At 35.3% G+C, this 52,841-nt stretch overlaps 1 protein-coding gene and 1 pseudogene across 1 annotated transcript; both read right to left on the bottom strand.

Annotated features, from left to right (window-relative positions):
• Nucleotides 1-34,032: 34,032 nt before the first annotated feature.
• On the bottom strand, nt 34,033-36,575 carry LOC149771563 (uncharacterized; annotated as a pseudogene).
• Nucleotides 36,576-46,252: 9,677 nt separating this feature from the next.
• Nucleotides 46,253-50,549, bottom strand: LOC149771562 (toll-like receptor 4). The gene has a single exon (XM_089948336.1). The coding sequence runs from the start codon at nt 50,544-50,546 to the stop codon at nt 48,210-48,212; it is 2,337 nt and encodes a 778-aa protein (XP_089804462.1). The 5' UTR covers nt 50,547-50,549; the 3' UTR covers nt 46,253-48,209.
• Nucleotides 50,550-52,841: the final 2,292 nt, after the last annotated feature.

Below are 52,841 nucleotides of genomic sequence, written 5' to 3'. Positions count from 1 at the left end.
TCACGGTAATTGATGCGTCTGGTGCCATGGCTATAGCTGGCATTATCAAGTGACAATATAACCCACACAGGTTATGAAGCACCACATGAATTTTAGTTTAATTGTATGACTTCCCAAAATGCATATTGCATGCATTGTGTACGGCACCACTGTACGCAACAGTGATATGAGAGTTATAGCAAACGTTGGAACCAGGACGCTTACTTTCATCACTGGACTGGCTTTGCATATATCAGTGAAAGCGTTTTCGCAATTCCGACGGTGTGTGACTGCGGTAAACTCATGAGTGTTATCATCCGACATAATTATATCTGTTTGTGAGTAGTGCTGCTGCCGAATCCATTTCGCCGGAACTTCGATCGATCTGACAAGCACGTCATATGTGCTTAGTGCACTAGCAGTTTGGGCACGACGATGAAATGTATGTTTTCATCCGATTCAGCCATTACATAACATAAACAGCGAGAACATTCTTCGGCAAGTTGCACAGTGCGATTATTAGACGCATTCGTGTCTTTGCTAACAGCTCAGGACCCATTCTAGTATGCCACTGAAACATTCAGATATTCAAGATCTCCGTAAATTATGATATACTTGACTTTCAGTTTTCGTTGTACCGCAATAAAATTGAGAGTATTTTTACCACTATTATTGATTTGTATTCGTTCTAATGATTTCATATAAAACTTTTACAAGTAAAACCTATCTTCCTCCAAATGATAATACCATAGCAATATAACAGTTGAGCATTTATATATTCTTCTTTTCACTTATTCATCCTATTCTTACAATAACATCTGGAAACATGATCAGTATAAATATGTCACAAGGCGTGGTGATTAGCGAACATTTTGGCATTATAATGAGTTTTATGCCATCTACAATTGTATACGTAATGTAATGCTAGTTATCATTGCATGTGTATTTGTACAATTGCCTTCATATATGTGTAATTTATGTACAATTTATACTCAATACCCTAAAATGTGTCACATACGTGTTACATTATATCACCGGTTATGTCATTGGCCAAATTATCATAGCTATTCTTTGATTACCGGCATATGTATTTCTATCAACAATATTATCAAGAATTGTATCAATGAACCGAACTGTTTCGCTACTATTAGACACTATTCCACTGTTCGATCTCTGCAAACGTATTTTAGCATGTTGTCTCTCAAGTCCAATAGCATAACATTGAACATCTCCATAGAAAAATTAAAAATATGCAATGAATATCTTTGTGGACCAAATATTGATAGTTTTACTTTTGAAACGAGCATGTCAATTATAGGCGTATATGAATGTTGTTAGAGAGATCTCGGACTTCCAGTTCTGCTTCGACTTAAACGAGCATTTCAGGTTAACCATAGCTCAAAATAACTTCGTGACATCACGTACATTATGAATATTTCGCAATAGGTTCGCACACAAAGCGAAACATTGCCGTTCGCTCTAGGTTGTATATTGTCCAATTCAAAAGCATTATAATTATTGTAACACTAAAGATGTATCATTAGGATAACGAAAGTACCTGCATACCTACGGTTTCATTCCATATCCACACACGACAGTTGTACAAATAAGAGAGGCACATTTCCAGAAGTTATGGATTATCAATCGTATTGTGATAACACAATTCGAACACAGAAAATTATCTGTGCCCAAACATACGCTTAAAAATACGCTTAGGACGCAGGGTGGAAAGTGATGACACAAATTATATTTTCTCTATTGTTCACACCTTTTTTGCGGTGATGTATAGATCATACACCACAAATATACGATAAGTAAAATAATGCTGTCGAATCGAAACTGATTTTTTTTTTTCAATGAAGGATATCTTAATATTGCTCATTCTGAGAGTAATGGTGTATTTGCATTAGCCATTTCAAACTACATATTGTAAATAAAGGGATCATGTAACACAAGATGTCAACATATTTTAAATTCAACAACAATTTATGTAAAGCTGCAACATCACTTGCAGTGGCAAATAGTGATTCTAGCTGAGATGAATAATCTCACTATATGGCATCAGAGGAAAAGCATCAGTATGTATCATACTTCTTAATGTGTCCTTTTGCAGATGTAAAATTATCGGCCATGAAACGCCAGCTAATTGCGTTTTGTTCATGTCAAAATTATTTAGTTGTGTTCAAGTTAAACTGTTTCATAGGCAATGTGGTAATCACATCAAAGTTCCCACACAGTACGTCTGCACATGATACTTCGGAATCTGTAAATACATGATCTACATTTCTCACTGTAATCAGATATAGTCTTGTCATATTCGCCAGAATGGTTGTATGATGTCAGTATATTTCTGAGTTCTGGACTTGTAGGAAACCACTAAGCGTCCGGTTACATTCTTACATACAGCACATATAATCAGAAGTACATAGTTGAGCTTCTTGACTGAATGGACTTAAGTCTCCTATGTTCAATACAATGCTAAAAAATTGATAAACGTAATGGCTTTGAACGTATGAAATAATTTTAAAATCCGAACTTTTTGGATATTCGCATTTTTGGTAAGCCGTCACAAATGAAAGCGAACACCATTAGCTGAATGACAGGACCATTAACCGGTTGTGGAGCATGCAATGCACAACTACTTTGAAGTCAGTTTGCTACGATACGAGCAACTTCGTCCACAATAAACGTAATTTGCACAAGTGCCTTGAAAAATACCGTACATAATAACTCCAACTATTTAAAACATCCTATATGCAAAGACGGGAAAATCTTCATTGTTAGTTCGTTTATAGAGAAAAATCGCCATATAAAACCTAATCGTTCAGTCCAAGCCCCTCCACCGCAGATAATTAATGACTACTAATATAGTCGCTAAATTTGCTCATCTTTGTTTAAATAGAACCTTTTGTGTCATAAGTTTTCCACTTACATCGAAATGCATCTAGCTCCCTGTGTTACATATAATCTCCCAGAAGAAACCGTTTTTCAAGGAAACTAAATTCTAGCGGACAATAAAGTTTACCTTTGATGAAGAAACGTACTATATAAGCAATTTTTTCCCCGATAATTAGGTATCAGCCCACATCACAAATAGTTTATACAGGTAGATGAAGGAATTGTGCGCTGACCCACTTTACACGGCAAATGCTAAAATTCTTGATCTTGTATCAACCCCAAGACCCTTTATTGAGTTGCTAATTTCTTGTCAATGCGGCTAACATGCAGGCTATATAAATACATTCGGAACAAATTTCATATAACTTCTAACTATTCTATTGGTTTTGAATTCAAATGTATTGTTGAGTGCTTCAATTTGGTCCGGATGGTGATTAATCTGTATTGATATCTTATTAATTTGAACACATATTCCGTGCTTACATATTTTAAACCACATTTCATAGGAGTCGTTTCGAATTAGCTATGCAGTGCTTGACGAACAGTTTGACATATATGATACTGTGTTCTTTCCTGGTATGTGTAGACACAAATGTATCACCAGCAAAATGATCAAAGTTATCCATTCCTGGAACAGAGTTTGAGACGACAGTAGATCACCTAAACGAAATGCATGACGTTGAACTAATATGAATACAAGGATATCGTAAAGACCGTTAGCGCGCTTGGATCATTTGCGATGTTTACCCGCTAAAATGTAGTTTAAGATATAATGTTAAATTACACATGAATCGTGTTAATTGTGCAGGCTTGGTCTCGATATTTGATAATGTGCTCACGTTATTGTGACATTTTTGTTAATTGCAATTAAGTCTATATAAGGGCGGTGTAATAGGTTATTCTACAGGAACGAATGGGGCAAAACATGTAATGGTTTAACATCCTCTAATTCCAGCTGACTTGTATTCTCTTCAATGTTTTCGCAAGCTTTAACGAATGACGTTGAATTCACATCGATATTTAATGTATTCAAATTAATGTCATCCGGAATTAATTGTTCGGTCATTCTGTGAACACACCTTGAAAATAACGGAGTATCTCAGCAATATGTTCATGATGATTTGAGGCTAAATATAGGCACGCGTTAACAATATTCATCTGGGCTTTTTCCCACACTCACCATCTCTTATCACAGTGCACATTATATAAAATACACTCTTTCATAAAGCCACATCAGACCTTTCTGCATATCATTGTAACATATTCGGCATGACATGTTCTCAGTCTATTACCATTTAAATTATGTGATATATTTAATTGCTGACCATATTAATACGTCCATTTCGATTAGACCAGTAGCTTACTCCGACTAGTGGGAAGAATAACTAATGACATGGCTGTTTCATGTTTGAGGTTTCAACCTGCAGCTGCGTTGCTGATTTTCGACCTTTTTGCTCAATCTATATATCTATATATCCATCTCTCTCTCTGTCTCTCTTTTTGTCTCACTCTCTCTCTCTCTCTCTCTCTCTCTCTCTCTCTCTCTCTCTATATATATATATATATATATATATATATATATATATATATATATATATATATGTAACCATTATTAAAGTGATGATAGTTTGGTTTCTCATTTTATTATCTCTGCTGCGACATTACTATACATAATCTACAAATGATTACAAACGGTCCGACAGGATAAAACTTCGAACGTCAAAAAAAATATATTTTTTTCGTGCGAAACTCGAACACAAAACGCCTTTATACATGGTCCTGATTTTACATTCCCTCCGCGTATATTTATCGTAATATTTGTTTTAATGTCCCATCGAAGCTGCGTCAACTCTGTCGTTGTACATGGATATAAACGGTCTTGTCCTTTGCTGCTTTGTCAATGGCAACCGGCTAATTTCAGTTTGCACTGACATAAATTGAACTTAACAACCTGAAACGACTTCCTTTGGCGCACACTTAGCTGAACATGGCACCTGCCCGTGCCACGCCTTTGATTTTGCTATGGGTACGTGATATATATTCATCATTTCCTTGTTGTTTATGCCAGGCAAATTATATGTATTTACATATAATTATAATTTTTTGACGCTTTCTTTCAAATGGAAATAAAAATTGTGTAACAAAATCTTAGTTTCAGGAAAGTCATCTTACAATATACGTACCCATTATTTGCTTTGATTGATGGATGAATGCCTTGCCGTCCAATTTAAAACAATACAATTACTTTAAGTCCTCAATTATGTCCTCTTGGAAATCTCGGATTCCTTTTTGACAAGATGCATGCATATTGTGATAACACACTTTCCCCGTTCTGGGTCGTTATCAAGTGCTACATTTAATGTTTGTTATATCCTCTTTTCTCCCAAAAATAAATAATAAGTCTTTGAGGGCTGTAATATGCAAGAGAGAAAGTTTCTTAGTTTCGGAATTATATTGACTGCTAATAGGACGGGGTTGTGTTTTATTGGGTGCAATGGCCACTGTTAGTGACTTCGTGTATTACTAGCATTGAGAGATCAACTTCATTCATCCTCGATTACTTTTAAGTAAAATGTTTAATTTATAATACAATTATTGAACATGTAGAATTCACCATGACAAAAATATTCGTTGAAGGAAATGATGCTGACTGTAATATAAGTTAACTGTGAATATTTCTAATCTACACAAATGTTATAAAAATTCTTGTAAAATGTCTAAATGAAAATATGCGCAATTCAGGAGAAGCTGAGGTCCATCTATCCGCAAAGCACAACCAGAATCTGAAGTATATATGTTGCGATAAAAAATCGGAATTTATTACCATATAATTCATTTTCCATTTTACAGGTACCACGAAGCATAACATTAAAATGACATTTCCAAAGCGAATCATGATATGACAAGCAAACAAATGTAATTACATATCAAGATGTAAAGTATAATCAATATGTACAATAAAACAACATACATAAGCATCTTTCAGAAAAGGGTGAAACGTATATACAAATAAAAATTGTTAAAGAGGCAGTTAAAAAATGTAATCTCGTGGATTATTTCGAAATATTTTCATCCTGGAATAACTAAAATATAACATAAAACGACGATAATAGCACATAAACTGAAAGAAAACCGGGAATATTAAGATATTCAAATGACGTTAAAAAGCAAAACGAATAATACCAACGATGTACCTGATAAACCTATGACAACCAATACAAACTACGTCACGTTTATTTCCATCGAGCACGTCATGTGATAGTATGAAATACTTCAATTCCAAGTAACCCAGTTCTTTTTTCCTGATCCAAGTTAATGTTATAATATATATATATATATATATATATATATATATATATATATATATATATATATATATATATATACATATATATTAACATATGAATGTGTGTGTGTGTGTGTGATTTGGTTTTTGTTAACGTATCTTTAAGAAATTTTCAGTCACACTGCTACGATGTGTGCAGTGTGATACTTTATAGTGATGCCTAGCACTGGAACATCATGCCGCAGACATTTAGCATCATGTCCCAGCCAGTCACTTTATCCTGAAACCAAGCCCAACAGTCATATCGTTAACCTCGTAATGCTGAGCGCAAAGAAAGGCAGCTGCTGTACCATTTTGTATCAGTCTTTGGTATCAGTCTCTGGGGTCTACCACGCCAACTCCCGCATACGAGGCGATCGATCTTACATAATGAGGGTGTACTATATATATATATATATATATATATATATATATATATATATATATATATATATATATATTCTTATTACATAAACAGATCAGAGCCTAGACCGTTCAATGTTTGGATTATTTTTTGTAAAGAGTCACTAATTTAACATAATCTAACTAATAAAACATATCGCTCAAAACTACGTATATGTCACACTTATGATTCTTGTATTTCAATAGTTATGTAGCCTCATATAAATGAAGATATTATAGTTGATTTCAATTTCGTCAATGCAGGCGTGCAATTTGGATGTGTCAAAGTATACCAATAATTTCTAAACTTTGGAGTAATGTTAAAAGATGCTAGTCTTATAAAATATGAAATGGTACAGTCAATACATAACATATTATCAGTTTCATTTCGTTGCAAATAGGTTAGATTAAATGTATTCAACCATAAATCCAACTAGTGTACAGCCTAATAACGGAATTAGATTTTGCTGTATTATTACCCAGTTTGTAATTCACAATACACTTACAATTTGAGATCTTATCATTAAGTGACTTTGTTTTAAAAATGTTCCATCTATGGATGAGCAAAACAAAGCAAATGTTATAGTCATCAATTTCAGAGTCGTTTTTGCCCTCAGTGTCGATTGAGTCAGTTGATTCAGGAAACATACTTCAACTACCATAAGGATGATCGTTCACTCATTTTTGAAGCATTCCGTGCAACGAAAGGTCGCATAGACCACACATATTCCATATTTACATTACGTATTGGTAAAATGAAGAGGATGTATTATACAGCCTTCCTTGAGCAGTCAGATCCGATCGTTGATATTGCTCTTCTCTCCTCTACCCTCCTTACCACTCCTCACGGATACCATCCTCTCCTCTCTCTCCGCAAAATTTATTTTGCAAATTGATGTAATTATGAAATTGTGATGCAGTTACGCTCACCCCTCATATATATATATATATATATATATATATATATATATATATATATATATATATATATATATATATACATACATGTCTATCTATCTATATATTGTATGGTGAAGATTTGGAGACGGACTACTCAAAATGGATTATACGACTGATGGGAATAATATGTCATATTTAACAATGCGAGCAAATCCCGAATAATATATTGTGGAAGTGAAAATAGTAACCATATTTAAACCATGAAATTGCGGAAATAAAAACGTATGTCCGATATCGGAACTAGGAATAAGGTGCCTGCGGATAGAAATCAAAGTTCAGACTGTAAATACTTTAGTATTGTCTGTTAAACTGTTTCATCTCTATGTACTTCTTCGAATAATGCTTTTTCGGTTCATTTGTATAACACACTGGACTTAGGTTTGTAACAATATAACCGGGTGGGATATTTCGGATTGACAACAGAACACGATTTGACGACACAGATATGGTTTAATGTGATGATTTATATGAGTAGTGGATTATGAAGATGTGTGCGTATTTATAATCCAAATATTGGATCTATTTAACATAAAAACGCACAGTTTCAAAGATGGAAAAAATATACAAATAAATTATTTCAGTAACACAAAAAACACAGGATAAATGATTTCACAAATGATTCAGTAATGGAAAGATGAATATAGTTCACTCAAATAGTAAACGATGCAAGTCTTTACACATAGCAAAAAATGTATTCGCTCAGGTAGCGAAACTATGTCACTAAACACAAGGACGGATATACAATCTATCCTTCCAGTCCTGAATAATACACTGGGTCTTACTAACCCAAAATTAGCATAGAGCTAATAAAATACATGTGTGGAGATGCACTCCGTCACCCGTGCACCATATCCGCTCCACAGCTCCTCCGAATCAATTTCACAACTGCTATAGACTCCAGACCATCGGAATACTATGATCACTCGGAACATTAGACCCTCCGGACACTTGAAATATTAGACCCTCCGGACCCCCTGGTCCTTTGACGGCTCTACAGCTGGGTCACCTTAGTCACTCTGGACACTCCGGACGCTAGACATTAGACGCTCCGGCACCTTAAACGCTCCGGACAAACGGACGTTTCTACACTCGGACAACACCGGACACCCCGGATATTCCTACCCTGAGACAACACCGGACACCCCGGATATTACTACCCTCAAATACAGCCCTACAGCTGGAGTTGTGCGAATCCTTTTAGCAGGCCGCTTGCTGACAAAACCTTTAGTACTGTAAAGGTCCTTTACATGCATTAACGTATTTATACCTTTAGAATTTTCGATTTGCCTTATCGAAGGCACCTTGCACGTGTGGCATAGGACGAATCGTACTCACGATTTCGAAATACAATAGACCCTAATATAATCACCCTCGGGTATCGTTGTACAGCGAAAAGAAACGAAACCCGAGTGCATGTATTTAATTAACAACGTTTACACCATTCCGTGACAAGGTTTCGTAGCAAATGGTGAAAGCTGAATAATATCCGCTCTTGTTTAATGCTATTGTAAACAGTAAATTTAAAAAGACAGCAATGACACTGAATAATAAGTACAATTAATGGAACGATATGAAACTAAAACTGACATCACAAGGCACCATTCAAAATTGCAATAGGATATGAAGCAACGTCTCATTTAATGTGGGCGAGGGAGCGTCTTAACACGTAAAAAGGGCAATGTGCACCATTCCAACTTCCTCACGAAAGGTAGAAAAGAAAATGTTCGATATGCAACAATAAGAGATCATATCCGTATGATTAGGCTGATTAATCGTGATATTCCTAGAAATATAATGACCTATTTGGAATATATCGTTATCATGTAGAGCAAGACAACATTCATAATGCTGCTTCCTCGTCGTCGTGGTCAACAGTTTTGATACATGATTCAATAATTCCTTCACAAGTCGTATTCCAGTCGGGTCTGATTATAAACTGACCATTCTGTAATCTCCATGTTGATCGGGTACAATATTTTAAAATATATTTTAGCGCTGATGGAATCTTTTGCTGGTACACCTCTTCATTAACAAGCAGTATTTTCAATTTGTTTTTCTGCTTTGCCAACATTACTTCGTATTTACACCAGGCACTTTCGATGAAATGTTTTGTTACAACCATGACAATCACATCACATCTATTTAGATAGTGATCAATTTCTTCAGCAACCCATCGTCCAGGGGTAAAGTGTGTGTCTCCTGTACATATCAAATTGCATCCATTACCAAATTTTTCTCTCAGAAATATGTCCAATACAGGATATATGTAATTACTTACAAGCTCATCGTCTCTTCCAGCATAAGATAAGAACACGAAAAAGCGCTGAAGATCTTCGTTCTCATTTGGTTTGTATCTGTCCATCAATACACGCTCTTCTTTTCTCCTTTGTTTTACGTTTTGGTTTAACCTTATGATTACATATATGAATATAACAGTTAGAAATATACTACAGGGTATTGCGATTATTAAGCCAATATATTTTTTGAGTTTACAATGGTACTTTAAATCATCCCAGAACGCATACGACATATAATTGAAATGTCCCTCAAATTTGCATTTTAACAGATGCTTGTACAACAGTTGAATATTGGTAAAGAGTATCCACTCACTGAACCAAATTCTATCACACGAGCATTCCATTAAATTACCTGTTAAGTCTATGGTTAATTGTATAGTCATTGATTTATGTAACAATACTGAACTATTTTGCGTCTGAGATAGAGCATTACCTTTATTTGCCATTGATGTATTTGTATCATAAGTGTTATTCCTGCAACGAGTCTGTTCTTTAAAAATAGACACTAGTCCAAAGATTGTCTCTCTTGAAATGTATTTAATCATATTATCACTAAGGTCCAAACGCTTGAGGTTACTCAACTTTTCAATAGAAAAATCACAAATGGACAATGAATTTCCTTGTAGACGTATAATCGACACATTTGGAGTTGAATCGAACATAGACCATGGCACGAATGTAAGACGGTTTTGAGAGAGATCTATGATTTCTAGTTTTGCATTATCTTCGAAAAGATTTTCGAGGTTTACGATCGACGATAATTTGTTCCTTGATAGAAATATCTCTCGTAAATTTGGAGCCTTCATCAGTCCTTCGGGAGACAAATATTCCATCGAATTGCCTTCAAGGTCGAGAATTTTCAAATTGAATAATGTTATGTTTAATGTAACGTTTAACCATCGAATATTCGAATAACGCATGTAAAGTTCCTCCATGCCTATAGTGATACACTTAAACTGGACGCGATAGTCGTAAAAATAAACTGGGTTGGACATTCTGAAGTTATTTAAGATGAAACGTTTTGCTGATGACAAATATCGAGGACAAGAAATTGTGTGATTGAAAGGACCGCTTATTTGTGTAAAAAAATATTTCGGAGCATAAAAAGCTGTGTGGGACATATCAATTTCCTCTAGATTGGGAACCAAGTTATGGTTTTGATAACGTACCCACCATAAACTAGAAGTATATGATAAGTTTAAAAACCGGATCGACTCAGATATTAGTCCATCTTCAAATAAAGATATTTTCGTGTTACTCACGTTGAGAGTCATGAGGGGTTTATTTTCAATAGCCATTGAAAACATTTTATTCAAAATAAACGGCTCATTTAACGCATTTTGTAAGTTGCAGAGATCCAAATATTTTAAATTCGGAAGCGATTGATTTAACGCTACAACAACGTCTTGCAGTGATAACCATGGATTATAGCTGAGATCTAGAACTTCTAAGCTCGGCGTCAGGCGAAAAGCGCCCGGATATGATATGTTTCTTAATGTGTCCTCCTGCATGCGTAAAACTCTCAGTCTTGAAAGGCCTGCTAGTCGCGTTTTGTTCAGCTGAAAATTTGGTACACTCCTTAGAGTGATTTCTTCTACCTGTCCCCAGCTTATATCTGCAAATGATACATCTGATTCTTTAAATACATAATTTTCTTGCGTGAGTCTAAAGAAAAATACCCTTGTGTTGTTCGGCAGAATGGTTGGGAAATCGAAATACTCTGATCCTGGATTCTGAGTACTTGTATCGCATGAAACGCTAAGCATCCGGTCAGTTTTCTCTGTGTTGCATATACATCCAGAAGGACATCGCTGGGCATCTGGTCTACAGATGGAAAGGTTTCCAATAATCAATACGATACCGCAGAATGTCCGTAACATTTTGGACCTGAAAAGTATAAATGCTAGTCAGAAACTGCAGACAAGAATGAATGTACTTTAATTTAGAATACATAACTGAACTGTGTCATATGTTCAACCTGAGTAATAAACCCCAACGAGAAATTGCAAAGGACCAAAGTGGTATATTTTCTTCAGAAATTTAGAATATTATTCTGACAGGTGTAGATGGGTCATTCTTTTTCACTACGATTAATAACACGACTTCTTACATGCATATGAGTATCATACCCAAAAGTGTAATTTAAAAATAGTAACCGGTAGCACACATTTGTATTACGAAAGATTTGCAGCATATAAAAAAACTCTGAATGTTTGTCTCCAGTGGCAGCTTCATAACTGTTGAACTGTTTCTGGCAGAAAAATGTGTGAGGCTTCCATTGGAACTGCCATCTGATTAAAAGCAACACACTGACGATGGATATAGTGTTGAAACATATTGATACATATTTTTTTACGGATACATCATTTCTTTATTTGCATGTAAACGTAGGTAACGGCATAAATATTCATGTTTGTTTCCTTGAAGTGGGGAACCCTATTGAAAAAATGATATATACAGCCTCGTTTGGCGATAAGGAATCATACATTCAGGGCATCGTCTTTGTACTTCTAGGAGATGACGGTAGCATTCTGGCTTTCTCTTGAGTAACAAATATATGTGTTTACCTTAATTTGATACTTGGAAAGCCAGATGTATTATCAAGGCTGACGATACCATTAAAAACACATCTTTTTGCTGGTATATATGTGGCAAATGCATGAACATTATATGATGTCTATTTAACTTTCAAAAACATTGACTTCCCGCAAAAGAGAAAGATAAATTTAGTTATCCTAGAATCGACAGCTGTACAGTTTTACAGTTTATGATTCAGACGCATTGGTAAAGGTTATACCCCTAATTGTTATTGGACGTCTTTGATCAATGTAGGTTAATCATTACTACCTAGATTGTTCAGTTGTATTGGGGCACTCATTGTTACTTTTATTTATCAGGCCAATTCCAGGGTTCCTATCCGTAACGGTAAATTAAAAGGCAACTATATTGATCAATGTTTACGAAACATTGCTGGTAAAATCCGCCAACATTGTTGGATCAAACTGATTAGGTTTTCCACGATTCTTTGAAAATCGTAAAGGCATCGAGGAATGCCATATCGTTGTATCGATGATATTATATATTGCCCGGGTGACCATGAAAGAGCTGAATATATCAAATAATACACATATTACTGCCCCAGTTTATTTCACCCAACCTTTGTCCCATGGCCACAGTTTATAGTGGGTTTCCAAGCTTGTAACCCCCTTAGAGATGGCTAAAGAGGCTAATTAAAAACAAATACATTAAAGTTTACACATTTAATTCCGTGAATCCCCGGGGGCTAAAACTGAGGGTTAAATATAATTGTGTCAGAACTGGGGGTCAAATAAAAAATGTGGGGGGTCAAAAATATACAGACAAATGTTCCGACTCGTATTTTTTTAGCTTGAAATAGGATGATGCAACTTGCCAGGATACTCTCTCTCACTTTCTAAACATACAAATAAACCAACATGCACAATTAACAAACAAATGCATTGTCCATTCAAATAATAATTGTATTCGTTCAATTTTCTTTAAAAGTCGTACTTATAAGAGACTCTTTATAATCTTTTTGAAACAATATTATAGACCAACACATTACATACAAGCCAATACAAAAAGCCTGAAGAAAAATGTGTAACCAGATGGCAGTTAATTTACTACCTGTCATAAAATGTGTACTATCATCGGTTTCATTGTACTTCGTCTTGTAACAAATTTATGCAAACATCAAGGAGGCTAATGTTTCATCTTCTTTCTAATAAGTTACACTTGAATTTTAAGATCTCTGTTGTATTGCAACAAATTTAATAACCAACCCAAGCTTCATCAACCCCGTTACTTTGTAATCCAAATAAACGCATTTTTCTCCGCAAGTTTACTGATATCTTTGTTGTGAAAGAATGTCTTGGGTTATAATGTGTTCTCCAGATATCTTCTGGCGAATGAAGGCAGCTTTTTAAATGTTCTTAAACCTTGTCGCGAAAGGATTATTCACGTTTGCAGTCCTCGCAATGATGCTATGATAGGTTACGCCGATAATCCTAATGAATGTGTCCTATTCCAGTCAAGGGAATTATTTTCTACATTCTTCATTAAAGTTAGATTCGCAGTTACTCTTTTGTGTTCTGCCTATTTCACTTCCTTGCTAATGATTCTAAGTGCACGATGCTTTAATCTGGAGGTCACTTTCTAGTGCAACAAGCATTGATGTTAATCATAATGACTATAATTTGCTGACCTGGATTGAAATTACGCGAGAGCTCGCGAAAGTAAGGGAAGCTGCCCCGCCATAACATTGCCTGTGCAAGTCTGGTTCCTTATTTCGTATGTGCCCTGCGTTGCACTCCGCATTACGAATAGAAAAGTGGATTGCACGCAGTACACAAAGCGGGGAACAAGTCAGTGCCTGTGCTGGAAGTATATACGATGCCACCCTTGTCCAAAGCATTGGATATTAAATAAATTCTGATCGCATTATGCGAATCTTTTGCGTCCAAAAAAAAAAAAAAACTGAAGGCAAAAAAAGGTCGCTTCAGTTGTCTCCAACGTGCTTCCCTGAACCACAAATGTGCGTAATGGGAAACAATTATTTTTCCCAGCTTGTAAAAAGTGAAATAAGCAGAACACAAAATGAGTCATTTACCTCAGTCATATTTTTGAACACATAATGTTATACGCGGTGAGAGGCTTCACTTCACAAATACCTTGGAATGTTGATCATAGTGCCCTATAGCTCCCACTGTATTCCGGCGGATTTAATTTCGTATTTTAGATATTCTACCAATCATTATGTGTTAATTACACTCGATGATTATTTGCCTATGAAGCTTGGGATATCACCTTTGCATCAAAAAAGATCACTCTCAAATACATATTCACTTATTACTGGCTTCGTTAAAGATCTGAATTTTGGTCGTAGCCAAATATCTTTATCACACCGTAAAGATACGGTTATTCCTTTAATAATGAAATTTAGCGAGGGAATGTATATCGATCAATATCACACTATGACGTCTAGCTATGTCATTCAAAATAGACTTATAAGTCATGGATATTAGACTTATACTAAATTGTGTACGTTTACTTTTTTACGATTAAACTATTAGGCAAGATGATTGCAAGATTATATTAATAGTTATCCTATGCCTAGTGGTCACCGCGACTTAAATTTTGGATTATATTGGCTTTAGTTATGCTGATGTGTTACGCCGATGATTGAAGCTGTTGCTTACCTTCTATATACGTACTATCCGAGAATGATAACAACATAGCTCGTATGGATGTGCATTTTGATTGGCACTAGTCCCTCATTTATGTAGTAGGTCAATATAATCTAAACTATAAACTTCACGAATGCATGCTACGTGTTGTGTTTTTGTTGGTCGTGTATCAAATACTTTGTTCCAGAATCTAGAAATTGATCATGATAAATGTCTATATTTTACGTGTTGGCATTGACTCTTGACAGTTCAAACGGCACATAACTGTGTCAGCATCATAACAAGATATTATGTAACTTCAAAGATAATGTATAATATTAACAAAGAAACGTTTTGTCTTGCAATTACCCATCCCCATAGTGATTACAAAATGACTAGTATTGAACAGTATATTGCTATATTTATCATTATTCTTTCTTGATTGCATCGCTCCCCAACTAGACATAACGTGTGCCGACAGGACCAATAGTCAAGGAGAGTATCCTGTATTGAGTTATATTAATTACGTGTCAGGTTCGGACTGCTTGTATATTAAAACATGTTGAAAAGTATATCAAGACCCTCCGATGTACTTTCTTTCATCCAAAATGCAACGTTTTGGTGATATAAGACTTCTGAAATATTTCGTCTCATATACAAATTATTTTCCCAATAAACATAAACCATTCTAACTAAAGTTATGAAAAATGCCTCTGTAATATATATTTGCTGAAATTAAATGTCTAGCCTATAACATGACATTAAATTAGTTCTCCACCGCTCCGTCAGTGAGTCAGTTCAGTCAACATGGCTAAATAACCTACATAAACTATTTATCATCAGCACCCCGATGTAAAACTATATAGCTTCAAACATTGATAAAAATACATTAGTTTTCCTATTAACTTATTTCTTAAGTTAAAAAATTATCTGTTTACGTTCTAAATTAGTACATAATCCAAAACGTACACACTAACTCTAAACAGTACACGTGTCCATCGCAACCATGAACCAGAAAAGTTCATAATTATGATAGGAAATACTCCATCTTGCCAATAAGTGCTCTATTCCGATAAATAAGAAGGCAATGTCAGTTTAATAACCGTATTATATCCATATATATTTGCTTCATTTGAATGACTGTTTACTAAATATTTGATAATACAGCCACATTACGGTTACCGAGCTTTCAGCTACGCCTATTTGCAAATACAATATGGATCAAATACGTAATGGACACATATTAAATAACTATGTCTGCAAGTACATCTTTAAAATACGTGATCTTGAAAACATTGATCATGTTTAACCATTTCAAATTTGAATGAATATTGCTGAACGGAAATTGTATAAAAGTGGGTCGTGGTATTTATCGATGATAACGTCTTCTTGTGGTTATTACTGATGTTAAATGAGAATTATCAGTGAAGAATGTTCATTCAGAAGGAAAACGATTATACAACTGTGATTTCGGTTTTAATACGTGACCCAAAATGAACATCTAGCATCATTAATTGTGTATTTAGCAAATGAGTATAAAATATAAACATTACACATAAAAATACGTCAGGAAAAGTTTCCTTAACACAATAAATATCCTTCGTAAAGCGTGTATTTATTGAGACCATATCTAATGCATACTGATATATACACATCTCAAAATGAACTAACCTGATTCTCAGCTTCGTCCAGAAAGAGTATCATACAGAAAATCACTTATATAAACCAACAATGAATCAGATATTTGCTATATTTCCTTCAAAACTACGCGATGATTTATGTTCTTGTGAACTGTTAACCACAGCGTTTACTTTTTGTTTAAACGAGTTCAAGTACTCTAATTGTTTGGAGAACATGTACCACCTTTGACATAATAAAAATACAAAGACCTTTAAATTACAAAATACAACATAAGGCACTGGCTGTTTTCTTCCTGCTGATATACTGATATGTTGAATTTACTTCCGCATGCGTTCGTGTATGAATGCAGACGATCGATACACGAAATTCGTCCTGTTGCGCACTGAAATATAAACACACTTTAATGATGAATTTGTGCGTACTCGTTGCACCTCAATATGTGCGTGTGGCCGTTAACATCGATTTTAAACAGTGACCCGGGCGCAAAAATTAGCCGCATAATATGTTTAATAGAGAGAGTGTGGATATGTTTGATAGCGTCATTATATAATTTACCTTTACAGTATTGATATGATACACGATATAAAATTCTTAATCGTATTTCTAAGTTGTTTACATGTATTTAAGAGGCACTGGTCGAACACTGCTTTATCCCATTAATGAGCTCGTGAAATAATTGGTGTCGATTATCATGAATTAGACGTTTGAATTAGCAAGGATTTATCTACTCAACGATTTCTTTGAAATAAGTAAGAAATTTAATCACCCCATTGACTCAATCGAAACTTACACTGATATGGTTATATGTTAAATGGGCTTCAAACCTCAGAAATATCACTCTCATATCTCTGTAAGTAACGTTGAAATGTACGAATAAATTTAGATAGCATGTCCTGTGTACCTTCCTACGTTAGAAACGTTGGAATGTACAATTACATCTGGCTAGAATGCCGGGTGTAGATACCTAGATATTAACATTATAAAACTGAGTCAAGCCTGCGATAACGAAACTGAATTGTTGAAACATTGTATCAAAAACCGGGTATAAATATATTGTTCAAGTAAATATAGACCTTACAGATCTCACAGGCGTTTATGGTCGCATAATTAAATATAACAGCTAAAGTAAAATAAAAAAGCATTACTTTTGAAAGCAACACTTTAATATATGTGGTTAACGCCAATTAGGACTATCGGTAAATAGATCCGAATACATTATTTTTGTACGGGGTGAGGGTTGAGGCAGGACAATATATTTCAAACTTTGAAAGCATAAAGACTCGGTCACTTATTGGTGATACCAGTTATTGATACATTTTAATAACCTATCGTTTTCTTTTCAGCTTAAAGAGAGCGTTCGCATGCAGTAGCATTCAACATAATGCAGATTGGTTTATGCAAATTAGAATCAGAAATTGAAGAATACGTGTATATTAAAGTAATAATTACCAAAAAAAATGTTGTGTATTTAATATGTTTCTTTCTTTTCATAAGCTTGTAGGATAAATATACGCTTTACGTACAAGGCTTTTGAAGTAATTGCGTATCATCACGTGACCCTCCTAATGAACACTTGAAGAAAATGAATGTTATTGATGGATGAGAGCTACACCACAACAACTTTTATAACCGATTCAACCTGTAAACCTTACCACCGAATCAACGCTATCAAAGGACAGGTTTATTATTTGAGAGCTAATATATATATATATATATATATATATATATATATATATATATATAAAGCAACTTGCTATACAAATAACTATAGACCTGTGAATGACGGTAAAGTGTAGTCAAACCGTCCATAGGGAAGAGAAACAGACGGATATGCAGAAAGAGAGAAAATTGTATAGTCTTTGGAAAGGTTACTTAATGCAGATTAACGATTTAGATGAACTCTACATATATTCAAATAATTTAATTACCTAATGTTGTTTCGTAATTTAGTGTATATTCTACGCTAATTTCAATCGCAGTATTTGAATGTCTGACAATTCAGGTTCAGTGTATAAGGATCAAATCGTGATTTTAGTGACTAAAGGCCATAGTTCATGTTTAAATCATATATGTGTATTGTAATAATTTCATAAATGTGAATACAATTGTAAACTCAGAAATAAAATAATCAAGTTATCGATTTGGAAATGTGATTGTGAACATCAAGAAAAGACATAACTACATTTAGTAGGGGACACACTCGCAGGGACTGGAGGAGTTCATTCACTAGGTCAATATACAGTTACCTTAGCATATCGTGCCTCCATTCAAGGATCACAAATTTGTAAATGTCTGTGATATATATACATTTTATGTAGTATATGTACTCTCTATCAATGATATACCACTTGTATAAAGTTTTCATTAAAACGAAACTAGGCCAGTCTCGTTTCCTTTAAATGAAATATGTATACTTCTCGTGGTATATCATTGACACAGCGTACATAATATCCATATATGTATGTGTGTGTATATGCTGGTTAAACTTGAGTTTATATTCTAATCAATGGATCCAAGGTAAATAGTATGCTCATTGAAATAATATTGTTTCAAATATATTTAAGGCTTCTTCACAATATTTACACAGGATCACGAAGATATATGTCATTCAAATTACATATTTCATTTAAAAAACGCATACTATTTCCAAGGTATTCTTTTCTTCCTCTTTTCATTATTTCATGTAAAGTTTTCGTGTTCGGCTTGGGTGCTATAGTGTCGAGTGATCATCTTCTTCTCTTGGTTTTATTTAAACGTTTAAATTTCTTCACAATTCTTCTATTGCATAAAGTTTTTATATGATGTCTTTTATTGTGCTTTTTTCTTTTTATTGTTCCTTGTTCGCCGCTCCTGTGTCCTAAATGGTTCACCTCCAATGAAGCGGGAAGCGGGTTCAACCCCGCCCGAGTTATTCCAAAGACGTATGAAAATAGTACTAGCAGCTACCTCACTTGATGATCAGCATCAATAGTTTATTGTTATGTTAGGCCTGGTGTCAGGCTAATGTGACTGGTTGGATAATGATGCTAAATGGTCGTGGCATCAGGTGTCAGTGCTACACATCACTATAAATTGCCACACTGTTATTAAAGATACATATCGCAATCTAAAGCATACATTCCTACTTCATCTGGTCGTGTCGGATTATAAAGATAGAAGAATTGATAATATCAAATGAAATCTTATTTTTTCTCATTTCTAGACATTCATATAATTTCTTTTTTTTTTTTTTTTACTATGTATAGCCTATTAATCTCTGAAATTGAAATTGTTACAGTCTCCTATTCCTATCTAAAATTTCAATGCATTTTAAGCTCCCGATATGCATTTAAACTATTTGAATTCTTCCTAAGGTAACCAGTAAAATGTAGAGCTAGGCTTGTCGGAATCCTATCTTCAACAAGCATCTTGGAAATACCGCAATATATACCTTTATGTAATCATGTATCCTTTTTTTTGGCAAATGACGTTATGTGCAAATATAAGAAACAAGTATAGTGTTCCGTTCCGGTTCGCGATTGCGATGTCATAACGTTAATTTGCCGAAATCTTCCCATTTTTTATTTCCAATTTGTAACTTCCTCAAGAACTGAAATTTCACTTGTGCAAATTAATTACACCACGGTTTCTAATTTTCAATATCTTCATTAGAGTGTGACTGATTTCCTCTGATCCGTTTCGAACGTTTTCTTCTTTTCTACGAACATTTGGCGACTTTATTTGCTATTGAAGTTAACATTTAAACCACTCTTTTAATCAGGGCGAATTCTTTGTTACAGGAATACCGCCCACACCTCCCATCGTGCACACTATCAAGATACAAATATTTTTTATTAAATTGTATTAGTCGATGTTGTTTTGAGTGTAAAGAAATTTTTTAGCCGCATGTTGACATTGCTAGCCCCAGTGGGGTGTATTTGCCTTAGTAAAAAAATACGATGAGGATGAACCTTCCGGTATAACCAGAGTTTCGAAATGATTGCTACATGATATTTGTCACGTAATTTGTCATGTTATTTGTCCCGTAGTTCAAGTAAGGTCTCGATTTAACCCAACGAATCGACTCTTTAAACGAATATAAAAAATAGAACTGTTGTTTACTCCAACCGATGAATCAATGTCAACATCAGTTACAAAGTTTGTATTATTAAGTTTACGAAAAACTGAAATGAATTTCTGGAACATATCAAATCTAGTAAATAAAATTAAAATACAATAACATAGAATGGAATTTAAAAAAATTAAAACCAACAAACAAACAATTCAACTAAATCGAATATAAATTAAATCAAATATACATAAGAAAGTAAATACATGCGCCTTTTTTCTTTTGAGGATGTCCTATTTTCAGAGCGAAAATATGACAGTAATTTTCTGTTGCAATGGGGTACGTATTATTGCTTCTGGCCAAAACAAAACTAAAGGGATGCTTTCCAGTATTGTAATAAATCAAGAGTGAAGCAGAGACAAGTGATTAGCATAAGGATGCAGTATGTCCATCACGTTTTCTTATGTTATAAATATGGTGAAACAAACGTGGTGTTGTACATATTTAAATATTGGCCAATGTTCTACCAAATGTATGTGTCACTGAATAAGATAAAACAACATAGTAATGCATTATCACGATTCTGTATAATTTATTTCGTTGACGCGTACACTATTACCAAGAGTAGTTCTTTTCTCTTTGTTTCATTCGGATAGTGACTGAGTAGCACATGTAACTTGGTGTTGATCGTCTGGAGCGATATGCCCATAGTCCACGACATGCACGGGTACTCAACCATTAGTTATTGCACTGCCTTTCTAGTACGTATAGGAATCATATTGCTATGCGAATGCACCGAGATCGCCAATATAGTGGCAGGAAGTGTCTATATTAGACAAATAACAACATCCATATGGCTAATTAGTAGTTAAAGTCAAGAAGACAGTTTCTAGCTGCATGGTGACTTTTAGATGCCAGATATGAATACACTGTTGGATATTGTTATCGTTCTAACTGATAATCTGGTCAGTTATTGTGCTTGGGCATGGCACTAGTCGGTTGATTTCGTTGGCGATTTATGTCTTAATATTGACGTATAAACCTAATAATCGTTTAAATTGTGAGCTCTTGATATTGACTTGGAAAAAGTCATAGTGTTATGTAATTAATCAATGTATGCAACGGATAGTGGATGCTGGTAATGCTTTTCAGGTGTATGTTTATGATTAGTAACCAAATTCAATATAAAAATCAGGCGCTTCGGTCTAATTTTAGCTGATTGGGCTAGCAAGGTGCAGCATAGCGCTGATATGCTGGCTCAGTAGCAGCCTACAGTTTGTTATGTGGTAGCATAACCTGCAGTGTGGTGGTGTATATTAAGGTAACAGTGTATCTGACAGTGGTACAGCATTGCTGTTAAATGTACCTGCACATCTGACAGTGTGGCAAGTTAGCTGCCAGTTTGGAAGTTTAATATGTCGCAGTATAAATGCATAAGGTTGTGATTTCCTGACGTTGCAGAAAGACATTATAATCATAAGGAAATGCGGATATACGAATCGTACAAATTTTCATTTCGTATAGTTATATGTACTGTACACGTTCTTACATCGTGTCGATAACGGAACTGTGCAATATGAAATGGTTATATGAAGTGTAATAGCTTACATTTCCTACATTTTCATAATATGGTGTTTTCAGAACATTTGACGATTTTTTCCACATTTTTTGTCTATTTACGTCTATTAAATTATTACAGGGTGAACGGGAGCACATTAGCAAGGCCTACAAGTGTATTTGCTGTTGAATATCATTATTTCATTATTATGCCATTGTTACTTGAATATTCATTGTGATATTTTTTACACTCGTACACATGCTCTCATAACTTTCTTGGATCATTTGTATGGATTGCTTTCAGTGTTTTCTGCTGATCGAATAGTCATTAGTATTATATCATGTCAGGATATCAGAATGAAACTAATATCTACATTTACAAAGAAAACCAATCAGTTCCAAACAACTAAAAATTCACCTTTTAAAGGTTTGCACACATCTTTTTCATCTGTGCTCTAAAGTAGCACCATTTACTACTTTAGTGCATTCAAGTGTTTATGTATGGTTCGTTTACAACTGTTACTTACAGTAACTTAAATTTCGTGTTTAAAACTCCAGCTTTTAAAACATTTCCCAAGAGGAAATCTTTGTTGCAATTATTCGTAGGCAATATTCCCATACGAGCAATTTAAAGGAAAAGTTTTCTATCACCTCGAATAAACTTCCTTAACCCACATGCGTTGAAATATACCCTTTATAAAACCTCAAATCATTTAGAACATATTTAAATGTCAAGTACCGTTTTGATATCTAGAATAGCCCTTAAATATTTATTTTCCAAGAAAGTTTTCCTTGTTAGTAGACTATGAAGTTTATTTATACATAAATAAGTTATGTTACAACCTAATCGCAGCATCTTCCCCACCACGGAGGTCTTTTACCGACATTTAATATTTTTCCTAAATGTACCCGTCGTATTTAAATGGAGCAATCTCTTTCATTAAGAAACGTCACTGCTATTTGTTTAAAGCTTTGAACCGACATCGTAAAATTAACAATATTTGGTACATAGAATGGCCCCCGCATCACTATTTTTTCAAGATAAATTTCACTTCTTTTGAACAAAGAAATTCGTTGTTGCTGAATTAACAAACTTGAAAATTAATAGCTAAATCATCACAGGCGACGGTTATCAGTACACATTAATAATGGTTTTGTGAATAAATTAACTTACGGTATTCTGCGATGATGGACTGAATTAAAAATAACAGTGCTAAAACCTGTATATTGTATGAAACCCACTACATTTTGTCGTCGTCCTTTCCTGACACATTCACGGATAGACTAGCTATAACTGTGTAACTCGGATTCAAAACAATCAAATAAAGTCTAACTATTCCTACAAACTATCAAGTCAGTCCCTTGGTTTCAGATCCAGGTATATCAATAACTGCATTAACTTTGTCCTAGTGGAATTAACTGTCGCGACAAACTCACTAGATTGCTGATAATTTGAAGGTTAGAATATCCAAAATGTTGCATGGATCTATGGGATTAATAATGCCGATTTTTTTCAGGACAGGTTGTTATGTATGGTCATGTTCCTTCCCGATTTGCACAGAACAAAATATTCAACTAATTTTCAATGTGGTCATTTCGTGGAATTACGCAATAGACGCAGTAGATCATCAAAACAAAATGGACGTCATTAATCTCATATCAATACGCACGAAAAATGAAAGCCTGTTAACTCCCTTTGATCGTCTACGAGGTTTGCCTAGCAAAGGCTACAGTAAGATTTAATCTTAAAATGCACTGGCAACCTGATTATGTTCTAATCATAATATATTAAGCATTGGGTCCACCTTCAACGCGGAAATGTGTATAATTCACTAAAATCTATGCAAAAGGTATGGGTTCCTTCTTTCAATAGGACTGAATGAGGGGTCCTTTTATTATTCAAGCCTCCAAAGTTCAAGTTCACTTATCACCCTTCAATTATTTTGAATGGATTATAGTTATTGGACGACCTTGGACTTTTATCGATTGTGACGTAGTCAAATTAATCTCAGCCGGTATCAAATCAATAATATCCGGTCTATTAACACGCCTAACCTAGGTAAGAACGTGGAATCTCGGCAGTTTTAGAGAATGTTATGTTGATTATTTTTAACCGGGTAATTTAGTTGGTTTGTTTTATATTCGCCCACTATACATTATATAATTTAACCGGTTTGTACAGCTATACTAGACTAACAAAATATAATTTAAAATGTTTGGCAAAAATAGTTCTCATCTTATGCTCATGTCGATTATATGATCTCATTCTCTCTTGACAACATTCATAGGACCACCTGCATCTGACCAATTACTTATTCTGACTAACTGGAATAACTAATATTGGGTTTACGATATGTCTGTTTCACGTTACGAGGCTGCAGTCTGTGACATATTTTTGACCGCAGTCTTCACTCTAGATCGAGTATTCGTGTGAGTTCATACCATATTCGTTTCTCGTTTTAATTTCTTGTTTGCGACATCAGCCGAACTTGCTTCGCGCATAATCTGCATATGGCATGATATGGTAATGCTTCATAAAACCTCGAGCAGTATAAATATCGAGGTTTCGTACCATGCGCGAAAAAGGAATCGCATTGATACATTAGTGTCCTAATTTCACAATGCGATCAAGGACAGTCAGTGTAACGTTTGCATTTTCATCTCGATAATGATCTGTACCTGGGGCGACATGGCCATGTACTTTACTGGTTGATCGATTTAAACCGTCGAAATTCAGCTAAAGCTCGTACGTAACATTGACTAGACAAATCGACAACCCCCTTTGGCACCCCTCCCTAGCTAAAAATGTCAAAGTCACTTTGTCACACATTCGACCTATACCTGGGCTCGAGGTATATATTATTGACTTGTTATATAGGATCAGACAAATGCATCCATACGTCTAAAATTAATTGATGGTTTCGTTCTAATTAAAACATATATTATGTTCCGGAACTTAATTTATTGAGTGTAATGTATTAATATTACCTGCGGATTGTTGTTGGATAGTATGCGTACTACGACCACATATTTCCTAAACTACTGAAATTTCCTCTTCTTATTATTAAGTTTGAATATCGACCGTTATGATTACTTAATTGCAAGCTTCATATTTATTGCGGAAAAAAAATCAACCTTTGCTACTTCTTTGACATGCCGTATACGTTTTTTAAGTCTTTCCATTTGCGGTGTTGTATTACCATTTATCCACAAATAAAAATGTCCTTTAAGATATATATATATATATATATATATATATATATATATATATATATATATATATATATATATATATATATACATACATACATATGCATGTGTACGAGTGCGTGAGTGTGAGTATGCATAAATGGATATATGTATGGACGCATGTGAGGATGTGTGCATGCGTGTCCGGGCATATGAATTTGTGTATATGCATATGTACGTGCCTGTGTGCATTTGTGAGATCGTGTGTGCGCATGGATGTTCGACTGTGTATCTGCGCTTGCGTGTGCGAAAGTGTATGTGTATATGCGCACCGATGTGTATGTGTATATGCGCACCGATGTGTGTGAGTAGGTATATGTGTACACGGATATACGTGCGCACAAATGTATGTGTAGGTGTATGTAGGTATGCGTGTACGTGCACATTGATGTCCGTGTACGTGTATTTTCATGTGCGTGCGCAATGATGTGTGTATGTGCATGTGCGTGTGCGTGCGTAAGGGTGTCACTATGCGTGTGCGGGTACCTGATAATGGATGTGTATGTCTTTGCGTGCGTCATTTGTATTATGTAATCTTGTGTCTGTGTATGTATTGGTACGTGAGAGAGCGCATGGATGTATGCTTATTTGCATGCATGAGTGCGTTCGTGCGCGTGCGCATGGATATATATATATATATATATATATATATATATATATATATATATATATGCGTCTCATCGTGTGAGTTCGTATGAGAATGCGTGTATTGGCATGCGTGCACACGTGTGCGTGAACATTAATGTTTGTATTTGAATATGTTTATGTGCTTGCCTGCGCGTGAGTATCGACGTGTGGGTAGGTATCTGTGAGCGGTCGCGTGCACAGATGTGTGTGTTTGTGTGTAGGTGCATGTCCATACATGCACGTGTATGTATGTTTGCGCGTGTGCGTGCTCAGGCGTGTATATTGTATATCTGTATATGTGTGTGGATGTTTTTTCGCAGGTTTTTTTTTGTGTTTCTATATAATTGTGCGTGTTTCTTCGTAAAAAGATTCGTATGCGTGCGTGTGAGTACGTACACTATTGATGTTTGTATGCGTGCGTGCTGGTGCATGCTTATGAATATTTTTATGCGTGCGTGCGAGTTAATGCATACGGATGTTGGAATATATAGGTGCATGTGCATGCATATGATGTGTATATGTTCGCTCTTGTACGGATATGTGTATGTTAGGATGTGTTTGTTTGCGTATTGGTTTGTGTATGTGTATATGCACACGGGTGCTTATTGATATGTATATGTGTGCATACGTGTACATGAATGTGGATATGTGTATTTAATAGTTCGTGGGCGTGCATATGAATGTACGTTTGCAAGAGTTTGCATGCGTATGGATGCGTGTAGGTATGTGTATGATTGTGTGTGGGTGCATATGAATAATATCTTACATGTATTGACATTAGTGCATGTGTGTGGGCATGGATGTGTATGTTTGTGTTTGCGTATTAAAGTGGGTAGATGTGTGTGCGTGCACGTCTGTACCGATGTGTCTGTGCATTGTTTTATGTGTGTATGCATGAATATGGTTGTGTGTGTTTGTGTGTCTGGATATGTGTGTGCATTATGTACGGCTATGTGTTGGTCCGTATGCATGCATATAGATGCTTGTATTTAGTGTAGGGTTATGAGATAACGACAATGACATTTGGCATTACAAGACCCCCTGGGACAATACTGCGACAAGATGCATTGTGACAATGCGAATGGAATATGTGGGTGACGGTACTGGACATCGGCAACAATGATGCAACATGCTGACTTCAATCGGTGGCAACAGCAAACAGTGACAGCTGGGGAAAAAAACAGGGTAGAAGGTGGTAGGTAAGTTCAGCTAGTACATAAACTATGCGAATAATAACGCTTGTCGGGGCTGGACTGGCAGGACATATTCATATGGCATATGCATAGAGTGATGAACATCAATATATCACACCTACAATATAAAATCGACTAAATAATTTTTAGGCAAGATGACAAATATTTTCGAGAAAGTGGAGTGGCCCTCAAAAGGGCCGTTGTTCTTTTTTTGTTTTTTATTTAACAGCATTCCTTTAACATACAGGGTATTGCATAGGTCTTCTACTCTTCCTCAAACGTCTTTAATACGATCCAATATAAAAAAGACTTTTAAACAGCCAAATTATGTTACTACAAGAGGAGCAATTCTAGAAGTATGCCCTGGCCGAGGCTAATGCTTTAAGCAGTTAAAGTTGATTGCTTCCGGTTTCTGAATTAAAAAAAAAAAAATAAAAAAAAAAAAACCAAACAAACACCCAATTGTCCTTTTCAGGGCCATCCCCTTCTCTTGAAATGAGTGGCTAGTCTGTTTGCCAAAACTTACTAAAACTCAAAGTCCTTTTTTTTTTGACCACGGTCGAACCTATGTGAATGCGTCCGTGTAAGTCTTCTAAAAAAGTCGAAACCAAAATACACTTACGTTTTCTTTCTCTTATATTTTGGTGCAAACTATACACTTTAGTTCACAACTGAGCACTTTAAAAACGTCATCGCTTTCTTATTTGTCTTTGTACACTCTCTACTTTTTTTGAATTTCTTCACTCTCACACGTTTTACCTCTTTGTCATCACTTCCGTCTCGTCTTCTTGTTTTCTATTTATTCTCTTTCTGGACATGTAGGGGCTACCTCAACTTCCTGTTCGGAAACCCTCTCTACCTCTTGCTCCTTTTGTTTTTAATGCAGTCTGAAGACCAATGTCCTTTATCTTGACAATAATAGCATGTATCTTGAATTTTGTATCTTCTGATAGCTGTATTGATTTTTCGACAGTCTAGACAATCATATGCCCAACGCCCTTTATTATGACAGATATAGCGAATACTGACTTTTATCTCAGAAAGAAGGGGAGTAGTCCGTCAGCTTGTCTGAAGAAAACTTTCGTATGACACCTCGCAAAGGTCTGATCAGAAGTTTTATCTCTGTTGACTATTCCAACTTTCTGGTCGGCTTGAGAGTGAAATAAATACTTTGAGGGACGAAACATACCCTTTATATAGGGAAGACAATGAACTGACATTGATATATGGACCCATAACGTTGAAAATGTAGACATTTCCCGTTTTGCAATCAAGATGAAATATTCGTATCGTTTAGTGGATAGAGGAGAAGAAAAAGCCAAATCGTGACCTATCGCCTCACACAGTAGCCGAATTCTTAGCTCAAATTCATGTCAGCGATTTTGAAAACGACATGAGTCTACCAGAATCCACATCCACAGAGTCTACACCAATCCTAAGTCCACCATCATTAACCCCTCACAACTACTACCACATTATATAGACGGAGAAACGCTCCTCTAGAAAATTTAGAGCCACGGCCAACACGTAAACTTTGAAGTTTAAAGATTTCAAGTCCGACGTACCCTTAGTGAATATCGAGGGGTTAATCAGCGATGTGTTCGATTCTTTGTTAATCACACTGAGACGGCAATGTCAAGTCAAAGACGACGTTGGCTTGAGACAGTATATTCATCACGACAGCATTTTGATTGACTTTATCAGCCCATCAGAATGGACACCTTCCAAAGTCATCGACAAGATTCAACACGCGCAACAATCCAACGACACGTTACAAATAACCGACGGAAACGCGACACGGTTCATGACCCACGTTTCTCCTTCCTAAGTGACCAGACAAAACAGAAAACTGTTATTGGTTGAGGACCTTCGTAGCATCAGGCGTAGCCTCGTTCAAATTAACATTCCTCAAGACCAGACGTATTGAACCCGTGTCATCGTGGTGGGACGAACGTGTGCCGACAGGAGCGACACGATATAATTTAAACGATCCAGAAAACTATTCCACGAATTCAAGCAGGACTCATGTTACAGCGAGTGGGGCTATCCAAATACACACCCTGTGGCATTCCTGAAATGCAAAAATTGCTAAACGTCTTAGGTCAAAGCTACACCTGGAAAGTGCAACCTCAAGAAGTGCGCATACCTCTGATGTTTCGAGGCAAAAAATTTAAAGACGGAAAACACATTCACGTATTTCATAACGACGAACATATAGATGCCATCACCAGTATCACTGCATTGATGGGATAAGGCTATTACTATTATAAATGTGACTATGGCTATAACAATCGAGAGCAACACAAGCATTGTGGATCGAAATGTGAGGGATATTTGGCCTCTAAACCCTCTCTGGCCGAATGACAAGAACGAGCGTATTGCCTTACTTGTCTGCACACTTTTGCCAGCCCAACCTGTTACCAACAACATCTGAAGACCCAAAGTTGAGATAAGAAAATTGTGTGTCAACTCCTAAGATTGTGCCCTACTTGTGGACTAGTCATACACAGCAATAATGCCAAGACTCACGTATGTTCTGGAAAGAAACGATGTCACATTTGTCACCAAATCGTGGACTTTGAACACGAAAGCTACATTAAAAAATAGGATTCCAAACATGAAGGGGGTAGATGACCAGAAGAGACGCAATTTCATCTTTTTCAATTTCGATTGCATGCAAGAGACCGGTTTTCTAATTCCTAATGTATACGTATTTCCCCGAGCGTGCGAGATGTGCATCCAAGAGCATATGTTTAGTCATCTCACTCACTGCAGCAAGATTCATGGAGGACGTGAAACATCTTTAGGGGACCGAACACACTGACCGATTTCGCCAAATGGATCTTAGACCCTATCAACGAAACGTGGAGCCAAGATGACAAAGAACCTTATGGAGATTTGCATCGCCATGCCACGGTGATGGCTCATAATTGCACGGGATAGATAGACAATATATGTTGAGATATTATGCGGAACAAAGTACCGATATTGACTTTAAATAGAGCCAAACTCATTTTCGTACAAGTGGGACAAGTGCAGTTCAAAGATTCGATGAGTTACTTGGCCATGCCTTTGAGCCGAATGCCTAAAACGTCTGGAATAGCGCATTTGATGGAGACTTCGGCGAACTTCGTAATTTGCTCGGAATTTTGACCTCGTGGCTGGTGGTCAGGTGACCGCAATATCCACTCGATAGGTGGTTGGCAAAATATGGCGGACGCTTCAACATCAGCATTAATTTCTTTAACTACTTCAACATCGTTTATCGAGTTTCAAAATGCCTTTTCAACAGCGATGCTGCCGCAGATATTGACGAAATTTAATATTGGAACCATCCTGTCTTATTTTTCTGGAAACCAGGGAGGATTTTAAAGCCATACGAGAGAGTAACGTTGAGCTGTTTACATCTGGACATGTACATGTAAGAAAGGAAACGGTGTCGAAGTAAACAAATGTAATCCTGACAATGAAAGAGCAAGTTGTTCAAACTATTTCTATGCATCCGAAAAGTCTCTGTAATAAATTGCTTTTCGTATGAATTTATCAGATTTGTTTTTAAAAGTCTGGATAATTTACATGAAAATTTCAATCATTTAATTAGCTCCACTTGATGGATTTGGAAAAAGCTGAATATCGGTGTCACCGGTATTCGATATCTATGACGTGCACGCAAATACAAAACTATTTATCAAGTCGCAATACTAATACATGTAACACATTTTATATGCAGTCTGTATAGTTAATTGGATTGAAATATATTTTTTATAAGGGATATGTGTACGAAATTAGAATATAAACTTGTTTCAAGTTGCCCCCCACATTATTTACATTGTAAATACAGGTATACAAATGATGGCAATGTATTGCATCTAAGTACATGTATTGGGTTGTGCTTAACTTTAAAACTATCACATTTATTGTGTTTTAAATTTTTTGTAGGCGAGAGCTTACCCAATAACGAAACATGTTTATGTGGGGGAGATAACCAGAAAAATAAAACTTGTATTTTTGTCCCTCGCAATGAACATGATTGTATGTTTATTGTCATCCACGAGAGCATTTAAATGTGTGCTATTTTGTTACCGCTCATCGGAGTGAAGCAAGATGAAATAAAAGACTATTGTTTCTGCCGAGGTTCTAGCACACATGAAACAGCAATTATACAAAGTAATTCGAATGCTGAACTCAGTGGGTGACATCATACATGCTAGCTGCTCATGCCCAGCTGGGTATGGTCCTAACTGTACGTGCAACATACCACAGCACTGTGTTATGCACTGGAATATTTTGTCAAGGTGTTTGTGCTTCCCGAAGACATTTCATCATGTACTGGTATGTATATCGTCAAGTTGAGACATAGTACTATAAATATTGGCACTCTAATTTACAAAGACATTAAATAACAATAACATCAATGGTAGCGTAAAACATTTCATTTTCTTTAGCCTGTTACCTAAAATATTCCATTTCGTTTTAAATAAACTAGAGGCCTGGAATAAGGCTAGGTAAAGTTCCAGCAGTTCCAATCTATGATATAGACTTTACAAGAAAACAGCATGGGACGAAAAGAAAACAGAACCGACCATTACAAGGTGAACAACCGGAGGCTTATAAGCTTAATAAAGTTTGCGACACTGAGGGAGCTTTTGCAGAATCATTCCTCTGTGAATTAGAGCAATGGAATAAAGAATCCAACCCTAGTTAACAGCTCGTAATAAATACAGTTGCAAGTCAGCATGGTCCAGTTGAAACACTGATCTCTGTAAATCCATTATATGATTATGTGGAAAAAGTTTTAAAAAATATCACAGATGTATCTCATTCAGATAGTATCACCAAATAAAAACAGAGTTAAAGAATTGTTTCAAAGTCACCGAATATGAACAACTACTTATTCAAGACAATATTCTTCTACAAAACAGATTTTCTGATTGGTTTACTTTGAGACGATTGGGAATAACTGGTTATATTGTTAGCCGTATTTGTAAATTCTTTTTGAACATGAAGTCCAATCCTATCATAATAAGTAGTGCAATGTTAGAGCCATCTACTTTTTCCTCAGCAGCAATGAAATATGATCAGATATGGAGCCAACAGTTATCAATCGCTATGTTGCTGAGAAAGTTAAAGAGGGTTTAAACATTTATATTACAAAGCTGGGTTTAATTATAGATAAGGATCATGCGTTCATAGCAGCATCGCCTGATGGTGGAATTGAAGAACATAACTCTCTTGGTATTGTGGAATGCAAAGTAGCAGTAAAATGGAGCCACCCAACTGTTGGTGACAGTACTAAAGATCATGGGTACCCATTAAAATCAATGAAAATAAGCCAACATGGAACTTCAAAGTTTTTGCGTTAAAACCTAATTATGCTTTGTATCACCAAATTCAGTTGCATCTGTATGTATGTAGCTCATTTGCAAAGTATTATGTTTCGGCCTTGCTTCATCCAGACTCTGGAAGTTTTCATTGTCAGAGATTCGAATTGAATCAAGAATGGGTGGACAAATTCTTGCCAAAACTTGATACCTTTTTTGATGAGTGTATGGCTGACACAATTTTACGGGAGTACAAGAGAAACAAATTGCTATAAATCTGCAGCTATTATGAAAATTATCTGTAGTCACGTGTGATAAATCTTTTTTATTGTTATTATCTCCATAACAGGTTGACCACTGGGGTGGGAAACCATCCCAAGGTCACCTTATAAACAAACGTGTTGCTTTTTGCCTTTTTAAAAGATATTTATTAACTTGAGTGAATTTTGTTTTTGTAAGTTCATTATTTTATCCTCCTGCTTATCGAAAGTATTATGTACTAAATGTTTTTTGAGAGCATCTTTCCATGATTCTGGAATTTTGGATATAAAGGAGAAGTTTTTAAATAAATCATTGCATCTCGTTTTTGTTGCTGTTTTTTATCATTTCCGTTGGCATCAGATTACCATGATCGTCTACTAAATCATTTAGAAGTTCCTCTAATAAATATACCCTTCATAAATCGATCTGAGTATCACTTATTATTGACGGAAGAACCATTTTGATCTTAGCTGCAATGACTCCTAAAGCAATCTTATAGTCAGTATTTAAAAGTGATATAGGTCTCCAACTGTTAAAGAATCTTCTGTTATTTTCTTTCTTTGGTAAACATGTGATGACTCCTTGGGTCTTAAAATCTCCTGTGATGTGGCATTATCACATGGTTGCATAGTTGTTATTTACATGCCCCAAGTACATGTACTTAAATTGTCGTAGATTTTGGTCAGTCTGTTCCCATCTTGCTGAGGCTATCTATGAAATGGGGCTATTCATAGGGAAATGAAAACCTGTCAACAAGTTGGTTTAAGCAGTACATGTATTTAGTTACAGAAGTCATCGTGAAAAGTACATATAAGCGAACAAGAGATATGCGGCTGATATGATTAATGAAGGCATACTAATGTATACATTGACACATGCTAATGACGTGTTAATATAAATGATTCTTACAATACAATATTGTAACAATGTCAGCTCAAGTGTCATACATTTATAATACATGCCGGAGATAACAAGTTATGAATTCTCTCAAAATACAAATACATGTAGCAGTAAAAGATTTTAATGACAAATACATATTGTTGAATAAAGTACAGGTCGGATCTATCTGCTTGCGACATAAATGATTATATACGCATATTCTAACGGAGAGCTGCATCTGTTCACTCATGCAAGAAATCTTTATTCTTATAGTAATTATGCATATTTTCCAGATGCTTTCTGAGCTTCAATTTTTCCGTATGCAGCTTATTTTGTAGGTGTTGTTCCAAACGCTTCCAACCGCGATTACCGTAGAGCAGAGGTCACACATTGCCAGTCATCTAGCATTCAGTTTTCTTATAAACTGACCAACTAAATTTCCGTCGACTTTTCACCCCAGCCATTTCCATTTCCATACGCTTTTTAAACCTCTATCTAAACTTTTCGTTTCACGGTCTCTCTCAACAACTTGGGATGCCATTTTTTGCAAGCACGCGTCTTCTTTCCAATGCCGTCAGTTTCCATTATACGATGATTCATTGGACGAATTTAAACTTGTGACAATCAGAATACTCTTTACGAGAGTCGTGTTCTGACTAATATATGAAACGAATACATTACAAGGGTTGTTGCAGAATGGGACCGAACATACGATTTTGTTTAAAAAAACGGATCGGATATAATAAAAAAATCGAAACTATATTAATAAAAATCTTATTCAAGTCAAGAGAAATGCAGAATCCCGCTTTAAAATGGAACAAAGTCATGTCTGTTTCTTTAAACACACAGACGAAACATGAGTCATTTTAACACTACTCTTTTGCCACCAGAGCACAAATAAAATGATGTATGCGACTAGGGTAAACCAGATCAGCCTTGTTAAATGCAGGCTTATCAGGGTTTATATCAATCATCAATTTCTTCCAGTTGACTTTCCCCCCTTTCAGAAACTTTGTTTGATCTGATTAAAGGTCATAAATTTGCTAAAAGACCACAGATGTAACCGATTTCATTCATGAGAGGCATGTACAGTATTGGGATCCATTTTTGCTTTAAAAAACGCAGATGTAGCCAGGCGAGCATTATAATTGTCAACAATTATTCTTGATCTCGCTATTAAGTCTCCCTGAATCGCGGTCATGAGAGTCAAATTGTTTGCTCTTTTCCGAGAGACGTGGGGGTCTATAAAGAGTTATTCCTTTTCTTTGAATTAAATCTTTAATCATGAAACCTGTATCAATCATAAGACCATAATCACGTTGCAGTTTGTGTACTATATCACTTTATTCAAAACAATTCTTATCAGATGAATTGCCACCAAACATATCTGAACAGTGAATTAAATCCCCATTTGGAGCAGAGTTGTACATAGCTTTGACAGTATGACAATTTTAGGAATTTAAAAACATCTCTTTTCCAGCTATTGGACCTCATGGGACCTGTGTGCTAAATTCTACACAATCTGCAATTGCAACAAGATCTGGAAAATGTTGTTTGGTTGATAATGGCATATGTTTTTTGAATATTTTCCTTTGAAGGCCATATTTTGATAGTCTTAAAGTTGCTATGCATTCGTTTAATCCAGAATTTACAAATTACAGGAATTATTCCTGTAGAAATATTAAAATCAGAGGCAAGAACTTAATGTATAGGATTTCGTTTCAATTTGTATAGTACAAGAAGTTGATTTTCTCAATCTATGTGAGAAAAAAGTTTGTTTGGATCACCACGACCAGGGATAGTCTCACATTCTGTATGAGAGCAACAACTCACTAAATACGTGTGTAGCATTGTTATAAGCTTGTAATCTTCAATACCAGTATATCTTTTCAATTATTTGTCTGAATTTTTTAAATTCTCAAGTTTTGAAATATTTACTTGATTTGACTTCTCACTTGTTATCTTGGAGTCTGAGTTGTCTTTGTAGAATTGAGACAAAATGAAGATGGTGTTTCAGTTTGTGTTTTGCACCTATACTAATGTCTGTATTCGATTTTGTCGACCGCTCTTTTTAGGGGTTACTTGTGTGTACTTTTGTTTGGTGGGGTATCTTTGTATTCCTATGGAAACTTTGTTTTTCTTTTGTCTGGCTTGTGATGTAGCGTCGCTGAATGTTTTCTTTTTCTTGTTTGCGATGGGGTTCATCGTGGAGTAAGTAATGACTCTTGAGAAATAATAATGTTATCTGTAAAAAGAAATAAAATGATTGCAAGTGGGTGGGAAACTGCGTTTTTTATTTTTTTTATTTTTGCTTTTCAAATATTTGATCAGCGTTACCCCCTTCCCCAATTTACCAGTAAAATCCTGGAAAATAATTATGTAGACACTACTTTTTTAACAAAATAGAGTCCTTTTTTGATGTTTTAAAAGAGGTCTTCAGAGGGGAAATAAAGAAGGATAAAGAAGAGTGTACGGAGACGTACATAATTCAGAAGCAGCAGAGAGAACAGCAGCAGCACCAGGAACAATACAGAGGATTTGTGGACTTCCGTGTAGACAAGAAAGGGTTATCCTTCCCTTTCCGATAATGCAGGCTTAATCCTGTGGAAAAGCCTCCCGCCGACGAGGACGCAATCTTAGACCATAAAGGATTGCCGTATCTCCCCGTTCACAAATACATATATGTTTAAGGCTACCAAGAATATTCTAGAAAATCTATACTAGTCCGATTGTCAGTCATACAATTTTGCATGTTTATAAGGACTTCGGTTCTCTATTTTATGTCTAAAAGTATAAAAAGTGTCTGAGTGTTTATTTTATGTACGTGCGTTCCATATGAAGGTTAATAATATGGGTCTTTTGAGTTTTTGTCTCAGGGAATGTTTTGTTGCACGTCCACACTTCACTCAAAAAAAAGGGAAGCATTATTTAGTTTGGCTACTCAACGTTGACTAGTCAAATGCAGTCTTTATGAGCCACAAAGTTGCAAAATCCTTGGAACTCCAAATGCACTTGGAGTATGTCTGGTGCATTTTAGATGAGGTGGTCATGAAGGACATAGCCGAAGCTTCCAGGTTTGAGGAGGTAATTGATAGAATTTAAAAAAAGGGAAATAAATGATCTTGCCAAACGTGATTATTAGACCAGTGAGTGAGGTGAAGCCTGAGGTGAGGACGCCTGCACAGTCACAACTATCACAACAACCAGTACCAACACCGTATCCACTACCATCAACACCACCTCATCATCCATGGGTGTGATATAGGATAAGGAGGGAAGCCTTATCAATCCCAGGGACGGAAGATTGGGGAAACGAAGTAACTCAAGAGGCCTCTGCGCTCCCAAGTACGTAAATTGGGAGAAAGACTGGAGCCGTCGTTGTGTCTATGGTGCCGTACCTGGAAGATGCACACATTATAAGGTGCAATTGCAGTTCTAAAAATCAGCCCTTCTCTAGAAAAGAACCTATACAAGTTGTCAGCAAGTATGAGTGTTGAGTAGTGTGCCCATAAAACTAACTAATATTCCGATGTGCCGTGTGTGTGTGTGTTTGTATGCTTGTGCGTACGTTATGTGGATAGTACATTTGTGTTTTGTCTTTTTCCTATTCCAGTGTGTGGATAGTAGATTTGGGGTTTGTTTTTTCTCCTTCTATTGTGTGACTAGTAGATTTGGGGTTTGTTTTATTTTTCTTTCCTTGTGTGAATAGTAGATTTTTTTCTCCTCTTCGCGAGTGAGGATAATATATTTGGGGTTTTTCTTTTCCTTTAATTGTGTGGATAGAATATTTCGGGTTTGTTTTCTTCTTCCTCCCGTGTGTGGATAGTATATTTGAGGTTTGTTTTTTGCTCTTCCTGTGTGTGTATATAGTATATTTGTGATTTGATTCTTCTCCTTCCCGTGTGGTCATAGGATATTTGAGGCTCGTTACTTACCTTCGCGTTCGTGTTTCAAGTGTCATTCAACCTTGACTACTCAGCCATGGCGACAACGATGTTAACAAGATGAAGAGATTACATGATGTTATATACAATTTGGGAATGGCAGAGGATATTCTAGTGAAATACATGACGATTATTATTACAGTCCCCATTGAGTTACGATGGAGATCCACAATCTGAGAAAATCACAGGAAATCTTCAGGAAAATGATAAAAAAGATAAAGCGGAAAAGGAGGATGAAGAAGATATAATAATAATGAGGGAATGCAACGAGGAAATAGAAAAGGACGAAGACAATGAAAAGAGGAAGAAAGACGAATATGAGGAAAAGGAGATAAAGGGCATGGAAAGGAAGGAGAAGAAGATAAAAAGTGTGGGATAGCAAAAAGAAGCTGGTAGAGAAAAGGAAGGAATTAGAAGACAAAGAATAAGAAAACCAGGGCCACTCCACTTTCTCGAAAATATTTTCTCTCTTGCCTAAAATATATTTTAGTTGATTTTGTATTTTAGGTTTGCCTCGGAAAAAAATTACTCTCTGGCCTAAAAATAGATTGCTTGTCGATTTTATATTCTAGGTGTGATGGATTAATGTTCACCAGTATATGTATGTGTTCTATGTCTCTGTCTCGCCGGTACCGCCCCACCAAGCCTTATTATTCGTATAGTTTATGAAGTAGCTGAACATACCCGCCATCCGCTATCAGTTTTTCTCTCGCTGCGACTGCTTGCTGTTTGACCCAATTGATGTCAGTCTTTCACAACAGTGTTGCCAATGTCCGGTACCGTGACGTCACCCACCTGTTCCATCCCCATTGTCACTATAAATCATGTCGCTATATTGTCCCAGTGGGTCTTGTAATGCTAATTCCGATTGTCGCAATATCGTCTCCCTACACTACTTGAGTGGGCATATGTGTGTGTTCGGGCATGCGTGAGTGTGCATGTTTATGTATTTATATACGATTAATGATAATTCGGAATAGAGGATAATAAAATGCAAGAAGCAAGATTAAGGCAGGGGTCGTCATCATATTGTATTATTTCCAAACAAAATATGGACCGGTATTAGATAACCTGCAGTCACCTGTACAGTCAAACATGTTAAAATTAAGTTGGAACGTTGTTGTATTTTCAGTTTAGAGGCAACGTTTGCAATTATTATCCTTGCATTAAATTCAGGTCTGTAATATGCTGACAGGAATCTGTACCTCAAATTATTCCCTTCAACATTACTCATATATCAGAAATGTATTTTAAACATTGTAGGGTGTGAAGAGGGCAACATATTTGAGATTACGTGCACTGGCAAACTGCTGCAAATGTGTTCAGTATATTTCTCTGACAATTCAACAGCATAGTCTAATGATGCCTATGCAATCTGTAATTCATCTGTAGCGTTGTTTAAATATTTGAAAATGGGCCAATTATTGTTTGAGTTTAGGTAAATATAAATTCGCGAAACACTGCAGTTCCTAGATATGCTTTACATTTTAACATCTACGCACTTCATCGATTATGGAATTGCCTTATTCAACAAAATTTCTAGAACTAATTCATATCATAAGATTTCTCAGAATTGGGGCATAGAGATTTCTAAATTATTAGGGCTCAGGTTACAAGTAAGAATCATGCAATAAATCTCAATATCATCAAGTAATTAGTATTTCCTGATAACGAAATATGGGTAATGGTGAGAAACGATTTATCTGTCTGAAAGGTAATGCATGTGTTTATGAAAGAAATGAAGGAACGGATAATTTCCACGAAATCAAAATTATCTCATTAAGGCTCTTGCAATCTAAATTATTTGCAAGGTAGAAACTTGTACTTTAAATGAAGTATATCATAGTTTCATAAACTAAATTAGATGGTAATCAACTGTTTTTGTACGGTGTGTGTTATTTTAATCTATTTAATTTATTTTAGATAAATTCGTTTGCTAAAGGAGAAATTAATTTTGAACGATTAAACTAATGAAAGAAATAACTAATTACTAAAAATAATTTTTACAATTAACCAGATATATTCTTCGCCGAGCTTTGTACAACATAACTTGTGTTATAATAAATTAGACACATTAGGGTCTCTCCAACGTGGATAACCCATCATATGAGAGAGAGAGAGACAGAGAGAGAGCATAGATTGGAGACGTGGATACGTTTTGACCTGCTTCCAACAATATCATATGATTTTGTGCCATAGGGCATTTCTAAATTAGAACTTCTGAAAATAAAAATGAAAATATTTTCAGTAAATCGAGTTCATTATTTACTTTTAGTTTTATATATTACCTTTTATTACATGTGTTAATACGTGAATAATTTCAATCGTTTTATGATATTGTCTCACGCGTAAAAGCTGTGCAAATCGGATAGACTGGTCGTGTGGAAGGTCTCATTTACATATTCGTATTAATTAACCGTATTTTCAAAACATTTTACACGTGGATTACGACTTTTAATGCAATAATTGAAATACATAGTATTTATAACTGTTAATTTGTTTATAATTGTTAATGATGGTATATAAACAGGAAAATATATTTGGATGAATGAAGAAACAATGGCGAGTAATGGACCTATAAGTGTTTAATGTGCTACACTATTTTGCCGAAATGGAGACATCATTTGCCTTTAAAGGAAACTATTTGGCTAGAAAAATAATCTACGTTTTGTTTAGTGGGGTGTATTATTTGTCTCAAGGCTTCTAGGGGATATAAATAATATAACATCTTCATTGATATGTTCATGTATCGTTGCAAACCCGACAATATAAAGCTTCATATCGATGTGATTATTAATTCAATCGGGTTTTCGTATAATCTATATTATATGCTAAAAAACCTTTGCTGCGTTAATATTGTACATATTTAAATATTGGTCGCTGGGCAACCAAATGTATCAAACTTATATTAATATTTACTTTCACCAAACTTAAAACTATATAAACAATATCATAACTTAATGATATCACACCTATATCACATTTATAATTAAAATGAAAATAACAGAAAACCTAGTATATAATTAATGTAGGATGGCGCGGAAACCTTCCGGCGGCAGGACTTTACGTATAATAAAGTTAAAATGTATTTGGTATACAAGTTAAAAAACGGGTCGACTAGCAAGTTGATAGTCAGTTATCTAAGAAAATGCAACTTGTGTGTCAAGTTGTCGCTATTTTTATACAGCTTGTATGCATTTGCGTACTGATGTGCATTTCCAGAGACCTTCATAATCCAGTTAGATGTAACTGGAGAAAACTCGTAAACGCCGATTGCAAGATGATCGGTTAATGATAAATCCATGGTTTCATTTTATTTACAAACTAATATGTGCCATTGCAATTATATTAAGTTTATGAGCATGATTCTCAACACTACCTACATGGGAGACCTAGTTGTTATAAGTGTATCTTACTAGCACCAGTACTACACCATAGCATGTTTACTTTATGATTTACTATGTTTGGGATTTGGGATTTTAACGTTGGCAGTGTGGCAGTTTATAGTGATGTATATCAATGTAGCATGATGACGCAGACACCTGGCCTGATGTCAGACCAAGTCACATTTTCCTGCTACCATTCCGATCAGTCCTAAAAATATTCCTTTATCCTGAGCGTCAAGAGATGGAGCTGTTAGTACAAATTGTATGTCTTGCATTTGTCTCGGCCGGGACTCGAACCCTCGACTTTCCACATCCGAAAGAGACGCTCGTGATATCGAGCGCTGTTTCTTACATGTAATTATAACGTTCATATTTCTCAGCATGAATGATCTTGTTTTGGACACGTGCATAATATTGTTAAATCTCCCCAACACGAAATAGCAAATATTTTTGTTGTTGTTTTTGTTGTTGTGGGGTTTAACGGCATGTTTTAGCACACTATAGCTTATACATGGCGGCCAGTATTAATGGTGGAGGAAGGACCCGGGAGAACGCTGGAAAGAACCACCGACGAGAAGCTACCAGCAAGCTTTCTCTCATATCCACACTGGCTGAATCCGAGACTCGAACCGGCGCAGAGAGAGGTGTGATGGCAGTGATCCGTAACGGAAAGCGCTTTAGACCACTCGGCCACCCGGGGCCCTCTAATATTGCTGTGTAGGCTAATATAGATAGAGGGAATGCTAACGGTTTGAGGTCACCAGAAAACGCACTTGTATCGCTTTATATTACATATACATTATCTAGCTAGGTTTAGTATTCGCACGAATTGGCTGAAAAAGCTTTTCATAAAGTAAATAAATGTAAAATATACTTAATTGGATGTACAAAACCGTTTAATCTATCATCAAACGCAGCTACGGCCTATGGCAATTGACATATATTTACAATAACTATATCTTGATTAACACCGTTATAAGGTTGTATTACGTAGACCTTATAATTCACAAAACAAATCAAACCTTTCAGATCTATGAAAGAAAGATACGTTCTTTAGAACATATCATTAATAAAGATAAATCGGATTGACTCATCATCCAACGTTTTGTCAGATAGGTTACTAAACTGAACTGGAAATTCCACATTTCACACGAACATAAATATGTATTGGTATCTATCCATTATGTTAACTATAAATCGCTATCTTGGTAATATATAGAATTCACAAGAACGGGTTGAACTAATTAATGTAAAATGAAAGATTGTCCGATGCTTGCATATAATGCAAGGAAAATATAGAAAATTAATCGAGAAAATAACAAAGACAATATGTTTCCTCAATGTCATTGTCCATATTTTCGAGTGATGGTTCGACTTCTGTTTTCACAGATATTGCTATCATCGGGTCTGAAGACAATGCGACCATTATGTTATACCAATTTTGCTGTTATGCAATTTTTTTAAAAAATATATCTTTTTTAGCTAGTGGAATATTTAGCTGATACACATTTTCATATAACGCAATGTCTTGATTCTACTTTTTCAGTTTGGACACAATAACTTCGAATTTATATCATCCATTTCCTGTTTGATCAAATGCTGTATTATTCCCGCAACAAGCACATCACGGCTATTCAAATAAATGTCTGTTTCGGAATCTATCGTCCTTTCATGTATAAATAAATTGCCATTCAAGCAATTGTATCCTCCCTCAAATGTGTCCAGTTCGAGGTATCAAAAGCTAAATGAATTTTTAAGCATTAAATTCTAATGGAAAACAATTGTCAATCTATGTTTTCCTATCGGTTGTATCTCTCCATCCGAGCACCCACGCGCTACTCCCTTACCTTTCTAGTGTGCGTTTCCTTATAATATACATATACATATACAAGCATTTTCTATCGACGAGTATACAAGCAAACAGTGCGATTCAAAAGAATTGGTTGAAATAATTGACGTACAAACAATGTATGACGACAACATTTGTTTAAAATGCAATATAAAGGACAAATAAATAGTTATTCGAAGCAAACTGTACATCCTCCTCCCCAAATTCGTTCAGAGTTTGAAAAGAATATTCAATCATTATTATTACAAAGGTCTTAGTCCAGTCTAGATTGGTGAGAAATCGACCAGAATGTTATATCGTTGTTTCTCAAGTGCATAAATTAAAAATATATTTTAACTCTGAGTGAATTCTTTTGATTGCAGCCCTTTTCATTAGGGAGCAAAATCTTGAATTTACTTTTCTGCTTGGCCAATTTCACTTCATATTTACTCTATTCTTTTTCTATGAAATGCTTTATTACTACTCATGACAAAGACACCACAACTGCAGAGGCAAACAACAGTCTCTTCGAATTACAACGTACATGAGTATAATTTGGTCTTGTCAACGTGCTTTCTGACTAATTTTGTCCTTTTGGGTCCCTAATGACATGGCACAGGTTTTACCGACCATCATGTTCTAAGTTAGTAATATACACATGTATAGCCACTTTTTCGAGAACGCACACGGTACCAATCTATACACCTTGTGTGGCCCACAAGGAATCGCTCAGAAGCTGCTGCTGAATCCATAACTAGGCCTCTAAAAATAATATATATCAAGTAAAACAATATACAGAAAAACCGACGTTCAAGTCTTAACAGTTCTATATTCAGAAAATTCAGATGACTACTCTTTTTTTATTTAATTTAGCAGTATTACTTTCGACATGCTATGAATAATCGAATAGAAATTATTATAAGCCATGACAAGCTCTGCTCTGCTCTGCTAATTTCGAAAATGAACCGGAACTTGTATGCAAGCGGGATGGAAATATCCGTTTGGTCAAAAATTACTAGTATTCACTGCGTATGCTTGCCATTACAGGTGATGTTTCTGGACATGGATACTAATGCTGTTAAATAGTGTTTGAAAAAGCTTACATTTTTGAACTCAGCCTTATTCTTAGATGTCTCATCACGTGCTTCACCAAGCATTTGCTTAAGGCAAAATACGAGAAGTTTAATTTCCTAACTAAAAATACACGCCAGGTTTAACAGATAGTGCGTCTAACTCTGAGACACAACATTGAGAGAGTAAGAGTTTCGGAGTAAAATATCTTTCTATATATAGGTAGGGAAAGAAGCAAGTCTTGCAAGTGAGATTTAACAAAATTGAGTCATTTTGATGACTGCAGAGTCGATGCCAGTGATGAATGCGTGGCTCGCATAATATTTGAATATTTGAATCGTATTTAACACTACTCTTGACTAAAAGGCATTAACTGACCATGAAACTCATGTGGAAAATGTTTAAAATTAATTGGGTTCCAATATTTCCAAAAGGACCCAATCATATATTAGCCATACAAACGCCCTTTTTGTGTAAATGAAATTATGGTGATATTTAAATGGGAAATTAATCAGATTGCTTCTCAAAATATTTGAAGGAATTTATGGAGTTCGTAAACAAATGTTATTAACTTACCAAAGGACTGAAATTTTATAATTGTAACTTTTTAACTGAGATCGCTTTATTGATCGAATGCATTATGCAGATTAAACAGAGAGGCTCAATATATGTTATATGAACGTTTCAGAGACATACTCAAAACACAGTAATAAATTGATTATCTTCAAAGTGACAGTAGCATCGGAACAAAACTCAGTGAGGCCTATACAGAGAGTTAAACCAAAAGAGGTTACTTAATATTATGCAGGAAAATGTAGTCGCCTAAGGGGGGATAAATCGCTCACTGCCTCTGGAGTGTATGATGTTTGGAATGAATATGTTCGCTATAATGATGAAGTTATCCGAGAGTAGGTCAATTAAACCCACATTTTCCGACATTATTGTTAGCATGACTTCCCTGAGCTCATATCTCTTCAGTCCATAAATGAATTTTACTATGACTACGCAGAATAGAATAATCACAAGCACCGAAATCAATTTTCGGAAGCAATTACTACAAACAACGAAATAAAATCAATAAAACATTTGAGTCATTGGTTACTAACACACAAAGCCTGGTTATGCGCATAATGTCGTGAGAGGTCGTTTGAGTTTTTTGGCAGACTTTAAGATGGATTTTATTTTATTTACGTATTCCCATGGCATATATACTAACTCTAAAGGGTGTCTCATTTTATCCGAGAAAGAAGATTTATATTTTCGAATTAGAATGAGACTCCCTGTCTGACTCGCCTCCATACGGTATACCATCTGATGCAGAGGAGGAGGTAAAAGAGCGGCAAATGGTTACCGAAGACTTGGATACATCTGAATACATCATGACCGTAGTGTTTCCACCAGTTAGAGACATTTAAGCGCAATGTTTGAACATAGTGCGAAACGTTTTTGCTATAAGCGTAATGTTTGTTTTAACGCTCCTCAAAATTGCTTCAACGGAGCCGTTGAATATTGGATGAAACATCGTCGTGCTTTGCTGCTTGATCTACAGCGACCGAACAAGTTCAGATAAAATACTGACGCAGATTCAGTTATACAGTTAGTGTCGATCTCCTTTGGCACCCCTGAGTAGACAAATATGTACACTGTCTCATCCAAACATAAGATTTAGCCTTGAGCCCGTGATATATTTGTATTATAGGCAAATCAGATGCATGTAGATACATAAAGAATAAACGAATGATTCTAATTTGGTGCCTAATTCCTTCAAATGGAAACAAAAATGATGTACGTGATGTGTTGAAGTTTAGTGTATTTAGTCATGTTGTAAAATATGTGCCCGGGCATTGTGTTTGATCGACGATACAATGACTGTACATATTTGGCAAAGGTAAGAGATAAAACTACATCTTTTCAATCGTATCTTTCTTGAAATTGCCTGTTTCGAATCCGTTATTATAAGATTCGTTTTTGTTACGGAAAAAGCACTTCCTCTTTTTATCATTTTTTACGTATTTCTCATTTGTTCCCATAATTTCCCACAAAAAAACAGAATTTCATGAAGTCCAAGATTGGCACAGACTGAAATTGAAGCGTATATAATATGACATCAAAAAAGAAATTATTACCACATAATTCATTTCTACATTAGAAGTACATTGTAGCGTAACGCTACATTCTCTATTCCATACCCACGCATGAGATGAAAAAGGATCAGATTTAATTACATATGTACAGGCTTATAATTGAAACATTATGTAAAATGTAATACATTGCAGAAGTATTTGTCAGAAAAACGTAAAAGAAAACAAGCACATATAATTTGTAAAAGGGGTAGTTACAAATTAATTCTAGTGGTTTACATTGAAATGTATTCATCGCCAGTGAAGTAAGTAACATACAGAATAAACCAAAGAACACCGCACTTAAAGTGGGAGAAAAAGTATGGAATGGTAATATGTTCGAATGACAAGTTTAATCGCAAAAATTGCTCATTATATAAATTATTTTCCAATTTTTACATTGAATATCATGTGATCGTTTGAAAGACTTTCATCAAACCGATCACAGTACCTTTCTCGTGAATCAGTTAATTTTGTTAAACTCATGCACAATATACGTATTAAGAAAACATAATAGTTGTTATCCGCGAAACAGAGCCTAAATTGTACAGCATTATCTTAATTATTATTATTATTATTATTATTATTATGTTTTATGGGTAACGAATTTAACGTATTCTAACATAATAAGATAAATATCATTCAGGTATGATAGTTGTTGTACTCCCTCATTCTTTAACGACCTTACTTTAAATAAAATCAACAGTAGTGATTTTAACTTAAACAATGAACACGAAAGTTCGATGTGCCAAAGTACATCCAACATTTTCAAGCTTTGATGCAATGCTACCAAATATTGGGCACTATGAATAAAAATGATAGGTTAAATATAAGCAATATTATCATTTTCATATATCTGAATATAATTTTTTAGTGTTTCTCCAATCGAATAATTTTTATAAAAAAAACAATTGATTCTTGAACTTGATCTTACTGAATCATTTTGGGTCTTTTATAGCACCATATATATGCAATTGGAGATGTTAAACATGCGATGACTTCAACAAATAAGTTGTGGTACTGTTAAAGATGGATAAAAACAATCAATCTTTTAGAGTCATAGATTTCATGCCTGTCTCATTATAAACTTTCAATCTGGTCAAGGTGTTAGGACATGTGTTGATGTAAATCAATATTATGTACTGCTCATCGTAGTGTCTGAGCGTTGACTAGGGAACTGGATTTATATGCAATATCTTCAACTAGCATTTTGTTCATTAATCAGATATATCTAAAGCTTTCCATGATAACAAAAGGCCTCTTAAGCCACACATTTCCCTATACCAAGAGTGTAGCAGCAGTTTTGATTACTTACCGACAGCGTATTGAAATAATCTATACTGCTCCCTCTTTCTCTCTATCTCTTTACGTATGTTTAATGAGAATTCGGATGCCCTTTAAGTGTACAACACAAATTTGAGTATCGTAGAAAGCTTGCCAGAAGCTTCTCGCGGGTCGGTGGTTCTTTCCGGAATTTTCCCGTGTTCTTCCTCCACCATTAATACTGGCCGCGATGTATAGCCTATCGTGTACTTAAAAATGGCATTAAACCCTACAACAACAACAATATCGAATTTTAAAAGAATGCTGGATATAATAAGACATCTTAAGAATTGTACAAGAAATTCACCAATTAAGGAGAACATGAGAATCATAGTCAGTGGGTAATCATTAAACTGCGCAAGAGTGCATTTATCTTAGGTATCGGAGTTTGGAATATAATTCGTGTAAATTGAAACAAAATGTAATTAGGAAAAATACCATCATATTCAATCTAAATTAGACCACATGTTTGATTTCAGCCTAAATAAGTTTTCATGTCAATATTCGTGATTCTAATTAGAGGCTGTTGCAGGAACGATACCTCAAATGAACTGGGAGTGATTTTGGGGTTTTCTGTTTTCAAACATATATTACAAAATGATCTGATTCGTATCAATATGATACCATTTCTTTGAAATCGTTGATTTACCAAGGTAATCGTGAAAGTCCTTAAACATTTATTTTATATTTAGATAATATCATACAAGACAACACTTATAATGCTGCTTCCTCCTCGCCGTCGTACACTGTTTTGATAGATGATTTCACAATTCCTTCACAAATCGTATTCCAGCCGGGTCTGATAACAAATTGACCATTCTGTAATCTCCATGTTGCTCGGGTACACCATTTTAAAATATCTTTTAGCGCTGATGGAACATTTTGCTTGAAAACGTCTTGATTAACAAGCAATATCTTTAATTTGTTTTTCTGCTTGGCCAACATTACCTCGTATTTACACCACTCACTTTCGATGAAATGTTTTGTTACAACCATGACAATCACATCACATTTATTCAGATAACGATCAATTTCTTCAGCAACCCATCGCCCAGGGGTAAAATGTGTGTCTCCTGTACATATCAAATTGCTATTGTTACCAAACTTTTCTCTCAAACCTTCTTCGAGTACAGGATATATGTAATTACTCACTATCTCATCGTCTCTTCCAGCATACGATAAAAACACGAAATATCGTTGTTGATCATAATTGTCCTTATGATTATATCTCTCTATCAAAACGCGCTCATCTTCTCTCCTTCGTTTAACTTTACGGCGAGTCCTTATTATAATGTATATAATTACTATCGTACAAATTATACTACAGGGTATTGCGATTATTAAGCCAATAAAGTCGTTGAGTTTACAATGGTACTGTAAATCTTTCTTGAACTCATACGACATATAATTTAAGTTTCCATCGAATTTGCATTTTAACAAGTGCTTGTTCAACAAATTAATATTGGTAAACAATATCCAATCATTGAACCAAATTCTATCACATTTGCATTCCATTAAATTACCTGTTAAGTCTACGACTAATTGGCTAGTCTTTGATTTACCTAATAATAATGAATACTTCATTTTTTGTGGTGGAACATTACCTTCATTTGCCATAGATGTATTTGTATCATAAGTGTTATTCCTGCAACGAGTCTGTTCATTAAAAATTGTCACTAGTCCTACGATTGTGTCTCTTGAAATGTATTTAATCATATTATCACTCAGGTCCAATAGCTTAAGGTTACTCAACTTCTCAATATGAAAATCGCAACTGGACAATGAATTTCCTTGCAGACGTATAATCGAAACATTTGGAGTTGAAATGAACATAGAAAATGGTATGGATGTAAGACGGTTTTGAGAGAGATCTATGATTTCTAATTTTGCATTACCTTCAAAAAGATTTTCGAGGTTTGCCATCGATGATAATATGTTCCTTGAAAGATATATCTCTCGTAAATTTGGAGCCTTCTTCAGTCCTTCGGGGGACAAATATTCTAGAGAATTGCCTTCAAGATCGACAATTTTCAAATTTATTAATGTTATGTTTATTGTAACGTTAAGCCAACGAATATTCGAATAACGAATATAAAGTTCCTCGATACCTAAAGTAATACACTTAAACCGGACTCGATAATCGTACAAGTAAAATGGGCTGTTCGTCCTGAAGTTATTTAAGATGACACGTTTCAGTGATGATACATATCGATGGCAAGAAAGTTTCTGATTAACTGGTCCTTTCACTGATAAAGAAATTGCACCCGGGTCATAAAAAGCCATGTATGAAATATCAATCTCCTCTACATTGGGAAACAGGTTATGGTTGTTGTGACGCAAATACCATAAACCTGTAGTATATGATAAGTTTAAATACCGGATAGACTCCGTAGTGAGTCCATCGTTTAAAAGAGATAGTTTTGTTTTACTAACGTTGAGCGTAATGAGGGGCTTGTTTTCAATAGCCATTGCAAACGTATTACCTAAAATAAATGGCTCACTTAACGCATTCTGTAAGTAACACAGATCCAAATATTTTAATTTTGGAAGCGATCCATTTAACGCTGCGACAACAGTTTCCAGCGACAACCATGGATTGTAGCTGAGATCGAGAACTTCTATGTTTGGCGTCAGACGAAAAGCACCCGGATGTACTATATTTTTTAACGTGTTCTCCTGCATGCGTAAAACTTTCAGTCTTGAAAGTCCTGCTAGTCGTGTTTCGTTCAACTGAAAATATGCCACATTTCGTAGAGTGATTTCTTCTACCTGTCCCCAGCTGATGTCTGCGAATGATATATCTGTTCCTTTAAATGCATAATTTTTTTGCGTGACTCTAAAGGAAAATACCCTTGTGTTGTTCGGTAGAATGGTTGGGAAATCGAAATAATCTGATCCTGGATTCTGAGTAATGGTATCGCAGGAAACGCTAAGCTTTCCGCTAGTTGTCTCTGTAGTACACGTACAACCAGGAGAACATGTCAGAGACTGTGTTCTGCAGATGGAAAGGTTTCCAAAAATCAGCACAATACTGAAGAATGTCTTTACCATTTTGGATCTGAAAATTATAAATACTGGTCAGACACCCCGAACGAGAGAGAATCCGGTTTCATCTTGCATACAAAAGTGAAATGCATCATGTCTTCCAATTGACGAATCAGCCTCGAAGTAAACGTTACATATGACCAACGCAGTGTAGTTTCTTTACTAACGGAGAAAAGTATTCCGACACATGTACAAGGGTCATACAAATTAACTACGACCACTATTAAGAACGTGAATTATTAGACGCATTGAACTAGCATACCCGTGTATGTCATTTAAAGATATTGAATAGTACAGTGTTATAAGTGACGCTTGGCTTCACTTGACAAATACTACTATCGCGGAATGTGGAAATTAATGTCATTGATTCCCCGTTTATTCACGTAGATTCCATTTCGTATTTTAAATTCACTGCTCAATGTATGTTCATCAAACTCAATGGATGCTTGCATCTCAATTTAAGCACAGTACCCTCACATTTTATTGGCTTAGGTAAGTTTAGCTTTCAGGTCATAATAATAAATAAATACCTTTATCACACTAAAAACATACGATTATTCCTAAACTCCTGAAATGCATTACGGGGTGTATATCGATCGATACCTTCGTATGTGTTACTTATATGTAAATGTCATAAATGAAAGACATATAATCAGTTTTATACGTTTACTTTTCATAATTGAAACATTAAGTAAGATGATTATATGCATCTATTGTACTCCCAATCCTTTGCGGAAAGGTCACCCTGAATTACATTCCAGACTGTATTGGCTTAGATCATGTTGCTGTATTAAGCAAATGATGCAAGTCGCTGCTTACATTCTATATCGGTATTATCTAATCTAAAATGACAACAGTTGGTTTGGAAATGCGTCTTGATGAACCCTAGTCCATCACTTCCGAAGTAGGTAGTTATAGTACTTACTTCATACTTCACATATGAGTGTTTAGTGTTGTGTATTTATATTCATTTATCAGAAAGTGTTGATAACGATAATCCAGAATTTTATGATCATAAGTAAATATGTTAACTAGTCTACTGGTGACCTCCAGTATTTCTTCCAATGACTTTATTTTATTAGTTTGCGTTGAACCTTAAAATCTATTTGCATAATACGTTGCAAAAACGTCGAGACCTTTCTACCAAAAAGAAACGACCTTCGTTACTATGCTGAAATATTGATATTACAGTTTCTTTTCTCGGTGGTAGTTATTTTAGCATCATCTAAGTTTATAACTCTCTGAATATCATTAAAATGTTTCAGCCTTACAATATACAGTCTCAGTTGAATACCTTTGTCAATAGAAAGTCATCAATTTGGAATGGAAAAGAGTCAGTATAAGCTTTACACGCCCATTTAAGACAATTGTGCACTTATTGCGAAAACCAAAATGTAATGTGCCATCCACTTGCCATTTAAATGTGAATATGGTGATACTTACCTTCTTATTGGCCAATGTGGATGAGTGCAGGCTCAGTTGTATAATAACAATTAAAATGTGAAACGACAGTAACTATGAACAAAGTTAAGGGTACTTTCTGTAGTCTTTACTGCCCCAGTGTCACGGACATAAACTCGGGAATACATAAGGATGCAATAGAGGCATATCATTATGTCAGTATACATGTCCGAATGTAACTTCATTGCTAATGCAGTATATTAGTAATGTGACCTTTTACATTTACAATCCAGATAGTGTTGACAACATGACTAATAATGAACAGTATATTGATTTATTTTAAAACTTTTATTTGACACAACGTAAGCCCACAAGACAATAGTCAAGGTCATTATCCGGAAGCGTTTCATATTATAAACGTGTCATGTTGTGACTGCCTACACATTAAGACATGTATATTGTTGCATCCAAAACGTGATATTCCGGTCTTATAATCATTATGTTATATTTTCCTTAATATTATAAATCGCCTCACAAAAAAGAGAAACTAATTTTACTATAGTTATAAAAATGTCACTGCATTTTATAATTAGTCAAATAGACTTGCCAAAACGTTAGTTCTCCACCGCTCCTTCAGTATGACTGCCCAGTCAGTCAGGCGTCGTTGTTATATTCTAGATAATTCTTCAACGTGTTTAAACTGCCTTGAACACATTCTTTATACTCCGCAACTTGTTCTGGAACAATGTATGGTTTCAAGCATTGACAACGTGTTGATTTTCATATTCAATGACTGTAATTTACAATCGTTCTTGCTAAATCTAGGCATTAGACGAATTGATCTTTAAAACACATAAAAATGAAATATTCGTTATCATGTTTATGATACGATGTATTCGA

This window comes from Sinohyriopsis cumingii, unplaced genomic scaffold (assembly GCF_028554795.1).
Source record: "Sinohyriopsis cumingii isolate HCF-2022 unplaced genomic scaffold, ASM2855479v2 utg001770l, whole genome shotgun sequence".
Lineage (NCBI taxonomy): Eukaryota > Metazoa > Mollusca > Bivalvia > Unionida > Unionidae > Sinohyriopsis > Sinohyriopsis cumingii.
The sequence above is the reverse complement of the archived record's forward strand: the minus strand, read 5'-3'. Positions and strand labels throughout refer to the sequence as shown.

What these genes read in the sequence shown, in the direction of transcription:
- LOC149771562 (XM_089948336.1), bottom strand. Translation starts at nt 50,546, where the DNA reads ATGGTAAAGACATTCTTCAGTATTGTGCTGATTTTTGGAAACCTTTCC.